Genomic DNA, 54,547 nt, shown 5'->3' on the forward strand with positions numbered 1-54,547 from the left:
TGCTCCTCCTTTTGCTATGATGTCGTTGAAATGAAGCTTGTCTGTTTTGGCTTTTTGGACATTTTTGACTAGCCTGATGACATTGGCCATCTTCTTATTGGTCGTGACGGTGCTTACAGGAGCCTGAGCCCCACCGCATCCATGATCCATGATGACTTGTATGCAGGGAACCCTGGCATGCTTGTGTTTGGAGAGTGATCTCGTAAGGCAGATGGAAAGATGGATGGTTGGCCATTTGACGATGCTTAGTGATGGGTGGACATTATTGGAGGGCCTTGACGTATGGGTGGCTTTTGCTCCTAGCGATCGCAAAATATTTTCCCTCTTACTAATATCATGCATTTTGGACGATCAAGGATATTCCTTCTGCACAGTTTACTATAGTTGCTGGCTAGATTTTACATAGCCCTTAATGTCAGAGTGAATAAACTACCACTGTGCCAAAAAGACGAACGTTCATTTGGACTTGTTTACTTAGTGAGGCTTCTATCTTCCGTTATGTACGCTGGGTCCTCATGGCCTCTGTGCTGTACTCTTAGTGATTTGTGTAAACGTTGAATATAGTCAAGTCAAATCAAACCTCCGTGCTATAACTATGCTAACTAGGTAACTTAGCTTCTTTGTAACTAGCGATCCCTACAGCGATAGATTGGCATTTGAACACTCGGACTTGCCATATTTACCCTATCCATGGCTCACTACCCTAAATTGCATTGCAGCTCCTAAGGGTTGGTAAACCCTAGTCTGTGTGCTTGCCCACAAATCTGATAAAGCCTTGCACGCTGCTCCCAATCATCAGCCCTCCTGTCAAGGCCGGCGAATCCTCCTCCTGCACTCCTCTGGTTGGTACAGCTCATCACGACGGGGCCTCTTCTTGTACCCCACTGACATTTATTGTTTCCTTCATTCTGTTCTTCCTTTGCCCTGCACCACTTTCTCCTTCCGCTGCTGGTCGCAAATACAATAAAGAAGGGCACGTCATTACGGCCACCTGTCTCTCAATCGCAAGCTCGGCGATCAGGTTCTGAGCAACAATCTACGAGCGCGACAAACTACACAACTACACAGCCAGATGCTTGAGTCTTGACTGTCACATCCATATAACCTAATCGGCAACCTTTCAGTTGACCACCATGTCCACCGAACAGATGTCTATACCTACTCTCGTCACATTTGTGGCTGTCACGGCCCTTGTTATTTGGAAGCTCTTCCTTTCGCCTGGAGACAGCCCAGACTCAACATCACGGAATAATATTCGTGACTCGGCCACTCAGGCGCAGGCTCGCGAAGCTAATGCCCAGCGGATTCTACAAATGTTCCCACAGGTCGACCGGCGCGCAGTTCTCTGGGATCTGCGCCGCAACGGTAACCGCATACAGACCACCTCCGAGCGCATTCTATCTGGTCGTTTGGAAACAGTACGTCGGAACTTCCCACACGTTCATCCCGTACTTTGAATTGTCCCTTCTCCAGCTAGCATTCTTCTGACTATTCTTGTGCTATAGCCTCCCCCGACTTTTCAACCCCCGCCTCCTGCCGGCCAGGACAGCCAAGGCGCCGCTCCTTTTACATCTAGGACCTCTTCTAAGTCCGAAGAGGATCTCATTTCCCGCTACAACCTCCAGGGAAAGATCGGCTCGGATTCTGCCCTACCGATACTTGACGAAGCAAGTCACGTGGCTTCAGCAGGAAAGGGCACCACAAAGGCCTGGAGCTCCAGCAAGGAGGACAGACAGGCTCTGCTGCGAAAGCGCCGCGAGGACATGATTTTGCAGGCAAGGCGTAAGATGGAAGCCAAACTAGCCGACCAAGCAGCAGGATCACGATGATCAAGGCCTGCGAAGAAATTATACTATTAACAGCTTTATGGTATACTCTCCAACGTCTTGTGCCATGTTGAGTCTTCTGGTTAGCGATGTCCTATAAAGGCAAGGATCAAGACAGTTCGACCAAGAGGTGGTATGTATTTATATTAGGGTTAGACACGGATGGCCACAGCCCCACCATGGCCATCACATGCTTGTATTTCATTTATTGTCTCAACTAGTGGCGTTTGTTTTGAATGGTCATTGGTGTTGGTGGAGTGAACACAGTGATGAGTGTGCTACTGGCGCATACCCCATATAGCCTGAACCATTTTAGATAGTATTTCTTCAGTTCGTATGCAAGTTTTCCCCATCTCAGCCTACAAGAGCGTGCCATTCGTCTACATACATACATACGTATTGTGTGCAGTACGAAGATAGTCAACTATGTAGCTACATAAATAATTACTCCGTGGTAGCTGTAACAATGGCTTTGACGTCATTGAAGACACAGCGTCCAGTTAATGGTGCCCCTTCTAGGCTACAGCGAGAACTCCCCTGTATCATTACTGTGCTTCAGGCTTATCCAGGCACGCCCTACTATCATGGCTACACTGTAGAACATGCAGTGTGGACTCTCGGCTATGCTGCAGTGAGCGGTTGCCGGGCACCTTTTTGTGGGCTTCTGTCCCGTTCCACCAAGGAAAAATGACCAGGTACATGCATACACAACAAGGTAGAAAAAAGCCACAGCAACGCGCCTCCATCCAAGCCTCACTCTGTGACTGGTTGGCCCGCTTGCTTGGATTTGGCAGGCAGAATTCTTTCGAAATCTTTCATGCTTGATGCTAAGGCGTTCCCCATTTTCGCTTTGAGTCTTCAAGTCCGAAACTCGCCCTCACCCTCACCCAACCCCGCCTCGTAGCCACTGTTCGCCATCTGGTGATCATACAACTCCACCGTCGTCTTTTTGCTATCGCCTTTGCCTTTTCCCTGCCTCGAAACAAGCCGGATCTCTGCCTTCATAGCTATAGTTATACATACATACATAGCCGGACAACCGATCACGCACATATACTCTATTGGCGCAATACAATCTCAATCTTCACTGCTCCGCCATGGTCAAAATCGACTTCAATCGGGACTATTATGGCGATCTAGGCGTCTCACCGAACGCCACCGATGCCGAGATCAAGAAGCAGTTCCGTAAGCTTGGTAAGAGACACTCTTGGGTTCCTCTCCTGGTGTGAATACTCACCTTCGCATGTAATGGTCTACTTGCTCTGCTGTTTGCTCCCTGAATAGTTACTGACAATCTAATTTCTTTTAATCAGCTTTGCAGTATCATCCCGACCGCAACCACGGCAACGAAGAAGACGCCAACGAGAAGTTCCAGATTATTGGTGCCGCCCATGAAATATTGTCCGATCCAACCCAGCGCGCAAAATACAACGCAGGCCGAGTGCAATATACCAGCGGCTTCCCCCGCGCATCCGGAGTACGCGGTAATCCATGGGCCAACGCCGGCTCTCAGTTCCAGCCGCCTCCCCGCCGTGGAAATCCAAGGCCAGCCGGAGGTCATGCGCCTCCTCCACATCCCACCGGTACCGGACGCTTCTCCAACTTTGCCTCCGCCGTACCACCAACGGCCAAGCAGACGTCTTCTTCTACTAGCACCGATGGTCTGAAGAGTGCCTATGCAGCATGGCAAAATATGCGCAACGAAAAGAACAACGCCTCGCCGCACAAGAAACATGCTGGTGCCCCTCCTCCTCCACCAAGGCCGACGCCCACCGAGCCTGTGCGCCGTCCGGTCCCTAAAACACCCACACAGAAAGCCCGTGCTGAGTCCTCCTTTGGAACACCTCGTAGGGCCGGCTTCCATCCTAGATCCGAGGGGGATGAGCCTCCAGTAACCAGCTCCAACTACTCGACGAGCAACAGGCGGACAATGGAAAATATGTATGCTAATGTTGTCGATGATCCCGAAGACCGACCCCAGAAATACCCCCGACAACAGGCCCCCAACAGGAACAGTATCCCCCGAGAAGAGGCATTTGCCGATACAACCAGCGAGGAGTCATCTAGCGGGGAAGAACCCGCATCACGACCCAAGTTTCCAACGTTGCGTAAAAAGGCAACGACCACCACGAAAACACAAAACCAGGCTTCAACAGAAGTGCCCCAGAAAGCTTCATACGGCAGCAAGTTGTCACCGTTTCCCTCTGCCTGCGAACCTCTAGCTAACCGCGTCGTTGCACAGGCGCATCCGATAGCAATGCTTCTCCAACCAGTTGTAATACACCTGACGGTACCACTACACCAATGTACGACCTCGCTCCTCGCCGATTCTTTAGCACTGGGAATCTAGTTCAAAACTCTCAGTCAGGAAACAGCATACCAGGATCGTCTGGCTCATCCCCGAGCTTAAGACAGTTCAGTAGACTTGATCTAAACGGCCTTGGATTTGGCTGTCAGAATGGACCTGGTTATGATTTTGACAAAGGACAAACTGAAAGCTCAGAAGGCCCTTTATTACCCCGCCACAAACTCCATACAAGTGTTTCTTCTTCATACCTTCTGCCGTTCGAAGTCGTTCAAAAGCAGATGCTCAATGTCCTTATCAATCCGAGTGGCTCCAAGGCGGAGTCGGCTCGTAACCAAATTCTCAAGACTGCATCGCCCCAGCGGACATTGCACTCGCTTCAAAATATACTCTCAGACACAACTAACACTGTTCAATCATCCAGTTTCAACTTTGGTGATATTGCTAGCCAACTACCCACAGACTCCGCCACGGGTACCTTTAATCGGCGTAGCACTGAAAATATTGAGACCCAGTTCTCACCTCAGGCCACACATGGCTTCACCTTTAGTGCTGGTGGGACTTTCAGTACTGAGACCGGTGATGCTGATTTTGTTGGTGTCCCTCCATCTCCGCGGTCAAAGGTGTCAAGCACATATGGTGAAACTGGGGCAACGACACCAAATGTTTTCTTTGGTAGAGCATCAAGTCACTCGCCAGCTAAGCAAACCAGCTTTGATCCAACTACATGGAGCACCAAGTTCGGACGGGAAACTTTTACCCCTCGACACGTCTCACCAACTCGCAGCAACACGACTCGAAGCACGGCTAAGAAACATGTTTCGACAAAGTCGTCTGGTAGCCAGCGTAGCAACTCGGTCGATAGCAACAACCTAGAGACACCCATGAGACGAACTTCCAAAATCCACATGGGCACTACTGACAGTCCGAACGCCATGGAAATCGATTCTCCACCTTCTAGCGGGGGTGGCACCAGCCAGCAAGCCCCGCCTCTACCACCCAAGATCCCACAGGCAGCTAATGCTCGTAATGTTCCTGTAGAGCCTGCAAAGAAGGAATGGCGCTCAGGAGACATTGGAGGTGGCTCTAACGTCCACCAAGAGAGCCTTCGACGTAAACCAGTTGATCCGGCTTTCAAGTCTCAGGGGTCTGAAGACTCGCCGGAATTCTATGATTCTATGAATGATCTGCGGAACGTCGAACCATTTATTTCGCAGCCAGGGCTTGGGTCCATGGACGATCTCAAGATGAACCTGCCGTTCGAGAGCAAGTCTGCCCCAGCTCCTCTCAAAGATCCATCTCAGGACCATGCCAAACCTCAATCGCTCAACTTCCCGCCAATTCCATGTGCGCCTGTTCTTCCAATGGCCAGTTACACCGGTGCAGCGCTGGGGATTGCAGAGCTACAAGGGTATGTGGTCAAGTTTCAGCAATATCTACGTGATTGGGAAATCTTCAACAAGCGCATTGTCACGCACTTTTACAATCGCCATAGCGAGCTTGAGCTAGTCCGAGAGTCACTCGGGGCAGCGGATCTCTTAGGCGATGCCAAACTTGTAGAACAGCTCGAGTGGGCGAGACAAGATCGCGAGGTGCGCAACCGATGGTCAATGGCATGCGAGGAACATGAGAGGCAAATCCGGCAGTATCTTGTAGTAAAAGGGCAGGCGACAGCATAAAGAAAGAGGCAGGGCGAGATTGTTGCTCACAAGTAAACTCAAGATTAACCGACGAGATTACCACTGGTCAGTCAAAGACACGGAAACTAAGCTAGTCAGGAACAAGAGGCAAATAAGAATAAATAACTAAGGGTTTGTGCTACACATACTTCAGGGCAAACCCTAGAACCGGGGCAACAGGTGCATCGTGAGTGTAGGTGAAATAATTATGATTGAGAAAGAATGGTAAGCCAGGAGTAGTAGCACGTAAATCTAGTCAATTATTTAATACTGTTCCCTAACAAGAAGGCGCGCGCCGAGGTTTTTTTTTTTGGTGTTTGTCGTTGGCGTTCCTTCCGGTAAACCATTTTTGCTTACCTGAGCAGTGATTTTTTGGACTTGGGTTTTTTTTTACGGGATTTCTTTTTGCCTTCAAAAACTTCCACCACCAAAAAAAACCCCGAACGTCTAAACACGCCCGACAAACCATCGGCGAAAAAAAAGAGAAAGAATCGCGGCGCTTTGCCCAGTTAATATCGAAATATCGATGAGATTGCGTTGATCCTTCTATTGCTCACTCAGCGGCGTTAATAGCATTTATCGCTTGCGCCAGTTATCAATCTTCACTGTCACCGCTTTGACTACGACGGCAACATCACCGAAACACCATCTTCTGTCTGTAGCCTCCGAGCCGACCACTCGCGCCGACGCCTTACGGACACGCCCATACACCCTCACACCCAAGAGGCAGGCTCTAAGAACTTGTTCATACACTGCAGGAGCCTACCTGTTGCTTGCTGGCCCCTCTTTGATTTGTTGTCTATACCCGTCCACACCAGTCATCTTTTTTTTCTTTCCTTCTAATACGCGGTGCACTTTTCCTCCTTTCCTTCCTTTTTTTCCCAAAATGTCCAGCCGTTCCAAAAGAAAGGCTCCGTTTTCTCCTGGAGACTCACGCGCACAGAAGCAACACCGAGCTGTCAACGGAAAACCAAGCATCATGCCTACCACCACCGGCGACATTTCTAGCGCCAACGGCTTTGACGCCAACTCCTCCAACACTCTCAATGGCTCAGCCGGCGTCATGCCCTCGACTGGAAACACTGTACGCATGGCTGTACACTCATACCCAGCCAGCAACCATGAAGACGGCGCTAGCGAAGTCCTCTCGGATGACATGATTGAAGAATTCATCGATATGCCCAGTCAGGAGACTCTCGAGTGGCAAGCTGCCATCGGAAATGTTGTGCCTACTGTCGTTTCCATCCGCTTCTGCTTGCCGTGTTCCTTTGACTCGGAATTTGCCGATACCAGTGAAGCCACGGGCTTTGTGGTGGATGCTGAAAGAGGGTGTGTCATTTTATTCACGGCTTTCTGCTGTAACCCCTCGCTTGCCACGTTTTGCTAACCTACTTCCTCTAGATACATTCTCACCAACCGCCATGTTGTCGGCGCTGGGCCCTTCTGGGGCTACTGCGTTTTCGACAACCACGAAGAAGTTGATGCCTACGCTGTGTACCGCGACCCTATTCACGATTTCGGTATTCTTCGCTTCGATCCCAAGGCCATAAAGTACATGCCTGTACGCGCCCTACAACTTCGACCCGAACTTGCCAAGGTCGGTCTCGAAATCCGCGTTGTCGGCAACGATGCTGGTGAAAAGCTGTGTATCTTGTCTGGTGTCATCAGTCGTCTCGATCGGAATGCCCCAGAATATGCGGATGGATATAGCGATTTCAATACTTGCTACTACCAAACGAACGCCGCTGCCAGTGGTGGTAGTTCCGGCAGTCCTGTGGTCAATATTGATGGCCATGCCATTGCGCTACAAGCTGGTGGCAGAGTAGATGGCGCTTCGACTGATTATCTGCTTCCCCTTGATCGTGCTGCCCGGGCGCTCAAATGCATCCAAGAAGGTCGCTCAGTAGAAAGAGGTGATATCCAGTGCCAATTTCTCCTTAAGCCGTTTGACGAGTGCCGCCGCCTGGGCCTCAGTCCCGAGAGAGAGGCGCAAGTCCGCCGCGAGTTTCCTCATGTCAACTGCATGCTGGTGGCAGAGATTGTGTTACCAGAAGGCCCGTCACATAAGAAAATCGAGGAGGGAGATGTCCTTATTGAGGTTGAGGGCGAAATTGTGCCCGACTTTATTCGTCTTGATGAGATTCTTGACTCGCATGTTGGCAAGACCATCAAAGTTGTGCTCCAACGTGTGGGCCAAGAAATCGAAGTTGACATTGAGGTTGGCGATTTGCACAAGATTTCACCGGACCGTTTTTTGACTGTCTCTGGTGCAACATTCCATGATCTGTCCTATCACCAAGCTCGCCTGTATTCGGTGCCCTGTCGTGGTGTCTATGTGTGTGAAGCTGCCAATTCCTTCCGCTTAAAAACTGCCGAGAGCGGGCTTGTGTTGGAGTCGATTGACCACCGGCTAACCCCTAATCTCGACACGTTTGCTGCTGTCATGCAAACAATTCCCGACAGGGCCAGAGTAGTAGTGACATACAGGAATCTCCGCGACTTGCATACCCTCCATACCACCATTGTTAGCATTGATCGTCACTGGACAAAGAAGATGGAGATGTCTGTGCGCAATGACAAAACGGGTCTCTGGGACTTTACTGAAATTGGCGAAGCGCTTCCCCCGGCGCCCCTGGTGCCCCGCAAAGCTTCCTTTATCCAGCTGCAGCACACTTCATACCCTGCCGTCGCAGAACTGGTCCGCAGCTTTGTGCAAGTGTCCACTATTATGCCAATGAAGATTGATGCTTTCCCCAAGAATCGCCGTTGGGCTATGGGTGTAGTCATTGATGCCGAGCAGGGTCTAGTTGTTGTGTCCCGCGCTATTGTTCCGTTTGATCTGTGCGACATTACCATCACCATCGCCGACTCTATCCAGTTGGAAGGCAAGGTGGTGTTTTTGCATCCTCTCCAAAACTATGTGGTTGTGCGTTACGACCCAAAGCTTGTTGACGCTCCTGTGCAAAGTGCCCGTTTGAGTACTAAGGGTCTAGGCCAAGGTGAGGCGACTCACTTCATTGGTATTAACCGACAAGGTCGCCTCGTACACACGGCTACTTCAGTGACCGAGGTTACGGCTGTTGCTATCCCACCTAACAGTGTAGCACCGCGGTACCGTGCAGTAAATGTCGACGCCATTACGATTGATAGCAGCCTCGGTGGCCAATGTGGCTCGGGCGTTTTAGTCGGTAGCGATGGAACAGTACAGGCTCTATGGCTGACATACCTTGGTGAGCAGTCATCATGCTCTAGACATGATGAGGAGTATCATCTGGGTCTTGCCACGCCTACCTTGATGCCCATCATCAAGGAGCTCCAGGCTGGCAGACAACCCAACCTACGCATGCTATCAGCCGAGTTCAGTGCCATTCAAATGTCGCAAGCGCGCATCATGGGTGTATCAGAAGAGTGGATGGATAAGGTGTCTGTAGCAAACCAGACACATCATCAGCTCTTCATGGTGAGCAAGCGCTGGCTAGTCCAGGATGATAACGATGATAACCTCGGACTACACGAAGGTGATATTCTTCTGACACTCAACGACAAACTGATTACTCGGGTTGCCGAGCTGGATATCATGTACTCGCACGACGTCCTCACGGCGCGTGTTGTCCGCCGTAGCAAAGAGCTTGAGCTCAAGCTGACCACGACCAAAACTGATGGTGTCGAAACGGACCGGGCTCTGTGGTTCTGTGGAGCCATCATTCATCGGCCGCATCATGCCGTGCGACAGCAGATTAGCCGGTTGCCTAGCGAGGTTTATGTGTCAGCCCGCAGTCGGGGGTCGCCGTCATACCAATACGGGCTAGCGCCGACCAACTTTATCACTCACGTGAACCGCACAGAAACGAAGACGCTTGATGCGTTCCTGGATGCAGTGCGAGAGATACCTAACAACACCTGTGAGTTTTTACGCCCTCTTTGGCGGGCATTGCTAGATGGGATTTTAGCTTGAATACTAACACGCTGGCACCTGAAACAGATTTTGTGCTCAAAGCTGTCACGTTTGATGGCGTGCCGTGGGTTGTCACAATGAAGAAGAACGATCATTACTTCCCCACTGTTGAATGGAAGAAAGACGACTCGGACCCGTGCGGATGGAAGCGCACAGTGTACGAAGCCAGCAGTGACAAGGACGAGACGCACGCAGCGATTGAGGCGCCGATTGAAGAAGTAGACACCGACAATGCCATGTCTGGGTAGACAAGGCTATCACGGGAGAAGTGGGTAGTACACGTTGCCGACAGTCAGCAGTGTAGACATACCTGCGATAACATGTGTGCGTGGTTAAGCGTAAAAGTGCACAATTGCATATATACGCAAGGGCTATCGAGCCAAATAGAAGCGACAGCTCCAAAGTCATTCAGCTCAGGAAATTATTCAAATATGGCCTCATATTTCTGCTTGTGTATTGTGAGTTGTCTCATGATGCCGTGTGCTTGTATACTTGTATAAACCAGGGTCCGGGGTCAGAAAACCCATCCCTTAGAGAATGTCAGGCTTGAGAGGCATTGGCCACGACGAGACAGGCACTTTGCAATTAGTTATAGCAAGGAGGTCTGGGTCTCCTTGGGGGCGGGGGGGGGGGGGGTATGGGGTGGATGGCTTGCATCGTCACTCGGGGAATGGTAGGCAGGGTCTGGGGTAGGCGTTGGGAGTTGCAGGGTTAGGGTTCGTGCTCAAAGGAGCTGCTCTCTTAGAGTTGCAGTCTGTACGTTTAAATGTTTGAGCACAATACATGTCATTCAAACAAGCGGTGAAGAAGGAAGCAAAAAAAGTCTCTCTGTTCTCCAAAACGAAACAAAGAACAAAAAATGTCTCCAAGGTTAAAACAACCAATCAATTATGCTTAGTTATGTGTTTCTCAACAAAATAAAACACAGGGACTAACCACCCTACCCAAGTACATGCGAATTAACGTGTACCTTTTCGGTTGGTATATGCGGCATCTGCACTGCCGCACCAGACAGGCTGTGAACAAGCTGGAAGATACATTTCAGTGAAGTTCTTTGGCGCAGAGCGTGACATCCAGCCAGGAGCCAAAAGGGCAGGAAGGAGGACGGGTTGGCTACAGTTGTAGTTGCAGTCGCCGTTGTGAGAGGGGCGTGCGCCTGCTTGTTTGGGCAGATGGGGCTACCACTGCCGCCGCCGCTCCTGCCTTGGAGCTTGTATGCAGGTATGTAAATCGAACGGCTTGGCAAACGTTTTAGCTTTAGTTGCTGGCGCTTTCACACATAGCCGCGACAGCTAGTGTTTTTTAAAAAAAATGGTCTGGAACAACAAGAGGGAAAAAAAGAACCAAAAAAATTCAGGGGATAGGGGCCCGACTGCCAGCCTTCTTGTTGGATGTCCCTACTGCCTGCTTGGCTTGTTGAATCTCAAGAGCTCTTTGGTACAAGTAGTTCTTTATACTTGAACAATCCACAAGTCGGTCTGTCTCCCTGCGAGCCTAATTTATCGCTTACAGGTTGTAAAAAAAGTTCCCCACTGTTTCTGCCCCAACACCCGATTCCGGGGAAGGAACATGTGGAAATTGGGATGCTGACTGCAACGACAAGGACAAGTAAAACGGAGCTCTCAAATAGGAAACAAGCTTGTTTGTAATGCTTCTTATCGGGGCAGCTACCTTTGTCTTGCGTGGACTCCCCCTCCCTCCCTACCCTGAACTTGCGAGCGAATCATGAATAATGCGAGCTAGCTCATTGACTGTCTGATTATCCTTGTACCAATGTACTCTGCCTATAAATACGGTCCGGCGCCTGCCTGCCATCTACCCCAGCCAACTCTACATTATACATACATTACCTATCTCATTCTTCCAACGGTTTTTCTATCTCTGTTCTAAGTCTTCTCTGTTCTTTGTCCTATTACCCTGCTTTCTTACTGTCCATAATTTCACCGCTATCTACTTTCACCATGTCGCGCATCACTGCCCATACCGTCAAGTTCACCAGAGCCATGTCTCTGAACGCTACAACTGCCGCTCGTCCCATGGCTGCTGATGTTCACCACAGCACTACTGGTCTTATGCCCAAATATGCCGAGCTACTGAATGGCCGCAACTCGGATGATGTTAGTTGAATATCCTTCATGCAACATGCCTCGATATCTTATGCTAACCTGCTCCTAGCACTCGCGTGGCATTCTGACCACCCACGGCCCCCGCTACAAGCTGCCCTCCAAGCGTCCTCTGATGCAGACTTTTGCTGCATCCTCTGCTGCGTCCATGTCTTCAGTTGCGTCTTCTGGGCCCAGACACATTGACGCTGCAGTGATGCCGGCCATCACCCCGTCTAGAGCCACTTCGGACGATGGCATTAGCGTACCATTGGTGACCCCCAAGACTCAACAGAGTGCATCAAAGCTTGCCGAGGCTGAGGCGAAAGAGGGCGATGCTGGGACCGACAGAGTTGTGGTCGCTGCGGATCCGTCAGTTGTGTCGCCCTCAACACCGCTGACTTCAGTGCATTCCATGGGCCCCGATAATGTTGAGCTCAAGTTTTCCCACCAAGATCAGAACCAGCACCGGGGTAGCTATAATGCTGGTGACCATGAGGGCGGCATGTTCCGGGACATTTGGAAGGGCTTGGTGGAAGATGTGGTGAGCAGTGTGAAGCCGTCAAAACAGTAGGCGCTCTCGCTTGCTCTTGTCCTAAAATGTTGTATCCTTTTTGTTTTCTTTGTTCACTCGTCCTACTAGTTATGAGGGCTCTCAAGACCGGAAGAGCTCCGTTGATCCAGAGAGCCAATTAATGATGATTTTCCGCCCTGCTTCTCCAATCTGAAATGTCTGATTCGTTGTCTGATTCTCGCATGGCATAAAAATCTTGTGCAGCCAGCGCCGAGGTGCTTTGCAGTGCAACCACGCCATGCATGCAGCTTGGTGTCTCCACGACTCCATGCAACACCAGGTCACTCGGTGACTGACTCCTGCTGCGCGAGGTGTGATTCCTGAGAGACGTGTCCGTCATCAGAAATGGATGGCTCCATTGTTATCGCCGTGCGTCCGTGGTTGCGTCAACTATCAGCTGACGAGAGCCGTGTTTTGCCGTGCCGAACTTCTCAGGCCTGTTCAAGGTGGAGTGAGAAATCCGTCTCCGCTTCGGCTATTTTGTGGAATTACTTGTGTCTATTTTTTTTTGGTTCCAATTTGTCACTTCCTTGGTTTTCTTTCTAGTATTGTTGAGCAGACGAGAACAAAATCAAAAAAACTGAGTTCCAAGAAGATGGAGAGAAAAAAAAAAGGAAAAAAAAAGAAAAAAAAGAACCATATGATAATAATAGAACACCTCAAACCCTTTCCCTTTGACTGTTAAATTAGCCAAGGCACCAACTGCAACCGCAACCCTAGAAAGACCAAAAACAACAAAGCCATAAAACCACACCAGAGAGCTCCCTTCTCTTCATTTCCTCCACGTCCATCTATCGTCTCTTCATGGCCGGCCGGGGCTTGCACTCATCCTCTTCGACGGGGTGAAGCATGACTTTGAGCGGCTGCTGCTGCGTGTTGGCCTGGTAGCCCTTGCTCCAGTCGTAGCCGACGGCGTAGGCAAAGATGCTGCCCGTCTTGCTAAAGGCTGTGCTCGTGATGCTGCCGCCGACATTGGGGTAGCCCTTGAGCCGGTGCTTGGCGTCCTTGTCCCAGAAGTGAAAGGTGCCTTCGGAGCCGGCAGTGCAAAAGGTGCCGTGCACGGGGTTGAAGGAGATGCTGTTGACGGAGTAGACGTTGACGGAGTTGTTGGCGGGCGGGTCGCGGTGGCATTTGAAGGAGAAATTGAGTCTGCAAGGGGAGAGAGTTAGCGGGAGGGAGCGCATCGGGGCGGGACGGGACGGGGCAGAAACTTACGGCGTGTCCTTCTCCTGGTTGTATTGGATGGCACAGCGGCCCTCGATGCTACCAATGGCAAAGCCGGCGGCATCAATGAAGCAGCTTACGACGCGCGTCTGCCACTTCAACGGGCTCTGGAGCGTCTTGAAAAAGGTGGTGGGGTTGTTTAGGTTGATAACGTTAATGTACCGGTCGGCCGTGGCCACAACCAGCAGATCTTTGCACACGTCCATCGAGTATACGCGTTCCTGGACTTGCAGCGTGGCGGCCGGCTGCTGCTGGCGCATGTCCCAGTACTTGACCGTTTTGTCCCAGGAGCCCGAGACCACCATGGGGGAGCCGTTGATATCGAAGAAGCGCACGCAGCGCACGGGCTGGTCATGGGCGCCAATCTGAGCTGTCTGCTGGGTTGCCAGATCGCAGACCTTGACCTGCTTGTCGGCGCCAGCGGACGCGACCTTTGTTCCGTCCTGGAGACCGGCGGGGCGGGCGGGTTAGCAACTCGGTGATGCGGTGCGGTGGGGACATAGCAACCGGACGGGCCTACCTTGGAAAAGTCGCACGACAAAACCGGGTCATTGTGCTCGTAGGCGTGGCGGCCCTCGCTCTGGCCATTGGGGGCAACCTCGTAGATGCGGACCTTCTTGTCCCAACTTGACACGGCCAGGAAATCCGAGGCCTGCGATGCGGCGGGGGAGAAGGACATGGCCGAGATGGTATCTTCGGGCGGAGTGCTCAGAGCTACATCTTTGCTAAGGTCGCCGGTGGTGCTGCTAGTGGCGGAGGACGAGGCCGCGGTCGAGCTGCTGCCGAAGAGAGTCGACATTGTGCGGTGGTTGTGTGAGAGAGAGACAGTAGAAGGCCGCGTGTTCGCGTCTGAGGTGACGACTCGGTGGGGAGAGGGCGGAGGCACGAGAGTAAAAGTCGGTTGCCGCGTATCTTTCGGACTGGTAGCGAATGGGAGAGAGTGAGAATAAAGCGCCTGCTTTGCTATTCTGGAGGCTTAACCCGAGAGACGGCGGTCCTGGCGCAAACCTTTCTTGAGAGGAACTTCGTGAAAAGACGCAGGAGATGACAACGAGGCTGCAACTTGGGCAAACAGAAGCCAGAGAAACCAGAGAAAGTCGCGGGTAAACAAGAAGAGTGTCGTAAGATTTCGCAGTTATTCGAGACCGCAAAAGGAAAACAAAACACTTGAAAACGCGCAACGCTAGAAAGAGCTACCACAAGCAAAACACTGGTTAGTTTAAAAAAAAAAGCTTGACGTCAAAGCAAAGCGTAAAGCTTAAACTTTCGTCAGCCTCGTCTTTGGCGCTCTCAGCCTGGTTAAGTGTGGCGTCGAAAACCTATGGGCGCCACATTTTCAGCTTACTCAGCAGTGTATCGAACTCTGATTGGCTGACCAATTAATACCAAAGCTGCCTTGTCGATAAGACCAGTGCCCCACTACGACGAAAAAAAGTTTTTTTTTCAGAGCCTCATAAATAGCCTTAACAACGGCTTCAGGATGTTCCTTCTTCTTTTCCTTTCTTTTTCTTCTCGCATCCCCCCTCGCCTGACAAATCGCTATCGAAGCTTTCACACAGAGACTCGGACCTCTCGAGGTCTGCGTCTCGCCCTTTCTAAGCTTTGGGTGAAAGTCCCCGGACATGGATTCTCTCTGTGGAATCTGCTGCGGAAACGCGCCGCCGGAGCCCAGTGCTGCTTCTCTTTCCCCGAGAGCTCGCATCGGCGGCTGACCTCTGTCTGCTCCTGCTTCCAGTCTGGCCCTCGACCCGCTTCGTTACTTTCAACACTGACCATTCGTTCCTCTCCTTTTGCACGCAGATATCTTGATCATGGGCCCTGCCGGGCGTCACCCTGCTTTCGCGAACCAGACAGTCTTTGGGACGAAGATATGAGTCCCTTGTCAACGGTCTCTGGTGGCAGCGGAGGTGCCCGTTCGAGGCTCTAGAGTTGTCTGTGGCAGACGGCAGAGGACGGCTCGGTCAGTGGACGAGTGCGACGTTCCTGGGGCGCCTGGTGCTGAAAGCGCGACGGGAGCGCTAGAGGATATCTTTGTCGTGTTTTGATAGGCATGCGATTGCGCATTGCGCTTCTGCGGTGCTGCTCTTCCGGGGCGGCGTTTGCAGCGGTGCGATGAGTTACTCGATGGGGCTCATTCTCGGAACGAGGGGGGATCCCAAAGACCATTCTTTACTGAAATGGCGCTTCCCAAAAGAAAGCCTGGGCTCCCTACTTTCTTTTTTCGTGGTCTTGTTCTGCGGGACATCTTGCTGAGCAGAACATTCTCTAGTCTTTGGGACCTAGTCTCGGATGCAAGACGAACTCCTCTCCTTTTTTTATACATTCTAGGTTCTGATCACCGCATCAGATCCTGTCACCCCCCTTCCGAAATTAGGCTTCCAACGGCGCTAAGAGTTAGTGCTCTATGCTCATGTGGAGTCCAAGTCACAGATCACGAAAAAAGATTTGGAAATCGCCCCTGTCTTGAGGCAAGCTGGGCGAGTCGGAGTGTTCATTTTGGTGATGATAAAACTATAGAGTCAAGCCCTGAAGAGAAACTGATCCAAAGGACGGTTCTCTCCTTGATGATACTCAACAATTCATATCTGATAAAAACGAACCTCCAACCTTTCCTAAAAAAAATAGTTTAGTTAGTTTAAATATGGAAGAAAAAAAATACTTTAAACAAAAACATCGTCTCCACACGCAACTCTTGTTCATGTATGTCGTATTATGTCTTTGTGAAATCCCAACCTTCAATATCGGCAAATACCACACATTCAACATTCGTAAACTGATGTTGATATGTCATCAAATAAATAGCACTACATATCTCTAAGGTATCCTTCCCAAAAATTCCAACACCAACTCCAATCGTGCTTGCTAGCAAAGAAAACAGAAAAGAAAAACAGGAAACGTCGCTCATCCAGACAAACGCCTCTAAACATTAGCAATGAAAGCCATATTTCGCTACATCAAGCCGCTTAAAACAACTTTGTTGAGGTTAGCCACTTCCACCTTTATTGAAGACCTGGCCGCGTCGTCAAACTCCTTCATTGATCCTTGCAAGATAATCTTGCGCACTTTGGAGTCTGCCTTGGCGAATTGCTCTGCAACAGGTGGAGTACACTCTCTGTTAGTTGGGATTAACATGAGGAGCTTTCGGTAGCAATCAATCAGCACGTCACATAACGTAGCAAAGGTTTCATGGAAGTCCGGATCAAACGGAAGTGACGGGGTCAGCAAGTGTGTATAGTTTTCGCCTGGGAATAGGTCTGATTCCATGGGCGCAAATGCTGCTGCGTTAGCTGAGGCCGCGGGACCAGCGCCGCCAGACCCTGCATCCATATCGCCATAGGCTAGGTCAGTCGCAGCCGAGGACCGCCGGCGGACGCCAGGACGACGGAACATTTGTGGAAGGCGGGCTCGCGATAGGGAGCTAGAGCTGGAATTTTCTCCGTGTAGTTGCTGAAAGGTCTCAAACTCGGCAAGTAGGGTATTTAAGCTTCGTAAATATTCAAGAGGCGTAACTCCGTTGTGGTCAATAACGGTGGGAAGGGATACGCCTAGGATAAGGAAGTTTGTAGCTCGTCGTGCATATCTCGAAGCGTTGGAAGCGCTCATGCGCGAGACATCGGGCCTTTCCATCTGATATGTATTGAACCAGAATATGCGACCTTCATGTCTAATGAAAATAAAATACAGGAGTCAGCACATTATACCACCATATATGCTATAGGAGAAAAGGAGTACGTACGCTTTACGAAGATAATCCAAAGTGTTGATGCGCTTTCTTGCTAAATCAGCAATATTGCTGTGGACACCGCCATCAAACCCGGGCACAGCCGGTAGGACTGCCGTGTACGATGACATGAATCCGTTAGTGTTGTGTGCAGCGGAGCTATTGGATGTTGCAAGCGATGCAGACGTGAGGGTTCGGCTTGGCGCTGGAAAGTCCGAGGGGATGAGCGGACTATGGGCGCCTTGTGAATTATACGCTGCAGAGCTGCTAAGATTTGAGTTGGTCTCAGCTGCAGAGGAGGCGGTCAGGTGCGAAACAGCATTGGAAATGTCGGGGACAGGCGGTGGTGGTGGTAGCGGTGCAGATGTGGTGATATTCCCTGTACTTGGACGGCGCTTTCCCTTTGCGGGAGATGAGAAGGAGGACTTTCGGGCAAATGAAGGCTTGCGGTCTCGAAAAGGGATGTCTTGGTGGGTTCCGGGAGGACCCAGGTTCTGCGCCGTCTGGCTCTGGCTCAGGCTTTGGCTATGGTTGTGGTTGTGGGATTGGCTCTGGTGTTGCTGTTGGCTCAGGTTGAGGGCGCTGGCGCTGGCTGCAAGTTCCGGGGGAAATTCGGGAGCAAAATCAGGCTGCGGTGAAGGCGCGCTGCTGGTACTTCGGCTATGCGAATGTAGGTGAGACTGAGGCTGGCCTGTGGCCTGTGGTTGCGACTGCAGTTGTGCTTGTTCACCAGAGCTGGTTCCAGGTCGTGATTTTGTGCCACCAAAAGTGAAGGAGGAAAAGAAGGAGGTGGTGGCATTTTGGGTGGATTTTTGCATTGCGGCGGCGGGTGCACAAGGCAAAGCAGGTCTTTGCTGGCTTGTTTATGTGTCCGTCTGCGCCTTGCGAGCGTCTGACTGTAAGTACTTTATGAGTCGAGAGAAAGTGAAGAAGAAAACAAGTTTGAGTTGAAAACTCACGGCTTATTTTCCTTGCGTTGGATAGAATCAACTGGTCGGAGAGGATAACAGGTCGCAAGCGAAACGAAGAGCAGCGAATGCGTACAAGTAGCAGCAGCGATGGGCGTCTTCTTGTCTCTTTTTTCTTGTCTCGTTTGCTTCTCGTTGGATCTGTTTGATGGCTGTTTTTGCCTCGCACGGGACTCTGACAAACTGGGACGGGCCTTGCACGACGTGAACAGGAGGGCAAAGCTGAATATGAAGAGAATTTTGATGCGAGGGCAAGGGTTAAGGACACACCCAAGAATGGAATGGAGAATAGTGCTTTCAGAGGGAGGGTGAGGGTTCCAGACTAGAGCACCGCACCAGAACAAGTAGAGCTCGGAGAAAGGCAATGGCGAAAACGGCAATACATGATTGAGAAAGGCTGATAGAGAGTAAGAGATTTTCACCACCTAATATTTGGTGGTGATGAAGTTTGATGCGACAAGAAAGAAAAGGAGGAGAGAAAATTCTTCACGGTATCGATGAAGCTCTAGTCAGTCCCAGGCAGCGGCTCCGAGATGGGTAGCTGCAGTATGTATTTGCAAATGCCTATCCCGCACCTGCCCCATATGTCCGGATGAATCCCGGCCCAAAGCTACATTGCTTTGCTAGTTATTACAAGTATTAAATGGTGTGGCCAGCAGTTGGTAATTCAATATCTATTACCCAGTGAATAACCCGTTTAGTGGATAGGCTATAGATTCATCATCTTGGGAATTGTGACAGACACATGGATGTCTGAATGTCTCCTTCCTTTGGTTATTGTTGCCTTGTCAGGAGGCACTTTTGCTTATAGCCATCTGTCCCCAATCCAGGGGTTCTGGAGTGAATTCTGTGCTTGTTTTTTGCTGTCTGAATGCCTTGATGGGGAGCGATGCCTATCAGTGCTGGCTAACCCTAAACAAATAACTAAACCCTCGGATAGAGACCCCTGCATGCATAAGCTGTAGCCTTGTAGTAGGCCCCTGTAATTCTGCCTGTTGGTGCTGGACGCCCCTGTGCCCGCCCACCTAGCCTCTTAATACTAGCCTCAACAAAATTTACATGTGCTACAAGCTATACCACGTCGTTGTAGAACCCCACATTTACTAGCCTCCAAGCTCCAGATTGCTGCGCGCGGGAGCTTAGACCTCTTTGGATCTCCTTGAACCTCCCTCTTTATAGTCTTGGACAGCGCTACACTTTGTTTTCTTGAGCTTTGTCTTACCATCACTGCTCTCTACACAATTGCTCTCACGAGATCCTCATAGTCACATCCATATACCTTAGCAATGGCTTCCAACCCTGAACTTCCGCCCGGCGAGCCCGCCCCTGAGATTCTGGAGAACCGCATCTGGATTGATGGCTGCTTTGACTTTTTCCACCACGGTAAGCTTAAAACGAGAGACAAACTTGGGCGAATGATGCGTTTTGTTTGCCTTGTTTGCCTTTGTGCTCTCGTATCTCGCGCCCCTTGCCGTCGCCACAATCTTGCTGACAACTGTAACCAGGCCACGCTGGCGCCATTGTTCAGGCGCGACAGCTTGGAAACGAGCTGTTCGTGGGTGTGCACTCGGATGAGGCTATCATGGAGAACAAGGGCCCTACGGTCATGACTCTGGATGAGCGGTAAGCATATCATATCCCCCCCACCCCCCATTAGCAACCCGGTGTCTAACAACGGAGTCATAGACTTGCCGCTGTGGAAGCCTGTAGATGGGTTACACGGAGCGTTACCCATGCGCCCTACGTCACTGAACTGGACTGGATTAGCCACTTTGGCTGCAAGTACGTTGTGCACGGTGATGACATTACGTCTGATAGCAGTGGTGAAGATTGTTATCGCTTCGTCAAGGCGGCCAACCGCTTCAAGGTAGTCAAACGCACGCCCTCGATTTCTACTACCGACCTGGTTGGCCGCATGCTGCTGTGCACGCGTACTCACTTCATTAAATCTCTGGCTGCTATGATTGCCGGCGAAGAAGGACCTGGCACTGCCGAGGCACGTGTAGCCACCGGCGAGGCCATGAAGGAACGCATGAGACTGTATGCTACCAACGCGTCAGGCTCGGCTCCTGGCTGCGACGTATGGTTTTGGACGGCGTCAGCGACAGCCAAGACGGAGGCGGCCGTGGAAGAGGCTGGCATTTTTTCTCGATTGTTCGACGGCAAGGGCCCTAAGCCTGGCCAGCGAGTGGTGTATGTTGACGGAGGCTTTGATCTGTTTTCTAGTGGCCACATCGAGTTCCTCAAGCGTGTGACTGAGGCTGAAGAGAAGATTGCCCGTGATGAGGGATGGTACTCGGAGCAGGCAGTCAACGAGCGCCTGGGCAAGGGCGAGGACTACCCGCCCGCATTTGTCGTGACGGGTATCCACGACGATGAGGTCATTAACCAATGGAAGGGCGTCAACTATCCCATCATGAACATCTTTGAGCGCGGCTTGTGTGTTCTGCAGTGCCGAGTAAGTGGAAAACAAGCACAACTCCACCTTCCCACGTGCCCTCCCCCGGAGCGATGGTAGTCAAGGCCACACACAGCTTACGGCTTGCTAACACAAAACCCATTTTGCAGTACGTCCATGCTGCCATCTTTGGTGCGCCCTTCTCGCCCAGCAAATCATACCTGTCTGCCCTCCCGTGGGGTATTCCCGACACTGTCTACCATGGGCCGACGTCTTTTATGCCCCTCACGTACGACCCGTACCAGGGTCCCAAGACGATGGGTATTTTCAAGGAGATCCCTTCGCACTCGTACAAGGACGTCAATGCTGGAACGATTGTGCAGCGCATCACACGCAGCCGCGAAATGTACGAGGCTAGACAGCGCGCCAAGGGCATGAAGGCCCAGAACGAAGAGGCACAGCGTGCACGCGAGATTCTGGAGGAGGAGCAGCGTACCCGCGAGGCTGCTCGGGCAGCGGCGGAGTAAAGCGGACAGACGACTTGGTCAGTGGGAAGAAAAAGGGACCATTATCCAACCACGTGATTATATGAGGACATCGAGCGGCCGGTATCTTTGTAGTTGTGTCCAGGTCTGCCTAAATTACATGGTATCTGCAGCTATTCGTCTACATTGTCTTTGATCTCTAGATGCATGTAAGGAATAATACGGGCAAAGGGACTGGGGTAACTCGTCGGGAGTGCGGTTGGCGTGCTGTGCTGTGCCCTGGCAGATTGGGCTGAATGTGGCAGTATCGGAAGCTCGGTATCGGCATCGGCATGATCGGCTGTCGGGCGGCTAAAGGGATAAAGCCGAAAGTTGGGGCGAGCGTCGATGGGCTAACAAACAAAGCTATACAGGTGCTTCTTTTATGCTTGTATGTAGTTATTTGCATTGTCAAGTTGAACTGGCGATTCCTGGCGGCCGACTCACGATTAAGGCCCCTGTGACGCCATACGAAGCAAAGCCACCAACGTCAGTCTCGTCAAAGTTGGATGGGTCCTCGCTGTGGATAACGTATAACTAGTGGGTTACTGCATGTAACTATTTGTTTACACCAAAACGAGGTATTTTGGCTCCTCCGGCCCTTTCCCCTCCCCACAAATCCATGGGGCCGGATCAAAAGTCCACCCACACTTTGCTTGCACGTTTTCAAGGCTTGCTGCATTGCAAAACGCCATCTCCATATAAAATGGAATGGGCTGATAAGAGCGAAATGGCGTGAGCCAATCAAGAGAAAACATGCGATTCTATTAGCGGGCCTCCGTTTGCGCTTGCCCTTTCCCTGGCGGGGGAGGAGACATTTGCTCTTGCATACTTGCATATGAGGCACTTAAGATGTGCGTAGTCATCTACTTACATGTGCAGTTATACCTAGTTGACTATAACTAGCTAGTTATAGATAGTCAAGTAGATGTAGTTGCCTACATGCAAGGTGCGAAATGCATGGAACAAAAAAGCTAGCTACAGGAGAGAAAGAAAGAGCGAGAAAGCATGACAGGAACAAGGCACTCAGCTCAATCGGCCGCAAAATGGGAAAGTGGGCTTCCAATGCCCTGTTGGATGGATTGTACAACCGATGACGCTCCGGTGTAGTGGTTTCATTGGCCGTAGCAATGGAAGGCAAGGGAAAGAGGGACCCAGCCAGAGAAGGAGGCGCCTGCGCCTGCCCTGTTCGAAAAGGCAGGACGAAGGAAGAACGGCGCATGCATTGGCTCGGCTCTCAGCATTGCATTTGCATTGGTTGTGAGTGTGAGCACTGGCTATGTTGCTCTTTGTCTGGCCTTGGTCTGTCTGTTGGTGTGATCTTGACGCACCGGATGACCCCGCAGTGGTCAGCGTTTCAATTTTTTTTTTTCGTGGCAGTTGCCAGTCAACTGAAGTGGAGTGGCTCAAAAGGGAAAGAGGCTCAAACACAGGCCTCCGCCTCTCGGGGTTATTACACTTTTTAAAAGCTTGCTGCTGCCGCCGTCTTCCTTTCTGATTATTTCCCTTTTTGTTTTTCTTTTCTTTTTTTCTTCTCTCCTCCAAGCACAACTTCCAATTGTCTTGTTTCATTCCAGTATCATCCAAAATGGCCTCTCTCAACCTTAAGCCCGGCGTCATCTACGGCGATGATGTCCTGCGTGTAAGTCTTCTAGCCTGCTTTCCCTCTTTTCCTGCTGCCCACCGAGCCCGCCTCGGTCGCCGAGATCGCCACCGCATTCCAGCATCTGCTACCTCAGCCAAATGCCCATCTTGAGAACTCGGCCACCATGTCAGATGCTAGACTGCAACGGCTAGCTTGCGGAGACAACATTGCCATACCTCCGTATGCTTGCCCGGCTGCTTTCATGGCACTACTATTTGTGACTCTGGATATATCCTGTTGGGAATTAGTCTCCCTCAGCCCTCGGCCTTCTCAACTACAAAACTAATCAATCTCATGATTGTGATTTTAGCTCTTTGAGTACGCTAAGAAGACTGGCTTCGCCATTCCCGCTGTTAACGTCACCACCTCTTCGACTGTGTGAGTATATTGCCCCGAATTTTGCACCACGTATTGGAGTCTTGGGAACCCTAGTATCGCCATGACCATCATCGCCACTACGTCTAGCTCTTGATGATATTCTTCTATTCTTGACTTCTATCGCGCTGCATATCGCGTTATCAGCTTGATGTTTCTCTTGCACAGCCTTTTTTGCCTGTTCTGTTGGAGATAACTCGTCCTGTCCCACTCAATCGGCCCGGAATAATGGAAGGAATATTTCGGCCAGGGGGGGCTTGGAGCTAAAGCTCAAGCATTTTCCAAGGACTCCACAAGCACAACAGACTCTCAGTAACAAAATACGATGTGACCATTAGCTAACAAGATACACGACCTACAGCATTGCTGTCCTTGAGGCTGCCCGCGACCTGAAGTCCCCCGTCATCATCCAGACTTCGTCCGGTGGTGCCGCCTACTTCGCTGGCAAGGGACAGTCCAACAGTGGCATGGCCGCTTCTATTGCCGGCTCGATTGCTGCTGCCCACTTCGTCCGCTCCATTGCTCCTATCTACGGTGTTGTAAGTATTTGATCTCTCAGAACTCATGCAAGGAGGCCATTAAATTGCAAGCTTTGTCAATTCTGTCCTTCCTTGTCATCTCCAAGTCCTCGAATGAGCCCCCGAAATCTAACAAAACGATTAGCCCGTTGTCCTGCATTCGGACCACTGCCCCAAGAACGCCCTTCCTTGGCTCGATGGCATGATGGAGGCCGATGAGGCTTCCTTCAAGGCCACTGGTCTCCCCCTGTTCTCTTCTCACATGATTGATCTGTCTGAGGAGTCTTTCGAGGAGAACCTGGCCGAGACCGCCAAGTACCTGGCCCGTGCTGCCCCCATGAAGCAGTGGCTGGAGATGGAGATTGGTATCACCGGTGGTGAGGAGGACGGTGTCAACAACGAGGATGTTGACAACGCCTCTCTGTACACTCAGCCCGAGGAGATCTACAAGATCCACGAGAAGCTGTCCAGCATCTCCCCCTACTTCTCTATTGCCGCTGCCTTCGGCAATGTTCACGTAAGTCTTTCATAGAAACAAAGTCAATCGCCTGCTGTCATGACTGCATACTAATGCTTATTGGGTTTACAGGGTGTCTACCAGGTCGGCAACGTCAAGCTGCACCCTGAGCTACTGGGCAAGCACCAGGAGTTCATCGCCGCCAAGATTGGTGGCGAAGAGAAGAAGCCCGGTAAGTTCAAAATTTATTTCAGCGATATCGACAAGTATACTAATCCCGGTTTAGTCTTTTTTGTTTTCCACGGTGGTTCCGGCTCCTCGGTTGAGGAGTTCCACACTGCCATCTCCCACGGTGTCATCAAGGTCAACCTGGACACTGACCTGCAGTGGGCCTACACCTGCGGTATCCGTGACTACATGGTCAAGAACATTGAGTACCTGAAGACTCAGATCGGTAACCCCGAGGGTGCTGACAAGCCCAACAAGAAGAAGTACGACCCCCGTGTCTGGGTCCGTGAGGGCGAGAAGACCATGATTGAGCGCGTCAAGCAGGCTCTGAACGACTTCCACGCTGCTGGCTCCATGGCGTAAATGGCGGACAGTGCAGTGTAGTGATGTGTGGCTTGAGAGAGAGTGTTTAACTTTTTTTGGCGTCTTTTTTTGAGGATGAAACAAATAAATAAAGAAACAAACAAAATAAGTCCAAATACTTGTGTCGAGAAACAGGATGACAGACTGAGGTGAAGACGGGAAACTATGTATATGTATATGTATAGTTATGATGATGGGCAACTGAGCGGCTGCTGTGACATTGATGGTAGCACGAGAAAACCGGGACAAGAGTACAATATGTATGTATATAAAGTGTGGAGGTTAGATAGTGACCAACTAGTCAGTTGGTTACCATGTTCGTGTAGTTGAGGTGTGACTGGAGGTTAGAGGTGAAGGTATATTCGTGCACGTCCTAGTAGTCAGTTACGAAATGCGAAAGTTTCGTTGAGAATGGCAGTAATCGGTGAGAAGGAGGGTGTGTGAAGACAAGATGACAAGATGGAGGGTGTCATTATTCATCATCTTCACGTCAGGTTTTTTTTTCTTCTTGTTTTGGGCTTTCTTTTCCCAAGCTGCGCATATGCGCGGCTATCGTCGGACCAAATTACCGCGGCCCAGGATTAAAGTTTTTTGTTTTGTGGGGACACCGGAGTCTTTGGTTGCTTCGGTCACCGTGCCCGGCGGCTTATAAACAGTCTAGCCGTAGTACAAGAAGCAAACCCGACGTTTGATAACATGGCGCTAGGTTGGCACGTCGGCAGATATCTGATGTTCTGATATTGTGCTACTTGGACTGGTAGATGTGCTGGGGCGTACTATTTAGAACAGTCATACAACACAATCACAGTCACACTAGCTAGCTAACTACCTGTAGATAGTTGACTATGGTTAGCACGGCTACTTGTCGACAAGTATTCACACCCCGTTGCAATACAACGGATAGATGCACCTCCACGGCCCCGGAGTACAACAGCGAAAGGGCGTGCGGGTGAAGTCAGGGCCAAAAAAACGAGAGCAGGCCGAAAACTACACACAGTTGTTATTCCAACTACTGCAAATACGGCGTCATACTCCTTGTCAACGCAGTCGTATTCGGCAGCAGGGAAGTGAGGGCCACTATGCCTCGCTGACAGTACCTTTGAAATGAAGATACATCGGATATGATGCCGGACTGCATATCAGTAAGCCGTAGAATGTATGCAGGCTCATGTACAAGTGGATGCATATGTGTGAGCGAGGGGGATTGAGCTGCTGAGAGCCACTGAGGCGCGATGGGAATAAGAAGGGTGCGAGAAAACAGGGCGACGCATGTACATACATACATTGGACCCGCCCGCGCGGAACATCAGTCACTACTCCTGAAAAAGAAAACGTAGGATCAACTACAAAAAAGACATCTTCTCCTGTTCCGTAAAATGTGTGGAGAAGGCGAACAGACACAATACAGAGACAGGTAGGCAACACAATGCAGTGCGCCTGGCAACACGTGATGTCAGAACGGAGTCGGCATCGGCTCTGACGCTAAGAAGAAGTAAAAGACAAAGGATGGACCGCTATTGGCTGGGCGTTGCGAAACTTTGAGCAGGAAGGAAGGAGACAAAGGGCAGTCAGGTCAAAAGAAAAAGGCAAATGTGTGATGCACAAGGGGCAAGCAGCAACGGCAGCAACAGTAGGGACCGACCGTGGCAATGGTGAAACTCCTCACAGCTACAAGTAGTTACCTGTGTATACAACTATAACCAACTGCAGGCAACTATAGCTAGTGAACTAACTAACTAACTAGTTATTTCCTCATGTCCTTGTTTGCCTCCCCACTTTCCGGTTTTCCACCTGCAGCGGAGCGGCCAAGAGCGGAACTAGACAAAAAAAGACGGATACAGCGCGTTGCCACGGGCTTGTCTTGAGCCCCGTAATTCCCCTCCTGTTCTTTTCTATAGAAGAGAAGCGCGCCAATTTAGAGCTGCTTAGATAGACCCTGTTGAGAAATGAATGACTCTACCTGCGCCGACGTTTGGCGCTTGAGTCAACCAACTCCCCTGAGGCCTGGCAATGGAGTCTGTCTATTCCTGGAGACGCTAGACAAGGGACTCCCGACAAGTATAAGTTGGCCCCGTGCCCGCCCAGTTTCTGGGGGCTGGGAGAGGGACCTCTTTCCCATCATCATTTCTCTTGGCTCTTCTAGTTGCCTTCATTTTCTTCGTCTTGTTCTCTACACTATTCCGGTGCCCTCTTCACACTCACCCGTTCTCCCCTCCTTCTTTCTTCCGCTTCCTCTTTGGAAATAGTACGCCCTCGTCATGTCTCCCGCCGCCCTTGCTGCTGGCTCTCAGGCCTACAACGAGCTGGATGCCTCCAAGCTCGTTGTCACCAAGAACACCAAGCCTGGCACCCCCCCGTCACTAACAGACCGCCTTTCCGGGGCAGCCTCCATGTGCACCGATCACATGATTACTGCCACCTGGAGAAGCACCACTGGCTGGGAGGCCCCCGAGCTCAAGCCTTACGGGCCCCTATCTCTCATGCCGACTGCTTCCGTGTTGCACTATGCCACCGAGTGCTTTGAGGGCATTAAGGCCTACCGCGGCTACGACGGCAAATTGCGCCTGTTCCGCCCGTCCCAAAACGCTGACCGCATGCTGATGTCGTGTCTGCGTGTGTCGCTCCCTGGCTTCCCGCCCGACGAGTTCCTCAAGCTCCTCTACGCCCTGCTTGAGACCGATGGCCAGCGCTGGCTGCCGGCTTCCGACCCGGGCACCTTCATCTACCTGCGCCCGTCCATGATCGGCACCCAGGCCCAACTGGGAGTGCAGGCGCCCAACGAGGCCATGCTGTTCATCATCGCCACCTACCTGCCGGCCATGGACGCGCCGGCCGGCGGCATGAAGCTCCTGACTTCGCCGTCCGACATGGTGCGTGCCTGGGTCGGCGGCTTCGGCTACGCCAAGCTGGGCGCCAACTACGGCCCGACGCTCAGCATCACGCGCGACGCACGCGCGCGCGGCTTCCACCAGATGCTATGGCTGTATGGGACGGACGCGCTGTGCACCGAAGCCGGTGCTAGCAACTTCTTCGTCGTGTGGAAGACGCGCGAGGGCAAGACGCAGCTGGTCACTGCGCCGCTGGACGATAAGCTGATTCTGGCGGGCGTGACGCGTAGCGGTGTACTTGATCTGGCGCGCGAGCGCATGGCGGGCGAGCTAGAGGTTGTTGAGCGCAAATATTCCATCAATGAAGTCATCGAGGCCCATGCCGAGGGTCGCCTGCTCGAGTTGTTTGCTTCGGGCACAGCGGTAAGCTTTCTCACTGTCCCTATTCTCTTGTTGTATGACCCTCTACTAACGTCCATTCTTGTACATAGTACTTCATCTGCCCCATCTCCACCATCAAGCACAACGACTACAGCGTCGTTGTGCCCGTCGGCGACGATGGCAAGGGTGGTCCCGTGACCGAAGCCATCAAGGGCCTGTTGCACAACGTCGTCTTTGGCAAAGAAGAGCATGAGTTTGCCGTTACGGTGGCTGAGCAGGAGTAAAAGTTGGCTGGTCTACAGCCTTTACTTTAACTACGCCTAAGCTCCTCGGCGGCTACTCATTGCATTACTGACATTATGGTATGGCCAGACTCACGACAAAAAACTATAGCAGTCATTTCTTATACATTACAGCCCCAGTTACTCGCCCTACTCTGTTCTTGCTTTTCAAGGTTTGACCTTGTGTATCTATGTAACTACTTCATATCAAAATAGACTTTCGGTTTTCATCTTTGACACAAAATTATGTATGTACTGAGTATTATGAACTTGATCTGAGCCAAGGTAAATGAATGCCTTTTCTTTTGTTTTCTGATTTTCTGGACTCTGTCCGAGCCTGGTTGAGTAGAACCCCTGGATCACCATCATAACACTATTCAACATTTTTTTTTGCAGCTTTTAGGATTTTCCCTGCTATGTATGTTGTCTCTGCTGTTCCTTTTAAGTCGTTCTGTTGTACCTGATGCATTTTTTTTGGAGAGAGGTTGTCGCCCTCTCAACAGATCGTGAGAGGCTTAAAAATGTTTCACATGTAATTCTCAAGCACAGAGTGAATCATGGCTGCAACGCGGGTCTGCGAGTCTCCCGTGTGACACTACAAAGAAAAATGTTGTTTAGCATGACATCTTTCAGACAAACTGAAACTAGGAATCAAACAGGAAACTCACCTCCTCAAGCTCCTTCAGTCGTGACAAGGCGTCAATGGCAAGGCGGTGGAGCTCCTCGTCCAGGAAAGCGCTATCCACCACACGCAACAGAAGCTCCCGTGCGTGGTTGGCACTGGTATCATGGCCAGCCCTGTCTTCAGTCTTTAGCTTGTTCACGATGTTTTTGCGCAGGAGCTCTGTCTGGCCCAGGTTCTCAACAACCACGACCGCTTTGCGCTCAACCTGGCCGCACTGGTCGAGGAAGGCCTCGACAGCGTGACGCAGTTTCTGGCGCTGAGCTTCCTCTGTGTTCTCGGAAGAGTCTTCCTGGGTAGTGGTAGTGACCTGGGTGACTGTTTGCTCGAGAGTAGGGTGAGCGATTTCCAGTTCGCGCAGCTGGCTAGCCACGACCTGCATGGTTTCGCGTGAGCGGGCAGATTCTTTCTTGATGTCGGTGCACATCATCTTAAGGTGCTCAAAAGCGCGAAGATAGACGCAAATGGCATGATCGGTGCAGGATCCTGTGAAGAGGTGAGAGTGAGTTAGAAACGTCGTGGAGTAACAGGATTAGCAGTTGGGACTTACTCCGTAAAAGCTCAGTCAAGGTCGAGGTGTTGGGCTTAGCTTCGGGGTCTGCGTTGACAAGGGCGGGTGTTAACTGCATTCTCTGTTACAAGACCAGACATTCGGGGTTGTCTTACTTCTCTTTTCAACCTTTCTCTTGGGAAAGTCGCTAGCTGTCCAGGTGGGCGAAACATGGCGTCTGGGAGGTGATGCGCGCTTGTAGTAAGCTTCAAAGTATGCCCTAGCCTCATTGCTATCTCTCAAGTCACAAGTAGCGGCAAAGTGGGGCCGGGCACGCCCAGGACTGCCAATAATGAAGCTACCAGCATCACGATCTCCGGCGAGCATCTTGTGCACGGCAGGATTGGAGTGCAGGGTAGGCCGGGGCGGCTCAAAGTACAAATCCTGAGGGCGAGGGTGCACATCAAGTTTAGTGACCTTGCAAACGGGAGGCGGTTTCGAGGTCAACCATGGAACTGTGTTGGGAGGAGCAGCAGTCACGCCGTATAGCCACGGCCCCGACTGGTCGTCCTCACGAGGAGGACTGGGCTTGTATACGGGACGGACAGACGGGGGGTCTTTGTCCTTGGAGTTGAGACGGCGGAGAAGACCAAAGGGAATGGTGGTCGTCGGCACAGCAGAATGGCGTGGCTTGGAGACACCAGCTCTTAGCTGGCGGTTAGAATTCATGATGTCGATTGGGGGCGTGGTGCTCGTGTAGAGAGGTTTGGCACAGAGGCTGAAGTTGGATTTGTATTTGCACTCGCTGTCGCTGTTAGTAGCAGTGCCGTCTTCATCGCTCGAGTCAATTCCACATTCAATCTTGAGCGACTCAACAAGAGCGAGGAGTTTTGAAACAAAGCAGCGGCTTCCCTGTGGTTCTGGCTCTAGCAAGTCAAGCTGGGACTTGATCTTTTTCTTGGTGGGAAATGGTGGTGGTGAGTCAAGCTCAAGCTCAAACGCAAAGCCAAAAATGTCAACGTCATCGCTCTGGCGGCGTGGCTTATCAGGCGCCACGGCCAGAGCAGAATTTTCAGCGGGCATGGCAGTCAGGGAAAGAGCTGCAGGCGTGCCTTCTGTATTAGTATCAGCTGTTCGGGCAGTAGCAGTGAGGGTCTGATTGTCGTGATACTTTGGATTTATCATGAAAGAGGCACTTACTTTGTTGTCTCAGGGTGTTATGTTTGTGCTGGTCTTCGAAGGAAAAATCTCGAACAGATTGCAGAAACAGAAAGTCGGAGAGAATCTCGAAAGCGCGCAGTTCTAAAGTCAATATGTCTGCGAACCTTGATAATCAAGCTGTACCTGGAAATATAGGAAGAAAAACAAAGAACAGAAAAAAGGATGGCAGAGGCAGAGGCAGAAGCCCAGCCTAATATACTCCTCAGGGCCAGCAGGCAGAGCCACAGCTGTCCCCGAGAAAAGGATTGTCCATCGCCATAGAGATGAAAGTATGGAGATATCGCATCGTCCACAAAGGCGGAATGTCCTGCCTTTTGACTCTTTGAACATGACTACCTGGCCACCCCCTTCTGTGTTTGGGGTGGAAAATGAGGTTTTCCCAGCCATCATGGCCCACAATTTACTTCCGATCTGGGGAACAAGAGTCTTTCTCAACAACCGTACTGCCCATCCTGATTGTCGAGGTTTGCAAAGTAGTCGGGAGGCCAACACGACAACACCTTGTCGGCCGTGCATCGAGCTCAGTCCGACAGTCCGATCGTCTCTGGGACAACCACCACCACTCAGGTGCTGGTTTACGTATGAAAGTATAGCAAGTTGTTTGTCAATGATGACGTTATGACGCCAGTGGCCTCATCTCGGCCGAAGTGGGCAAAGGGTCGTGGCGGTTGGGGCTTCAGTCAGCGACCATGTTGTCGGTCTGCGCAGGACTCAAACATCCAAGAAGTCGCTACGACAACAGCGGTGACGTGCTCTGGATATCATCCCAACTCGACGTGCATAGTCCAGAAGACTCAGGGTCATGACATCACGTGGACATGAAGTTATAGGCGCAGAGGGCGGCCATCAAACAAGCCAGATGCAACTATTGGCTTTCGATGGAGGATATTCATCGACCATTTCCATTTCCCCTCTTCAGTGGCACGGACAAGATGCTAGAATTATAGCTATAGAATGAAGTTACTTCGGTTAATCAAGTTTCTGTATGGGTTGACAATGGTGATGAGTTGATCATGTTGCACAAGATTAAAGATCTTGGTGGGAGAACAATGGTAGGGTTAATGTATATTGTCCCTAACCCCCATAATGGTCCAATGTTTCGGGTGTGTTCGACTTGTACCTGCCGGCCGAAGCTGAAACAAATTCATGGGTTTACTCCCTCCAAGGTCTTTCATCGTTATTCTTTCTTCACTCCTCCATATCCACTCATCGCCCTTCCATCATGACAGAAAAGACCACTGACAACATCAAATCCACGCCCACCGTGGCTAAAGTTGATACCTCCCGACCCGAAGACTTCGACGGCCATGTGTCAACTAATGACAACCTTCCACCCAAAGATGTAATGAAGAAAATTGGCAGCCTTCCGCTTCTTGATCGCGCCGGCACTGCCCACTCATTTGAAGAGGTTATTGCAACCGCAGAGCGCACCTTGGCCATTTTTGTGCGACATTTCTTTTGTGGCGTGAGTACTATACACCATACAGCATATTTTCCCTAGAGAGCCAGGTACTGACCTTTTCATCGCATCTAGAACTGTCAAGAATATATCCGTGTTCTGGGCACTATAATTAGCCCCGATAGTCTTCCCAGCAATACGGCCATTGTCATTATCGGCTGCGGAGACCCGCAGCTGATAGACATGTACATTGAAGCCACAGGCTGCAAATTCCCACTGTACACTGATCCAGAGCGAAAAGCCTTTGAGACCTTGGGCATGATTAAGACTTTGCAGCTGGGCGAAAAACCGCGCTACATGAAAAAGTCACTGACCATGTCGATTGTAGCGAGTATTGGCCAAGCTTTAAGGCAGATTCCCACTGGCCTGGCTCTAAGTTCCGGAGACCATAGGCAGGTTGGTGGTGAGTTCATGTTTGAGACAGTACAGGAAGTGAGGCAAGTTACTTGGTGCCACAGGATGCGCTCGACGAGAGATCATGCAGAGCTGGGGGAGATACAAAAGGTTCTGAAGAGCGAGAGCTAGGCTTCGTCTGGTGTGGGCGGGGTATGATGTCATGGGGTGAGCTTATAATCACAGGCTGTAATATGAGACTCAAGAATGACGTGGGGCCAACAGAGATCAAAGGAGATGAATGGAATTTGTAAATTACAGTGTCGACAGCTTCATCGGTTCTTTTCTGTAGATTTTCTCAATGTAAATATGTATGTACACACATGCTTGAAGCCGTAATCAAACCTGCTCTGCGTGTTACACAAGCTCATAGATCCTATTTGATAGCCGGAGGCTGTAATTTCGAGGTATATTTTACTATACATTCAAGCAGAAGAAAATTGTCGAAGCGTGCAAACTACCACTGCGCCAAAAAGACGAACGCTCATTTGGACTCGCTTACTTAGTAGGGCTTCTATCTTCCATTATGTACGCTGGGCTCTCTTTTGGCCACTGTACTGTACGCTAACTGGGTAACTTAGCCTCTTTTGTAGTGATCCTAACAGCGATAGTTTGACAAAAAGGATACCTAAAGTGCAAAATAAGTGGGTCAGGTGGAGAAGTCACGTGACCCGACTCAGCACTATTCTTTACAGAGCTAAAGGACTGCTGACAGCTGTCATGATAAAGAGCCAGGTGCCAGGTGCCAGGTGCCAGAAGCATGCGGACATGGGCCAAAGTGCCGTCATGCAGCACAAATTTCTCCCCCCAAGCATCAAGCTCTGACAGTTCACCACAGAGCCGCGATAGCCACTCTTCAACACGGCATAATAAAAATCAACCATGGCTGCACAGGCTCCCACTGAGGCGCTTGAGGAGTTGAGCGGTGAGTAGGCTTTTTTTTCCTGCTGCTTTCTGCTGTTGTTGGCTTCCCACTCCGACCCTGGCATGACAAACCACCCGGCCTTTGCTGACATCATGTTACTCCCTCGGCGGAAATAGTGACCGATGCCGCCGCCCCGGTCGTTGTGACTGAGACCCCCGCTGGCCCGGCCAATGACAACGCCGACTCGGACGGCGATGACAGCGAAAACGACGGCGCAGTAGACGCCGCTGCTACTGGTGCCACCAAGAAGAAGAAGAAGAGAAAGCCGAAAAAGAAGAAGAAGGCCACACCCAAGGAGCAAACATCGCCGCCCACGGTGCCTGTATCTGTGCTGTTCTCCGGTCGCAACTATCCCAAGGGTGAGGAAGTCGAGTACCTCAACGAAAACAACTTCCGCACCACCAACGAGGAAAAGCGACATCTGGACAACATCAAGGCCGACTTCCTAAGCGACTACCGCCATGCGGCCGAAGTGCACCGTCAGGTGCGCCAGCACGCACAAAAGACCATTCGGCCCGGTCAGACGCTGACCGAGATTGCCAACGGCATCGAGGACAGCGTGCGCGCGCTTACGGGCCACACCGGTTTGGAGGAGGGCGATGCCCTGGTTGCTGGCATGGGCTTCCCCACTGGTCTGAGCATCAACCACTGCGCTGCTCACTACACGCCCAATGCTGGTAACAAGATGGTGCTGCAGCAGGGTGATGTGATGAAGGTTGATTTTGGTGTCCACGTTAATGGCTGCATTGTGGATAGTGCCTTCACCATGGCTTTCGAGGACAAGTTCAACCCACTTCTAGAGGCTGTCAAGGATGCGACCAACACGGGTATCCGCGAGGCTGGCATTGATGTGCGCGTGGGTGACGTTGGTGGATATATCCAGGAGGTGATGGAGAGTTACGAGGTAGAGATTGACGGTACCACATACCCGGTCAAATCCATCCGCAACCTGAACGGCCACTCTATTCTGCCCTACAACATCCACGGCACCAAGAGCATGCCGATTGTGAAGAGCAAGGATACGACTAAGATGGAGGAGGGCGACGTCTTTGCTATTGAGACATTCGGCTCGACGGGCAATGGCTACGTGCATGAGGATATGGAAATCTCGCATTATGCCAAGACCGGTGATGCTACCAACGTGCCGCTACGCCTGACATCGGCCAAGCATTTGCTTAATGTCATCACAAAGAACTTTGGCACACTGCCGTTTTGCAGACGGTATCTGGACCGGTTGGGCCAGGACAAGTATCTGCTCGGAGTGAGTATTCCCTTCAACTGTTGTGTATCTGCGGGCACTAAATTACTGACCCTTTTCTCTCCATTATAGCTCAACAACCTTGTCTCTGCTGGCATTGTCGAGGCTTACCCCCCTCTGGTAGATAAGAAGGGTTCGTACACGGCACAGTACGAGCATGTAAGTGCCACCCGTAACTTTGTCTGGGCTGTCTTTGGTTCTGATATTCTAACACTTGTCCTAGACTATCTTGCTGCGCCCCACCGTCAAGGAGGTCATCAGCCGCGGCGACGACTTCTAGGTAAACTTGAGAAGGCAGTCCCATGTCTAGAGCGGACCTTGTTGTTAAAAATGGCCATAGTACTTAAAAAACCCCCCATGTTTTATATCCTGCAGGTATCGGGGACTTTCCATGATCAAAGGCTTGGCCCCATCTAGTGTTACACACGACCATCATCAACTAGCGGTGATGTTTCCCTAGCTTAGTAAGACGGCTCAGAGCCTCTCTTCTGGTCTACGGCTTCACCGCCTCACCGGGGGCGTAAGAAAAGAGCCCCACTATCACATGCTAAGACAAGAATGAAAAGAAAGAAATCCCTTTGTGTGTCTCACAGAAGCTAGTCCCAAAAGCGGGCCCCTGTTAGAAAAGCTAATGCTCTGATTGGACTGACTGGGCTACGCGGCCAGGCCAAGAGCTCTCGGAGAAACCAGGGATAAAAGCCGTGAGGGAGCACACGGTCGGGTAAAACCGCTTGCAAGGGGGCAGCTAGTGAAATTCAGTCGAGAGGTGGCTGAGTTACTCAAGAGTGAATGAGAGCAGCTCAAAATGAAAGTGAAATAAAAAGGACAGCCGTTGGCAACCCGACAGAAGCAATTCACTTCCGCTCCCTAAACTCGGCTCATCACAGCAACAGAGTGTGTTACTCATAGCCAAACCCTGCTATAGCCAACCTCGCGATAACAGAGCCAAAGCAACAGGGATTTTCTCACTCCCCAGCCAATCAACAGGCTGCAGTGAGTTTGCGGCGATCCACCTTTTTTTCTGCCTCCTTCCTCCAGAATCTCGACGCCTTTATTGGCAACCTCCTCTTCTTCCTCTTGCAAGACCAAAAGAATTTGATCTTCACCTTTTGCTCTGGGCTTCTTACCTAGACTCGTGCCTGTTGGTTGCCGCATTCGCCTTTTCTTTCGAGATTGCGTGTTTTTTGCCTTGTTGAGAGCTCAACGCCCGCTACTTCCTGTTTCTTCGACGCCGCACCGCAGACATCAAAGACACCGGCTCCGATAGCGTTGTCTCCATCTCCATACCCTAATCAGACCTGCAACGTCTGTTCTCCTTCCGCTTTCGACGCCGGCATAACCCAACAACCATGAAGGTCTTCAGCAACACGTTCACCTTCGATTACTCGTGGGCCGAGGTTTCCAGTGCGAATTGGCGCAAATACGGCCCGTGGAACAACAAGTCATCGCACGTGATTGCCGTTGACACCATCTCGCGCAGCGTCGATGCCGAGACTGGAATCCTGCGCACCGAGCGACTCATCACATGCAAGCAGCCGGCGCCGGACTGGATCAAGAGCCTGATGGGCTCGGGCATGGAGGTCTCGCACATGTACGAGGCCAGCTACGTCGACCCTGTCAAGCAGACCGTCACCATGGTGTCGCAGAACCTCACATGGAACAACCTGATTAATGTGCAGGAGACTGTCGTGTACAAGCCGCTGGGCGAGCACCGCACCCAGTTCATGCAGGACGCCAAGATCACCGCTCTGTGCGGCGGGTGGCAGCGCATCAAGAACAAGATCGAGGACCAGCTGGTCACGCGCTTCCACGAGAACGCCATCAAGGGCCGTGAGGGCTTTGAGATGGTGCTGGCCATGAGCCGCAGAGTCTTTGCCGAAGAGCGCGAGCAGGAGCGGCTTCAGGCTCTGCGCGTCAAAATGGTGGTGTAAAGGTCTTCTTGACTCACTCTGCCGGGCTCACCACTATCGCCATGTGTACGCTCGAGTCAGAGTGGTTGTTTTTCCCCTTTTTTTTTCCTTTATTTTTCTCTTTTTCTTTGGGTCAGTACGGCGTTCACGGGTCAAGACAAAAGCGTTTTGGGTTTCTCTTTTTTCATTTCATTTCATTTCTTTTCTTTTCTCTATTCTCTTGTCTCCTCAACGACCACCCAAGATACCCCCTCGGGCTTCACTGCACGCCCGTTCTCTGCTCCACGATTCAGGCTCATTTCCCTATTAGAGGTCCTATCCCTCGGCGCTGGTTGATTTTTACTTTTCCCTTCTCAATTGTTTTATTTCTCGAACTTCATTTCTTCTGGTATTGTTACTCTCCAGATGAAATTATCGAAAAAAAAAAAGTTGCTTAAACTGATGCAGGTCATATGTGGCTAGGGTTAGGGATTGTACATTAGAACTATCAATTTTACACGGCTACTTATTCGTTAGTGGCAATGCTACATACTGTGCATGTGTGGAAGAAGAACAGCTTTTGGTTATCAACTTGCAACCAGTAATTGTACGACATGTTCCATCAGAAAACTCACAGTCGACCCCCAATTCTCCCGCAATTATTATGACTACATGAGATCTCGTCCACTGCGACTAATAGGATGCGGGCTAAAGGTTCTAGACTCCTAGAAGGGAATGTTACTGATACATGACTGCAAAGCTAAGGCCGAGACCACCGAAGATGGTGGCGTAGACAAGGTAACTTGCTGACTGGCAGCTATAAAATGCCCATCAAGCTGCCCATTTGCAACATAATCAATTGCTCTACATGTCAAACACACTGGAATTCATTCTCACCATGCTTGCTGTTCAAGTTAACGATTGGGCTGTTGGGCCGAAGGCCATCACCGTCCCTCTTCCGGCCCCTCCGTCTCCCTCAGAAATACAAGTCACCCTTGTTGCAGCCGGTATCCACCAGCTTGTGCGTTCCCGCGCCGCCGGCCGCCACTACACCAACAGCCCCCTGCCGCACCGTCCGGGCATCGACGGCGTCGGCATTGATGCGGCCAGCGGGGCCGCCGTGTATTTCAGCACCCTTTCCAGCAGCACGGGTTCCTTTGCACAGACCCTCAATGTCCCGCGCAGCCAGACCGTTGCTCTCCCGGCCGGCGTCGCACTCACGCAGGCTGCTGCGCTCATCAATCCCATCATGAGCTCATGGATGGCCCTCGTGTACCGCGCTGGCGTGGAGACGTTGCGCCGCCGCAAGCCAGAGGGCTGGGCGGTCCTGATTCTTGGTTCGACGAGCGTGAGCGGCCGGATGGCGGTGCGCGTGGCCAGGGCGATGGGCGTGACGCGTGTGGTGGGTGCGGCTCGCAGCAAAGAAGGACTAGCTACGGTGCAGGGACTAGATGAACGGGCGGTTTTGAAGAGCCAGGAGCCGGAGAAAACAGACTTTGCGGCGGCGTGCGGTGTGGATGTGGTGTTGGACTATGTCTATGGGCCGTATGCTGAGGCGTACCTGCGCCAGCTGAAGACGGATGCGGAGCTTACGTATGTGAGTGTTGGGGCCTTGGCGGGGCCAGAGGTTACGATTCCCAGCTCGGTGTTGAGGAAGAACAAGGTGGTAATTATGGGCGCAGGGTTGGGCAGTTGGTCGCAAGAGAAGCTGATGCCAGAGATGGAGAAAATGCTGAGTGTTTTAAAGGGTGTGGAGGAAGAAATTACGGAGATCAAACTAGAAGACGTTGAAAAAGCATGGAAGGCCAAGGGACGAGTTGTCTTAGTCGCATGAGAGGGCCAGGACGGGTACCAAGTTTCTATGAAGAAGGCGTAGATATCTAGTTGTACACGGTGATCTATATATGCATGTGTTCCACGAGTTCTGCCTCCGTGTAACCGAGACCCACTAGACGTGATAAGATAACACTATCCTGACCAAATCCTGAGAGTTAATGGCGTGAGACGCTCGATTTCCCGTCAATTTCACTACGACAGATCAAGCACAATATTCCTGACCTAACAAATCACAATGGACGATAATGATGGAATCTTCAACATGGCCCTCTTCGATGACGAAGAAGAAGAGCAGAAGACCAAAGACCGCGAGGCGCGTACAGCGTTGAGCGAAGAGGCTTTCCAGGCATTGCGGAGCAAATATGAGCCGAAACTCGAGAACGGCAAGGTAAGAGTCGCAACCACATGGCACAAAAAAGAAAAAAAAAAAAAGACTACAGAACGCTTACACTACCCGTTAGCTGCACATGGAGATAGAGCGCATGCTGCCACTGCCTGCGATAGTGGGCAAGCCGGAGACGTCGGCGGTGGTGCAGGCCGTCGAAGAACTGTACTTTTATCGGCGGTTCGTGCAGGCGGCGGCCCTGGCGGAGAGTATTGTGGCGGGGCGCGGCGGACTGGACGAAGCGACGGCGGCATTGCTGGAGAGCTATGCGGAGCGGAGCCGACGGCGGGCGGCGAACAGAGTAGACGCAGAGCCAGTGAGAGGTGAGCCAGAACGATAGTGTAGTTGTCGGAAAAGGGATTCAGGCATTATTGGATGGAACATGGGTTTTTATTATACAACCGGCGTAGGGTTGGGTTTGGGTATCTTGTAGGTTTATTTTTTCGTCAAACTGTGTCGTTATTATGCCCTATACCTTTTCCGCTTCTCGTCGCCGCCCTCGGCATCCTTGATCTTGTGAAAGTGCGGCGCCAGCTCGCTCAGCCACTTGGCCTCGATGGGCATACAATTGCGCATATACTCCTTGGTCGTCTGGACCAGCTCAAAGTACAGCACGACGCGCGGCGGCGGATCGACACCAAACACGGTGCTGCTCGGGTGGACGTAGACGGTGTTGTTGTTCTTGACCGTGCGGTAGCCGTCGCCGCTGCGCGACAGCCGCGCGGCATTGGGGAAAAAGCCCGTGGTCAGCGCGCGCTTGATGGGCCGCAGGTTGTTCTCGCCGCATGACGACAGGCTGACCTCGACGCGGTCGCACAGCTTGGCCAGCTGCTCGCGGATGTCGCGCGCACGCGTCAAGCTGCGCTGCTGCAAAAAGTTCTCTTTGGACCACACGGGCGAAAATCCGCTCTGCTCCCACTGGCTGTAGACGTTGAGCAGCGTCACGTGGTCGCCGCCATCGGCGACAGTGAATCGCGCACGGGCTGAGTCGGCGTGTATTTTTTTGTCCTTGGGCCGGAAAAACAGCGCCGATGCTTCGCCCAGCATGGCGACGATGGAGAGCACCTCCTCGACGCAGCCTTCCTTGTCAGCTGCCAACACGGCACGTGCCAACATGGGATCGGTAGGGAACTCGGCCATCTGTCGGCCGAGTTTGGTGAGTTCAGCCTTGGTATTGAAGGCCTGTAGCGCGAAAAGGAGATTGAGCGAGGCAATAAGAGCCTCAAAAGGCGGCGGGTCCATGAAATCAAAGTGCAGCAAATCTGTGATACCGAGGGCCGAAAGTTGCAGCGCCACGCTGCTGAGGTTGGTGCGCAGAATTTCGGGGGTAGTGCTCTCGTCCATTTCGTTGAAGTATGCGTACTTTGTGTACAGGCGAAAACATTTACCGGGCCCGACTCGACCAGCACGACCGGAGCGCTGGTTCGCCGAGGCACGCGAGCACGGCACCACGACCAGCGAGGACATGCCGGTCGCTGGATTGTAGACGTTTTCCTTGACGTAGCCAGGATCGATGACGTAGACGATGCCGTCAATGGTCAAGCTCGTCTCGGCAATGTTGGTGGCCAACACAACCTTGCGCGCGTTTGGCGGCGTGGGCTCGAAGATTTTGGCCTGTAGCTCGGTCGGCAGGTTGGCGTAGATGGGCGCAACAATGAGCTCCTTGATGCGTGTGCCGAGCTTCTTTGCCGTGTCGGTTATTTGCTGCTCTGCCGCCTCGATCTCGTCCTGGCCCGTCAGGAAAATCAGGATATCACCACCAAGTGGCTGCGTTGAATGGATCTGGAAGACGGTGGTGATTGCAGCTTGGAGGTAGTTGGCTTCAGGACTGGGCGTGTAGTAGATGTCGACGGGGTAGCGGCGTCCGGGCACAGAGAAGATTGGACAGTCGCCAAAGTAGCGGGCAAACTTCTCGGCATTCATGGTAGCCGAAGCAATCAGCAGCTTGAGGTCAGGCCTGGCGCGTGCCAGGTCTTTGACCAGAGCCAGCAAAATGTCGGTATGTACAGTCCGCTCGTGAGCCTCGTCGATCATGATGGCAGAGTAGCCGTCCAGACTCGGCTCAGTCATGAACTCGCGCAGCAACATACCGTCCGTCATGTACTTGACAATGGTCTTTTCGCTCGTCTGGTCCTCAAAACGCACGCTGTAACCGACCTCGTTGCCAATCTTGACACCCATCTCGTCTGCCACTCGCGCGGCGACGCTCATGGCGGCGACTCGTCGCGGCTGCGTACAGCCAACCTTCTTGCCATCGCGTGTGTAGCCCGCCTCGTGGAGATACTGCGGCAGCTGGGTGGTTTTGCCTGAGCCTGTCTCGCCGACCAGCACAAGCACCTGGTGGGCCTCCATGGCGTCGAGGAACTGCTGACGGTACTGGAATATAGGCAGGCTGTTACGCGTCTCCTGAATCGAAAGCATCTTCTTTTCTGCCGCATCGATCTGTGCAGCCAGGAAGGCGTCCTCCTTGGACAACTGTTTTCCCTCGCCGGCCATCCGCGAGTCGAGATTGAAATTGATGTACTGGTCTGGGTCCATGACATAGGTGTAGTCTTCGTTCTCCCTTTCTGCGACGAGGATCTGTGCCTTTGCTTTGGACGTCTGCTCCGTCTCCCATTGATCATGCTCCGTGACAAACTTTTCATGGCCAAACTCGTCGCGGTCAATTTGGCGCCGATACAGCGCATCCTCCTTGCGCCGCTTGTCAATCTTGCCCTGCTCCGTGATGTAGTCCTCGGGCATGACGTAGCCGTCACGGTGGTCGTCAATGCGCTCGCGCTCCTCCATGATGCGTAGCAGCTCGCGATTCTTTGCAAACTCGGCCAGCTCGCGCTGTGACAGCCGGACACCACTGCGGACCTCTTCCGTTTCCTCGGCGACCTGGCGGCGTAGTAGCGCCAGCTTCTCGACCTGCCGCTTGTTGAGGTAGTCCTGGCGAGACCGCATGCGAATGTCTGGAAGGGCCTTGCGCCGTTCGGCTTCGTTCTCGAGGCCAAGGCGGGAAGAAGAGCCGCCGGTCTTGTCGCTATCTTTCTTCTTGCCCGAGTCGCGCTCCCGCAGGCGTCGTGCAAATGCGTCACGCTCCTTTTTATCATCATTGTCGCTTTCGTGCTTATCCTCGGCGTCGCTTTTGTCTTCGGTCTGACTGTCGTCGTGCTCGCTAAGCTTAGTGCGCTTTGAAGCTGGAGGCTTCACATCGGCCTCGCCAGCACTCTCAGGCGCCTCGTCAAGATCTGAAAGCTCCTCGTCGTCGCCCCAGCGATCGTCAAAGTTGCGATTGTTGTCGCGTTTGCGGTAGGACTTCTCGCGGCGCGGAGACAGGGACCGTGATCGGGGGCGGTGTTGTAGTCTCCGGGAAGACGAAGACGTACTATCACGGGTCTTATCGCGGTGCCGGTCTCGGTCTCGTGATCTGTCGCGTCTGTGAGAAGATCGGCTCTTCTTGTCTTTGGTCACCTTCTGAGGACCGACCTCGTCGTCGTCCATTGGAATGAACGCATACTTTTGGTTTAACGCGCTCATTTCCGCGGGAAGCAAGGCGCAAGACTAGATTATAGCGTATGGAAGAAAATAAAACAACTGGATAGAGTACGGCGACCACATTTAAGAGCCAGTCCCTCATCGCCACAAGTGGACAATTTAGTGAAAAGACAAGGCTGATAACCCTGCCGATAATCCGACAAGGCTGGCATCTTTTTAGTGGGGCTTCACCGAGCCCGACCGAGCCTCACACTTCCGGCCTCTTGATGTAATCGCCGGTTCCGTCTCAAAAGTCCCAAATAGGCATGCGCACGACATCAAATGCTATGCTACTTGGTAATTACGTGAGCAGGCTTTTAGCGCTAAAAGTGACTCCAGGCAGTTGCTTAATTCAGCGGTACACAAGCACCGTGTAGATACCGCAAACGCGACCGTGTGGAGACTCGCCGATTTACACTTAAGTAGACGCCGTCGTGGGGAGCTCGAGACTCTCTTTCTTTCTCTTATTCTTCAGTGGGCAGCAAGTCAGAGCTTCCGCCACGCTTCCCGCACATCCGCCGCTATGAACAACCCCCCGGTCACCCTCTGGGACCACATCCAGTGGCTCGCCGATCCCTGGCTCTTCCTCGGCGAAGCCCTGAGCTACCTGCCCGGCACCGTCATCTCGCTCCTCCGCCGAGGCCAACTGCGCACGCTCCTGTGGCCGCCAGCCTTGCGCGACGCCTTCTTCGGCCACTTTTGGTCCTTTTTCGGACCCGGCCTGCGCGAGTCATGTGGCCCAACTGTCACGCCCATTCTTGCCGGCCGCATTGCCTACGGCTCTGAGACGGCAGAGCCCGCCTACGCCCCGCTAAGCGGCAGCGTGATTGAGGTTGGAGCTGGGTCTGGACTGTGGGCCAGCGCGCTGGTGGAGGCCGGTGCGGAGCGCGTGCTGGGAATCGAGCCGAACCCGGCGCAACATGCTGCACTGCGCAAGCGTGTGGCTGAGCTTGGTATCGAGAAGCAGTACCAGGTGGTCCCCGTGGGCATCCAGGAGATTGGCCAGCCGGACAAGTGGGACGGTCGCATTGAGGAGGGCAGCGTGGACTGTATTGTCACGATTCTCTGTCTGTGCAGCATCCCAGAGCCAGAACAAAACATCAAGGAGCTGTACAAGTACCTAAAGAAAGGCGGCCGGTGGTTCGTGTATGAGCATGTACGCGCACCGGCTCGTGCCGGAAGTGCCATGCGCTGGTACCAGAGTAAGTGATCACGAGAGTGCGATGTTCTCGGCGTTATGCGCTGGCTAGCTAACCAACTAACTAATATCCTAGGGTTCCTCAACCTGTTTTGGCCCACCATCATCGGCGGGTGCGAGCTGTGCCGGGACACCGAAAGCATGTTGCGCGATTCTGGCGAGTGGAGCGTAGTCGATATCACGGAGCAGCCAGAAGAGCCGTGGTGCAAGGCGACGCCGCATATCCGAGGAGTGTTGGTGAAATGAAAACTCGGACAAAAAGACATTATGCTTCACAAGGCAGACAGACACGTTTGTTTAATATGTAACTAAAGTAATGATTAGCCACAAAAGCGAATTCTGATTAGAGCTCATCTTCAGATATAAAAACAGGCTCGGCCTGGTGTTCACCCGAAGACTGCATGTTCAAGTCCTGATTTACCGGCTCAGTGGCCGATAACGACGCCGCAGGGGTTGTCATAACACTGTTTCCCAATGGTTCTTCTTTCTTCACAGGGAAGAAGTCCATGTCTATCTCTTCCTTCATGCTTTCCTGCTTCACCTCTTCGTCTTTGACATACTCCGTTTTCACGTCATGTTCCCCCAGTTCTTCCTTGACCCCCCTTTCCCGTTGCTCTCCAAACAAGATCTCCCTCCTCTTCTCATAAAACACCTTCAGGAATCCTCTGCGCTGCTCCACCGTCCCGTTCTCCACCACCAGTGCAAACGCCGTAGCATCTGCAAAGCCCAGCGTACGCGCCATCTCGCAAAATTGGCGCGTCAGCACATCGTCGGGCGGATTGTATTTATAGTGTGCGCGCAGCGGATACGCTAGCTCCGCCTGCGCAGCAGCTACGTCGTTGAGTGACGCCAGTTTGCTTGTGTGTCTCCTGGCATGCGCTTCTGTAGAATGACCAGGTGCGCGAGAGAGCTTGTCTTCGATGTGTGATGGCCCGATGATGGCCGTATTCTCGTGCGTGTATGCGACGCCTGCGGCACGTAACAGCGCGTCGATGGGATCGGCCTTGGGTTTCGGCGTGGTAGTGCTATCGGCGCGTGGCTTGACAGTGCGGCTATTCTTGAGCGCACTCTGACCGGCAAAGATACCTGAAACAATGCCCATAGACCCATCGCTATCGGCAGAGGTGCCCAAGCCTTCTACTTTGAGAGTATTCTCAGCGTCGACGGCAACCTGCTCTACATCAATGTCCATCAAGTTCAAGTTTAGATGGACCTTGGCCTCCGCGACGTTGGTGTTGTGTACAATATCCTTCAGTACAATTCTATCTTTGCGGTAGCTAAAGATATTTTCCAGGCCGAAAATCTCGCCCTTGCGACCATCGTCGTGCTGCACGCCCTTGAAGTATCGCGGCTCGGTAGAAGCCGAGTACCCAATGTTTGCCTGCTGCTGCTTGTAAATCTGGCGCGCATACACCAGTTCCTCAACTGTGCCTGCCGCCACAAGACGGTACACGTCGACATCGCGAGTTTGGCCGATCCGGTATGCGCGGTCCTGCGCTTGCAGGTCCAGTGCCGGGTTCCAATGCGGATCAATAATGACTACGCGGTTGGCGCTGGTGATGTTGAGCCCGACGCCGCCGGCGCGCGTGCTAATGAGGAAGACAAATTGGTGCGGATCGGCATTGAAGTCGGCGACGGTCCGTGAGCGCTCGTCATATGACAGGCTGCCGTCTAGGTAGCTAACAGTGTAGCTAGTATTGGTCAACAGGTGGTGCAGAATGTTGAGTAGGCGCACGCTGTGCGAAAACACGAGCACCTTGTCACCGTCGGCGTACCACATACGAAGCAGCTCTTTCAAAATCTTCCATTTGCCGCAGAACTCCGGGTTAGCCAGCGTCTTGATAGCGTCGCGCGCGTGATACATTTCGTCCCAGGTACCAGGTAGACAGTCACGAAGGGTTTCAAGTTCAATGTTCTGCTTCTCGCGCGCATCCGAGCCTTTGGGCAGTAAAAGAGCCAAGTGATTTGAGAGCTTTTGCAACGCTACCATAGCCGGGAAGATGTAGCTTGCGCGAGTGCGTCCATTGTGAAGTTTGCGATGGCAGCAGTCTCCCTGTGCCTTGGATGAACCACACTCGCAGGGTCGGCGTGCATTGACTATGCACTGGACCATATCCGACTTGAGGAAGGACTGGTAAGCCTGCTCCTGCAGGGGCGTCAATGGGCAAAAGACGACGCGGTCCCTCTTGCGCGGCAGTTGATCGGCTAGCAGGGTCTTAAGGCGGCGGAGAAAGAAGGGCGGCAGCACGTTCTCAACGAGCCGGCGTGCGGTGCTGCGCGCAAACAAAATCTCACTGAGCGTTGCGTCGTGTGACTGCCCGACGACCAGCGGGCGCGAGATGGCTGTTTGCCATTGCGGAAGCGAACCGAAGCGGCCAGGATTCGTCCAGTTGAGCAGAGCCCACAGCTCGTCGTAGTTATTCTGGATGCCGGTTCCAGTAAGGCCGATGCGACAGAGGGCGTTGAGCTCTGACATGGCCTGGGTTGTGTTGGATGACCTGTCCTTTATGCGATGGCATTCATCGGCAATCACGGCATCCCAATCGACTAGGTTAATGCTAGACCGGTTGTTGCTATATGTATCATAGGTGGTGATCATGATTTCCAGCCTACCCTTTCGAGCCATTTGCAGCACATCAGCCTTTTTAGCCGGGCTGCCATGAAAGACTTCCACATGCCACCAGCCCCAACGACTCAGCTCATCGCACCAGTTGTGAACCAGCGACGCAGGACAAATGATGAGCACGCGCGGATACCACGGCGCCTTGTCTCCTCCGGCATCATGCGCCCGCATACGCCGCATGCGATGCTGATCACGCTCGTCGCCCGTCTTGCCAAATGCCGTCGCCAAAAACGCCGCCACCTGCACCGTCTTTCCCAGGCCCATATCGTCGCCCAAAACGCCGCCAATCTGCCACACAAACAATCTGTGCAGGAAGCGCACGCCGTCCAGTTGGTAGTCTCGTAGGTACTGCGCCACCGATGCAGGGATCACACCGCCGGATGCCGGTATCTCTACATCGCTGCACAGTCGACAGGGTCGCACGCCACTGGTCGCGGAAAACTCGGGGCGGGTTAAGCGCGCGGCGATATCAGCCACCAGGGCATCCGAGTCCGGGGGTACTCTTAGCCCTGCTATATCCCTGACGTCAAAAGAGACACGACGCGTGCGCACATAGTCAGGTGGCAGATTCATAGCTTCGCCATCAGTTTGTGGTTCCTTTTTATGCCTGGCTTTGTCGTCCCTATGGATCTTGCCGGTCAATGTAGTCTGTCGTCCACGGCCACGAGGCACAGTTTGCGATGGACAAGGATGCTGCCGCGATGAATTGCTAGAGCGAGTCTTTTTAGAGTCTCGACCCTGCCGTGGCGCTTGCACGAGGATGTCATCCTCATCCGTCCACTCAACCCGCTCTGGCGTCGCTGGGCTTAAAGGCCTTTTGCGCCTGCCAGATTGCACAGAAGGGCGCTCAGACAGTCCATCTATATTTGACGCTGCAGATGAAGATGTATCCAGGCGGTCAATAACAGCCCCGTTGTCTTCACTGTCGCTTTCCGACGTCGTCGATACTTCCAAGTCAATTACATTTTGCAGAGGCATGATGATTAGTGGCAGTGAGGGTTAGGTATGATCATGATTTGTGGGTACGCATGAAATCACATTGAGCGAGTGGTTGATGCCTTATGAGTCCAAATACGTACAATAGTGATGTCGAGAATCTGCTCATATGAAGTCTTGGTGAATAAATCAGCTTGACTTGATGATAACGACTGGTCGTTGTTGTGACGCGACGTGACACAAAATTAAGGGTGGAGTAGTCACGTGTGTGCTCTTTGCTTATATAAGCATATAGTCTTCGCCAGCAACATCATGATGTGCCGGTACCACATGCGGTCCAAGACGCAGCTCTTTGCCCACAAAGTGCAGATAGTTGGCGCTTTTTATTGTTCTACAGCCATCTCCAGTGACTGGTCTTTCTTATTAAATAACTACATGTAGTGAATCAACTCTTATTTCCCGCCGAGTCTTCTCATAGCTACTCAAGCCCCAGGTGCCATGCTAGCCAACCATCAACCAAGCTCTACTATTACAAGCGCTGCACCAATCGCGGTCACCATCTACCATAATTTTATATATACATGACCCATTGTAAACTATGGGCTCTCTTAGGCCCCCGCGTCACTCGGGGCATACGATCCAGTAAAAGACGGCGTCGCCGTGCCAGACTCGTCAAACCCGACTGCGCCCGCACCCACTCCCGACGCCGAAAAGCTCTGATCAATGCGAAGAATCCACTCCATCTTGTCTCGCTCACTGCGTGCTGCAAACAGCCACGTATTGTTCTTCCCATAGATGGCAAACACTGCGCTCTGCAGTCTCTCGCTGAGTCTCTGGACGCCCTCCACGCTGGAACTACTGCCATTAGCGCCAGTCCCTGAGCCCGTCCAGATTGATGAAATCATCCGCCCAGACGCTGTACGCCGATGCGCAGAAGCGGCCCGACCGGGACTCGATCCAGGCGACAGGACGCCTCCTCTTTCAGGACTCTGAGTTACATCGTAGTCTGATCCGCCTTGCAGCAAACCAAGTACACCGGGCTGGCTATCAATGCGCGCGTCACGTAGGCTGACAATGGCGATTTCATCACCACCTGTAGCCGAGAAAATGTGCAAGTAGGGCCGGCGTAGCTCGACGAAGCGCTTAACCCACCGGGTTGACTCGCTGTTAGGAACGAGCAAGTAGCCACCCTTCATAACCTTGGGATTGCGTGCAGCCTTGACAATGGTAGTCATCAAGCTTGGCGGCTCGCTAGCCTCAGGGGCCAGTCCATTGCTAGGCGGCGATGTGTTCTTGGCGCTAAGTATTTTGTTAAGAGGATCAGGATACTTGGTCCAAAGCTTGATGCATCGTTCTAATAGAATCTTATGCTTTTCTGGTATCGAGGGCAAAGCTTGTGACTCGTCATTTTCCGAAATCGTTGTACCTGGTGTTTGTTGGTTGTCTTGCTCAGCCTGCTTAGAGTCGTCTTCTTTTTGGACATCAGCAGCTTCACCCAGCATCTCATCTTGCGTCTCTTTGCGATCATCCTCATCAACCTGCGACGGCTCTGGCGTATCGTTCAACAAGTCGTCATCGCAAAACTTCTTCAAGTCGGGCGTTGGCAAGTTATCATCCTCAGATTCCTTCCTTTTCCCAATGTCTAAGAGGTTAATGTGCTTCAGCAGATTGTATATTCCTTCAATCTCGGTCAAACGCTGCTTTCGCTTCTGAGCCAAGATATAATCGCTAACAATCGAAACACCACGTGGTGTCCATTGCGTCAATGTCTCTTCGCCCTTCACATAGTCATGCGTGCTATTGAGGCGCCATAGGTCCCCAATACGCTTGATCGAAGCCGGGCGCATGGCAAGCGTGAAAATACCAGTAGACGAGTGCACGATACGCATAGTACTCCAGAGTGCCGAAAGCATGGACTGTTGGCGCACGTGGGTGCGCGAAAGCACCTGGCAGTTGAGCTCAATTGAGAAAGCCATTGGCTCGGCCAACCGCGATGAGCTGATCTCCCAGGATACTGTCATCTGCACACGGTATTTTTCGGGCGTAACGCGATCCAGAAGTAGCGAATTATGCAAGCTTGAATCCCACTGTGTGTAGATAACGATGCTTCGGGTGCCGTTGGAATTTTGCTTAAAAATTGGCTTTTGCGATAACTGCAGTGGAATAAATGACGTAGCGCCGCTCATATCAGGCGTCTTACCAGCTGCGTCGAGAATCTGTATGCGGCCGACCTTGACAGATGACACTTCCTCCCATGGCAGGGCATCACCCGAGCTATGCGATATGTTGATTCCAATACGGCGCTGCAAACCCTGATGCAATTGAAATGTACCAATGTCGCCGTCACTGATCTGTGTAACTTCAACCGGCACATAGTTTCCATTCTCGTCCATCTCGAGGATCTGCATGCGTGCCAAAAGGTCATGCTTCTCGCGCGTGTAAAACTGAGATTCAGAGATGCGCGCACCACGGTCTTGAGCCGAGGGGACAGCATCCCGCATGTCATCCCAGCTAAGCAGCTTATCAAGATGCATAGACGAGACTTTAGCAAAGATGGCGACACGTAGGGTGATATTCTGAGGCCCAAACATGGGAACGCTCATGCTATGTACGCTCTCAAATCGGATGGGAAACTCATCGAAATCGCGAATCATTTGTGTCGTAGAAATCCCATCTTCCTCTGAGATACCAGGAATGAAAAGCTGGGCATGGACCTCGGTGCCCTCGCGCTCTGGAAAGCCTACCAGCTCTTGCATAACAACATTGAACTTGAGTGTGTTGGTTGGCGCTCTGGCATGCGATGGCTCCAAAGACAGCTTAATGGCACCAACGGCATGCGATGTGTATGGCGACAAGACGTCCAGGTGAAAGTCTTGTACTCGGCTCTCGAACACAGCCCGCAGTGGTACATCCACCTCGCCGACGAGCGTGTACTGTGGCATACATTGCTCAACAAATGGGTTATCCAAACGTAGATGCTGCGCATACTTGGGCTGGTCAAGATATTGGTACATTTGCCGCATTTGCCGCACTCGGTCATGAAGTTTATCCAAACTCCATAAGTGCACCACGCTGTGCTTATAGTCGATCACTCGCACCCCAATACATGGCTTAGGTGCATCATACAGCGCCGAGTCATCGCTATCACCTAGCCCATTGAGTACCATGTCGTACGACGAGCAGAGTGTATGGCCTACGCCGACAACTGTAAACTGAAATGTGACACCCTCCATCAGTTCATTGGCCATGATTTGGCCTTCCTTAAGCACGGCGGCATTTTGCAGTACGGCCTCAGCCATACCGACAAAATGACGACCCCGCCAGACCTTGACAGCCTGCTGAGCCAGTCGAATTTCATGCTCAGATAGCTTTGGATTTGCCTTGGGCCGTTTGAGGGGGTCTAGCTTTTCAATCTTGTCTTCAAACTTGGCTTTTTGGATGGCTAATTGCAGCTGCATGTCTTCCTTGAGCTGATTTAGCGCGACCTCCATGCGAACCTTTTCCTGTTTGATCTCCTCGATCTCAACGTGGGCAGCCTCGGCTGTTTGTAGTTGAGTTTGGAACTCTTCTTTTTGCTTTTCTAGTTCCTGTTGCATCTCCTCGCGGAGTATGTGCATTTTCTCTTCAACGCCTTCGCCATTGCCCTGTTTTGGCGTTGACGGCATAGTCAGGGCCGTGTCCAGAGAAAAATTGTCAATAGTGCCAGTCGACATGTATTTTTCACGCGTTGGGTATGATGTGGACGACTCAGAGTCCTCTTCCCCTTCCTTTCCAATGACTCTTTCGGTGCGAGCACGTTGTACAGTCTCAAACAGGGCATTTAATTCCTCGTCTGTCAAGCTGGCAAAGTTTTGGTCGGTGCCAAGAATCGCACTGGCGGCCTCGCGGCGAGCAAACGACCAGTCATTGTCGCGTTTTGGGGAGTCTGGACGGCTGTCGCTTCCCATGTCTGAAAGTGCGCGACTAAAAGTCCGCTCATGGCCGTGGCCATGTCTATGAGCTGAGCTTGGGGATCCCATATTGGCCAGCTGGTTAGCAGTAATCGACTGGCGCAACAAGCTTTGCTGGGCTCGCTCCTCTCGGGCTTCCGTGGGGTGGTTGAAACGGAAAATGTGAAAGTCACCCAAAATCACTCGATAGCCTGAATGTAGCTGTTTAGGTTCCGAGATCCGCTTTCCGTTAACCATCACGGAAGCACCTTCATGGGGGATCACAGTAACGGTTCCGTCGGATGCGTTGTCAAAGACACAGTGTTCATGCAAAATTCGAGATCCATTGAGACGAATGTTGACAGATTGGTCGGCATTTGTTTCAACGTTGCCGACTGTGGTAATTCCTGGCTTGAGATTATAAACCAGACACTCAGCCAGCAGAGGGTCGTCAGACAAGTTGACTAGATGGGGCATTTTCTTAGGAGTAGTCAGGCCAACAAATCCTTTTTCAATGCTAATTCCCAATTCCTCCAAAGCAGCTTCACGCTCCTTTTGAATTTCTTCTGTTTTCTGTAGCTTTTCCTCCCATGTTTGGTTTAGGTCGGTAAGTAGCTTTTCGCTCTGTGTTAATTGCTCAGCAATCTCTGCTTTGGATACCTTTTTGGTAGAGCCATCTGGCGTTGTTATTGTCACAAACTGTTTTTCCAACGGTGTACCCTCAGCATAGACTTCTTCTGGGGGCACATTGCTGCCAGGACCACCAGGGCCACCACTAGTCCCACCGCTAAGTTTGTTGCGAAGCTGTGTGAGTTCCTCTTTAAGCTCGCGGATCATGCGGGCATTGGCATCCTCATTGACGACTGCGTGGTTCTTGATGCGCTTGGCAGAATCAGCATAACGTAAAGTGCTGAGGGTTTCATCATAGTTGATGTCGGCGGGAGAGATGGCGGCAATCATGGCAGTCATGCTGTTACCACCCAATGAATCCTTGAGAAGCCAGGTCAGGACAGAGTCACGATAGGGGACAGCACTGCTACCGCCGCCCTTCTTCTTTTTTCCGGTTGAGAGATCAGCCAAAGCAGCAATGACACGACCCAAAGTAGATAGCGATCTGTTGATCTCAGCGCCCTCCTTGAGGCGGGCACCAGTAGCGCCAGTAGAATTAGCCCGCTCAGAGCCAGCCAGATCAACCAGACTGATTTTGGCAACCTTTTCCATGGCCATTTTGGTCTCGGCGTCAAACTTCTTTTGTGTAAGCATGAGAGTAAAAACAGCATGACTTCGACTCGAAGTTTCATTCATGTTGGTAGCAGCCACTGTTCGGGCTTTGTTACCCTCATCCATGAGGTTTTCTATTTCGGGGAAACTCGTAACGGCCAATTTGGCGAGATCTTCGACGTAGGGGCCAGTAGACGGATGTTCTCGAACTTTGAGGTTGCCTTTGGTGGTAGGATTAAGAAGATCTCGGACTCTTTCATTGTAGATTTCCAAGTAGGAGACTTCAACGGTGCATTTCCAGGACGAGTCCTTTTGCATTTCAGCTATTCGCCGAAACATGTCCTGACAAATCATAGGCGTGATACCAATTTCCTTGCCATAACCCATCATAGAATATGACTTTCCGGAGCCTGTTTGACCGTAGGCAAAAATACAGTTGTTGTAGCCCTGAAAAGCATTGTCAAGGAGGGGCTGGCCTAGATCTTGGAATAGATTGGATTGGCCTGCGTAGTTTGAGTCGTCGCGGTTGAAGGACCAGTATGATTTATCGAAGGCAAAAGTTTTGGGGCCTGTATCTTTTGCGCCTTTGGCATTGGAAGATCCGGGATCGTAATTTGTAAGAACAGTCTGGTTACCCTTCATTTCAACGATACATTTTGCGCCGCGTTCGATTTCTATGGAGGGGTTACAGTCGTTGTTAGTAATTAGGCGTTGAGAAAGAAGGGGAGGAGGGGCTATGACGATGTTGCAATGTATGTGTACCTCTGCTATTGAAGGGTCGACATCTTACGACGACCTTGATGTTACCGCCGGCCATATTTGCGGATTATGAAGGATGTTTATCGGTGTGTTGTGTGTTGTTATGGCAAGGTGAGGAAGAGAGCACGGGCCCAAATATGCGTTCTGTTAATCAAGAGAGGGGAAGAGAGCGAGTATGGGAACAGCGCCGAACGGTTTAGTGGCAGCTAGAGCGAACAAGAGCGCGTGATCCGGTGCTTGTATCGAAGGAGGCAGATGTCGAGTAGATTAGGGCGAGTACACCGAGCAGGCGAGGTGGTTGCTTCGAGGGGAGTCGTGGAAGATGACGCAGAGCTGGCGATGCGGTGACGGGAGACGAAGTGATATAGCCCAGTCGCAGAATCAGAAGAAAAAAAAGAGAAAAAAGTGGTCGCTTTCAGAGTCGTTCGTGGAATTCGTCAAGTCAAGTCGTCAAGGAAATGTCAAAAGAGCAAAAGCAGGCTGCGAAGCCGTGTCGAACCGTCGAGAATCGAGATCGAGTGATAGATGTAGTTGTAGGAAGAGAGGGTGGGAGGTTGGCAGAAAAGTCAATGGCGCATTTGTACAAGGCAGGTCTCTATATGGTGGCCTTTTTTTGCTGGCAATCGCAAGTCAGTATTTTCATGAGAACCAAGCAAGTGTATGAAGCTGAGATGACAAGAGATTGGCCAAGGCTGGAGAATTGGTTGTGGAGGTTTAGGTTGAGGTCAAGGCTTTTTGGGGCAGAGAAAACACAACATTTAGTTGCCGGAGTAAAACAGCCACTTATTAAAGAGCAAGCGCCAAACGGAAAAAAAGCCACAGAAAATCCGCAGGCTTTACGCCGCTTGCAGACTCGAGTTGCCGATGGGTGTTCTCTGCAATGTTCTGTGGTCGTTCTTCCGGCTCATTTGGAGGGAGACCAAGACAGGAATGAAGAGATTGGGTATTAATAAAGACACAGAAGGCGTGAGGAACGTAGAAATACACAAAACCCGTCGCAATGGGTTTTCGCTGTCGTCACAGGCTCAGGCTCACAGACCAAACAAGCCAGGGAGATGGGCGATCCCAGTCACGCCCTGGGTGTTGCTTGATTTGCAAGCTAAGCTGGAGCTAACTATTCAACTAGGGAAAACAAGAGGCTTATTTGGGTGCTGGCTACCAAGAAAAAAGATGGAACGGGTTGTTTGGATTTGCGATGGCGATCGGGCTTCGTTTCAACGGCGATGATGGTGCTTCAGAAGCATAAAATATGAAGCTCAAGAATAGCAGAATTTTGTTACGCAAACAGAAGCTCTTGCTGCTCGAGGCATCCCAATCCCTCAACCCTAGGGCGCAAAGGCGGTGAGCGCATGACCATCACGACAAGCTCAACAGGTGGGGGTTTTCTAGGGTTGGAGCCAACAAAGATCCGAAATTGTGCCGAAATACCACGTCCGTGCCCATGGTTATACGGCAGCAAAAAGGTGGGGGCA

General features: G+C 51.9%; 20 protein-coding genes across 20 annotated transcripts; 14 read left to right on the forward strand and 6 right to left on the reverse strand.

Annotated features, from left to right (window-relative positions):
• Window positions 1-1,133: 1,133 nt before the first annotated feature.
• Window positions 1,134-1,829, forward strand: BROUX77_006610 (uncharacterized protein; the record flags this gene model as incomplete). Its single annotated transcript, XM_073751614.1, has 2 exons — window positions 1,134-1,418; window positions 1,506-1,829. 2 exons carry the CDS (start codon window positions 1,134-1,136, stop codon window positions 1,827-1,829), a joined length of 609 nt encoding a protein of 202 aa, XP_073602757.1.
• Window positions 1,830-2,923: 1,094 nt separating this feature from the next.
• Window positions 2,924-4,176, forward strand: BROUX77_006611 (uncharacterized protein; the record flags this gene model as incomplete). Its single annotated transcript, XM_073751615.1, has 2 exons — window positions 2,924-3,020; window positions 3,140-4,176. 2 exons carry the CDS (start codon window positions 2,924-2,926, stop codon window positions 4,174-4,176), a joined length of 1,134 nt encoding a protein of 377 aa, XP_073602758.1.
• A 236-nt stretch (window positions 4,177-4,412) lies between these two features.
• Window positions 4,413-5,810, forward strand: BROUX77_006612 (uncharacterized protein; the record flags this gene model as incomplete). Its single annotated transcript, XM_073751616.1, has 1 exon — window positions 4,413-5,810. One exon carries the CDS (start codon window positions 4,413-4,415, stop codon window positions 5,808-5,810), a length of 1,398 nt encoding a protein of 465 aa, XP_073602759.1.
• Window positions 5,811-6,696: 886 nt separating this feature from the next.
• On the forward strand, window positions 6,697-10,013 carry BROUX77_006613 (uncharacterized protein; the record flags this gene model as incomplete). Its single annotated transcript, XM_073751617.1, has 3 exons — window positions 6,697-7,139; window positions 7,212-9,712; window positions 9,793-10,013. 3 exons carry the CDS (start codon window positions 6,697-6,699, stop codon window positions 10,011-10,013), a joined length of 3,165 nt encoding a protein of 1,054 aa, XP_073602760.1.
• Window positions 10,014-11,726: 1,713 nt separating this feature from the next.
• BROUX77_006614 (uncharacterized protein) lies at window positions 11,727-12,441 on the forward strand (the record flags this gene model as incomplete). The annotated part of the gene is made up of 2 exons (XM_073751618.1): window positions 11,727-11,882; window positions 11,941-12,441. The coding sequence occupies 2 exons, from the start codon at window positions 11,727-11,729 to the stop codon at window positions 12,439-12,441; spliced, it is 657 nt and encodes a 218-aa protein (XP_073602761.1).
• Window positions 12,442-13,232: 791 nt separating this feature from the next.
• On the reverse strand, window positions 13,233-14,464 carry BROUX77_006615 (uncharacterized protein; the record flags this gene model as incomplete). The annotated part of the gene is made up of 3 exons (XM_073751619.1): window positions 13,233-13,590; window positions 13,657-14,108; window positions 14,186-14,464. The coding sequence occupies 3 exons, from the start codon at window positions 14,462-14,464 to the stop codon at window positions 13,233-13,235; spliced, it is 1,089 nt and encodes a 362-aa protein (XP_073602762.1).
• Window positions 14,465-16,614: 2,150 nt separating this feature from the next.
• On the reverse strand, window positions 16,615-18,204 carry BROUX77_006616 (uncharacterized protein; the record flags this gene model as incomplete). The annotated part of the gene is made up of 2 exons (XM_073751621.1): window positions 16,615-17,329; window positions 17,402-18,204. The coding sequence occupies 2 exons, from the start codon at window positions 18,202-18,204 to the stop codon at window positions 16,615-16,617; spliced, it is 1,518 nt and encodes a 505-aa protein (XP_073602763.1).
• Window positions 18,205-19,640: 1,436 nt separating this feature from the next.
• On the forward strand, window positions 19,641-21,279 carry BROUX77_006617 (uncharacterized protein; the record flags this gene model as incomplete). The annotated part of the gene is made up of 4 exons (XM_073751622.1): window positions 19,641-19,737; window positions 19,860-19,977; window positions 20,041-20,812; window positions 20,923-21,279. The coding sequence occupies 4 exons, from the start codon at window positions 19,641-19,643 to the stop codon at window positions 21,277-21,279; spliced, it is 1,344 nt and encodes a 447-aa protein (XP_073602764.1).
• A 1,585-nt stretch (window positions 21,280-22,864) lies between these two features.
• On the forward strand, window positions 22,865-24,862 carry BROUX77_006618 (uncharacterized protein; the record flags this gene model as incomplete). The annotated part of the gene is made up of 6 exons (XM_073751623.1): window positions 22,865-22,918; window positions 23,232-23,299; window positions 23,658-23,835; window positions 23,960-24,331; window positions 24,404-24,503; window positions 24,558-24,862. 6 exons carry the CDS (start codon window positions 22,865-22,867, stop codon window positions 24,860-24,862), a joined length of 1,077 nt encoding a protein of 358 aa, XP_073602765.1.
• Window positions 24,863-27,120: 2,258 nt separating this feature from the next.
• On the forward strand, window positions 27,121-28,355 carry BROUX77_006619 (uncharacterized protein; the record flags this gene model as incomplete). The annotated part of the gene is made up of 2 exons (XM_073751624.1): window positions 27,121-28,113; window positions 28,182-28,355. The coding sequence occupies 2 exons, from the start codon at window positions 27,121-27,123 to the stop codon at window positions 28,353-28,355; spliced, it is 1,167 nt and encodes a 388-aa protein (XP_073602766.1).
• A 523-nt stretch (window positions 28,356-28,878) lies between these two features.
• Window positions 28,879-30,607, reverse strand: BROUX77_006620 (uncharacterized protein; the record flags this gene model as incomplete). Its single annotated transcript, XM_073751625.1, has 4 exons — window positions 28,879-28,947; window positions 29,021-29,520; window positions 29,585-29,632; window positions 29,701-30,607. 4 exons carry the CDS (start codon window positions 30,605-30,607, stop codon window positions 28,879-28,881), a joined length of 1,524 nt encoding a protein of 507 aa, XP_073602767.1.
• A 1,360-nt stretch (window positions 30,608-31,967) lies between these two features.
• BROUX77_006621 (uncharacterized protein) lies at window positions 31,968-32,729 on the forward strand (the record flags this gene model as incomplete). The annotated part of the gene is made up of 2 exons (XM_073751626.1): window positions 31,968-32,210; window positions 32,280-32,729. The coding sequence occupies 2 exons, from the start codon at window positions 31,968-31,970 to the stop codon at window positions 32,727-32,729; spliced, it is 693 nt and encodes a 230-aa protein (XP_073602768.1).
• Window positions 32,730-33,479: 750 nt separating this feature from the next.
• On the forward strand, window positions 33,480-35,060 carry BROUX77_006622 (uncharacterized protein; the record flags this gene model as incomplete). The annotated part of the gene is made up of 4 exons (XM_073751627.1): window positions 33,480-33,522; window positions 33,639-34,783; window positions 34,853-34,939; window positions 35,004-35,060. 4 exons carry the CDS (start codon window positions 33,480-33,482, stop codon window positions 35,058-35,060), a joined length of 1,332 nt encoding a protein of 443 aa, XP_073602769.1.
• A 1,069-nt stretch (window positions 35,061-36,129) lies between these two features.
• BROUX77_006623 (uncharacterized protein) lies at window positions 36,130-36,711 on the forward strand (the record flags this gene model as incomplete). The annotated part of the gene is made up of 1 exon (XM_073751628.1): window positions 36,130-36,711. The coding sequence occupies one exon, from the start codon at window positions 36,130-36,132 to the stop codon at window positions 36,709-36,711; it is 582 nt and encodes a 193-aa protein (XP_073602770.1).
• An 856-nt stretch (window positions 36,712-37,567) lies between these two features.
• Window positions 37,568-38,503, forward strand: BROUX77_006624 (uncharacterized protein; the record flags this gene model as incomplete). The annotated part of the gene is made up of 1 exon (XM_073751629.1): window positions 37,568-38,503. The coding sequence occupies one exon, from the start codon at window positions 37,568-37,570 to the stop codon at window positions 38,501-38,503; it is 936 nt and encodes a 311-aa protein (XP_073602771.1).
• Window positions 38,504-38,740: 237 nt separating this feature from the next.
• Window positions 38,741-39,230, forward strand: BROUX77_006625 (uncharacterized protein; the record flags this gene model as incomplete). Its single annotated transcript, XM_073751630.1, has 2 exons — window positions 38,741-38,893; window positions 38,967-39,230. 2 exons carry the CDS (start codon window positions 38,741-38,743, stop codon window positions 39,228-39,230), a joined length of 417 nt encoding a protein of 138 aa, XP_073602772.1.
• Window positions 39,231-39,352: 122 nt separating this feature from the next.
• Window positions 39,353-42,376, reverse strand: BROUX77_006626 (uncharacterized protein; the record flags this gene model as incomplete). Its single annotated transcript, XM_073751632.1, has 1 exon — window positions 39,353-42,376. One exon carries the CDS (start codon window positions 42,374-42,376, stop codon window positions 39,353-39,355), a length of 3,024 nt encoding a protein of 1,007 aa, XP_073602773.1.
• A 556-nt stretch (window positions 42,377-42,932) lies between these two features.
• On the forward strand, window positions 42,933-43,853 carry BROUX77_006627 (uncharacterized protein; the record flags this gene model as incomplete). The annotated part of the gene is made up of 2 exons (XM_073751633.1): window positions 42,933-43,611; window positions 43,684-43,853. The coding sequence occupies 2 exons, from the start codon at window positions 42,933-42,935 to the stop codon at window positions 43,851-43,853; spliced, it is 849 nt and encodes a 282-aa protein (XP_073602774.1).
• A 97-nt stretch (window positions 43,854-43,950) lies between these two features.
• On the reverse strand, window positions 43,951-47,208 carry BROUX77_006628 (uncharacterized protein; the record flags this gene model as incomplete). Its single annotated transcript, XM_073751634.1, has 1 exon — window positions 43,951-47,208. The coding sequence occupies one exon, from the start codon at window positions 47,206-47,208 to the stop codon at window positions 43,951-43,953; it is 3,258 nt and encodes a 1,085-aa protein (XP_073602775.1).
• Window positions 47,209-47,774: 566 nt separating this feature from the next.
• BROUX77_006629 (uncharacterized protein) lies at window positions 47,775-53,133 on the reverse strand (the record flags this gene model as incomplete). Its single annotated transcript, XM_073751635.1, has 2 exons — window positions 47,775-52,990; window positions 53,079-53,133. 2 exons carry the CDS (start codon window positions 53,131-53,133, stop codon window positions 47,775-47,777), a joined length of 5,271 nt encoding a protein of 1,756 aa, XP_073602776.1.
• Between the last annotated feature and the right edge of the window lie 1,414 nt (window positions 53,134-54,547).

Source organism: Berkeleyomyces rouxiae (assembly GCF_048999995.1).
Source record: "Berkeleyomyces rouxiae strain 22BRR77 chromosome Unknown BrBRR77_ptg000009l, whole genome shotgun sequence".
NCBI classification, from domain to species: domain Eukaryota; kingdom Fungi; phylum Ascomycota; class Sordariomycetes; order Microascales; family Ceratocystidaceae; genus Berkeleyomyces; species Berkeleyomyces rouxiae.